Consider the following 72,089-nt stretch of genomic DNA (forward strand, 5'->3'; position numbering starts at 1 on the left):
CGTGCCCTGAGCCTGATTATCCCTTTTATACCATGGCTATAATTTAATATATTTTAATATATTTGCAGGTAGAAATGTGTTAAACATCCACTGGAGTAACTAGCAAGTTTACTCGATAAAAGTAGTTGCCGTGGTAACCAAACAAACAGACCTGCTAGTTTAGCTAACCGAAGCATCAGTCCTAGCTTGCTATTAGGAAAATCGAAATTCAACAATACGATCTTTTGCTTTACAAAATCAGCTCAAACAGAACATGTAAAAATGAAACTATAGCCATTTGAATTCTACCGTGCAAATATACCGTGTATTATTAAAGCAATAAGGCCCGAGGGGGTGTGGTATATGGCCAATATATCACGGCTAAGCGGTGTTGTTACCACTACTCAATGCAGAGTGCTTTGGACTCTTTAGAGCTCCTCATACCCGGATATAACTGAAATTCAACGGCATACACTTTCAGTTTTGTCTTAATATATTGACTTGAAGTACAGTTTAATATAAAGATCATTTACATTTTGAAACATCTTGCTAACATGGCGTTACTCGCTAAAAACTTTCAAGCCTAACGCACAGTATTCACAGAATGCCACATCGACTAGCAAACAAGCAGCAAGTCCTCCCGAATCCCCCCACCAAGACATGGATAAACACGTAACCCCAGAGAAATTGGTCAAACTGAAAGGATCTTTTTGAGCAAATGGGAAAGATGAACACGATTTTGTTGGATGTGGGCATCCGATGTCTCCAAGATAAAAACAACTACCGAGTTAAAGGGAAAAAGTTGATGCGATACAAGAGGATGGATTAGCTAGCACAAAAAAGAGAATATACTTTTTTCTCCCACTGTCATAAGACACATACCAGAAACGATTTCTTCTTGATATCTAATTTCATGGTTAATAATGTGATTGATTGCAAGATTGGTCCTACTGTCCTCACAGATCATGCTATAGTAGATATTTATGTTGATATAAACTCTGAAAATGTGAGGAAGCCAGTCACTAGCAGAGGAAGGGTATATAAATATGCACATTATCGAACAAAACATAAATGTATTGTGTAACATGATGTCCTATGAGTGTCATCTGATGAAGATTATCAAAGGTTAGTGATTAATTTTATCTCTATTTCTGCTTTTGTGTGACTATCTTTGGCTGGGAAAAATGGCTGTGTGTTTTTGGATTTGGTGGTGATCGAACATAAATATATGTTGTGTTTTCGCTGTAAAACATGTAAAAAATCGGACACGATGGATAGATTAACAAGATGTTTATCTTTCATTTGCTGTATTGGACTTATTAATGTGTGAAAATTACATATTTCAAAAAAATATTTTTGAATTTCGCGCTGCATTTTCAGCGGAATGTTGTGGGCGAGAAAGGTTAAACAAATAAAAAGATATTTTATATTTGAGATTCTTCAAAGTAGCCATCCTTTGCCTTGATGATAGCTTTGCACACTCTTGGCATTCTCTCAACCAGCTTCACGAGGAAGTCACCTGGAATGCATTTCAATTAACTTCTCTAGGATAGGGGGCAGTATTTTCACGTTTGTATGAAAAGCGTGCCCAGAGTAAACTGCCTCCTACTCAGTCCCAGATGCTAATATATGCATATTTATAGCATCATTATTAGTATTGGATAGAAGTTTCTAAAACTGTTTGAATCATGTCTGTGGCCATAACAGTACTTATTTGGCAGACAAAACCCTGAGGACAAACCATTCAGATATATATTTTTTTGAGGTCACTCTCTTTTCAACGGATTTTCATTGGGAATCCAGATTTCTAAGGGACCTTCCTGCAGTTCCTATCGCTTCCACTGGATGTCAACAGTCTTTAGAAATTGGTTGAGGTTTTTCCTTTGAGAAATGAAGAAGTAGCCATGTTCAGAATGAGGCTCCAGTGAAGTGTACTGTTTGTTAGAGGCGTGTGACCAGAAAGCATGCTACACATTGTTTTCCTCCGGTATTGAACACAGATCATTCCGTCTTCAATTTTATTGATTATTTACGTTAAAAAATACCTAAAGTTGTATTACAAAACTAGTTTGAAATGTTTGGACAAAGCTTACAGGTAACTTCTGAGATATTTTGTAGTCACGTTGTGCAAGTTGGAACGGGTGTTTTTCTGGATCAAACGCGCCAAATAAATGGACATTTTGGATGTATATCGACGGAATTAATCGAACAAAAGGGCCATTTGTGATGTTTATGGGACATATTGGAGTGCCAACAGAAGAAGCTCGTCAAAGGTAAGGCATGAATTATATCTTTATTTCTGCGTTTTGTGTTGCGCCGGGAGGGTTGAAATACGATGGTATGTGATTGTTAGCTGGGATCCTCAGATAATAGCATTGTTTGCTTTCGCCGTAAAGCATTTTTTTGAAATCTGACACGTTGACTGGATTCACAACAAGTGTAGCTTTAATTTGGTATCTTGAATGTGTGATTTCATGAAAGTTACATTTTTATAATATTTTATTTGAATTTGGCACTTTGCATTTTCACTGGATGTTGGCCAGGTGGGACGCTACCGTCCCACATATCCCAGAGAGGTTAACAGGTGTTTGTTAAAAATGTATTTGTGGAATTTATTACCTTCTTAACCTGTTGAGGATGGGGGCGCTGTTGTGACTATTTATGCTAATCGTGTAATTTTTGAAACGGCTTCCCACAAAATCCTTGATCGTACAATATGCATATTATTATTATTGTTGGATAGAAAACAGTCTATAGTTTCTATAGGAGTTGAAATTTTGTCTCTAAGTGGAACAGAGCCCATTCTACAGCAATTTCCCTGACATGGAGTCAGATTTCAGAAATTTTGTCCCCTGATCTCAAGTCAGTTAAAAGGTCACTGTTATTGCTATGACTATACGGACACTGCTTACGTCTTCCCCTGGATGCCTTTACGTGATGACGATTTGAATGGGGTCGATTGCGCGTTCACAGGCACTACAAATTAAAAAACCCTATAGGTAGGAGCTCCTTTGCAGCTGCGTAATGCGCGTGGAGGACATCGACCTGCTATTTTTCCAAGCGTTAGTTTAGCCTGTTATATTTTTCCGGTCATGTTTTTACTCGTTATAGGAGTTAAAAACATCATAAGGTAGTTAATTTAAAGCGTTTTATAGCAATTTATATCCGTTTAGTGCGATTTTGGGACATTTATTTCTGAAACGCTGTGAATAGCTGGGCACGCTTCCAGTTCATCCCGAACGCAGTTGGCATTTCCACATGGCAAGAGGACAGCTTTCCACCAAAAGACGATTACTCCCAAGAAAGGATCCTTTGCCCAAGATACTGATGGAAGAACAGCTCAAAGTAGGACATTTTTATTATGATAAATCGTGTTTCTGTCGAAAAATGTTAGTGGCTTAGGACGCCATGTTTTTTGACGTAGCTTCGCTTGGCGCAAATTGTAGTGAAAAGTAAGGATAAATTAAAAAATGTAATTCCGCGATTGTATTAAGAATTAAATTGTCTATCAATCCCTGTCCACCCTATATTTTTTAATCACGTTTACGAGTATTTATGTATAAGAGTAGATCACTGTCTAAGTGGCGCACGGACATTTTCTCACCAGCTTGGCTACATTTCACATTGTCTAACCATGATTTTGGTGGCTAAATATAAACATTTTCGATCAAACTCTATATGGATTGTGTAATATGATGTTACAGGAGTGTCATCTGAAGAATTCTGAGAAGGTTAGTGAAAAAATTAATATATTTTGGCGATGTTGACTTTTATCGCTCACTTTGGCTAGAATCAATGCTGGGCTGCTATGTGCTATGTGCTATGCTAATATAACGATTTATTGTGTTTTCGCTGTAAGACACTTAGAAAATCTGAAATATTGTCTGTATTCACAGGATCTGTGTCTTTCGATTAGTGTATGCTGTGTATTTTTACGAAATGTTTGATGATTAGTAAGTAGGTAAACACGTTGCTCTATGTAGTTATTCTAGTCCATTTGTGACGGTGGGTGCAATTGTAACCTATGCCATCTACCTGAAATATGCACTTTTTTCTAACAAAACCTATCCCATACCATAAATATGTTATCAGACTGTCATCTGATGAGTTTTTTTCTTGGTTAGGGGCTATAAATATCTTAGTTTAGCCGAATTGGTGATAGCTACTGGTGTTGGTGGACAAATAAAAGATGGTGGATTATGCTAATGTGTTTTTAGGTAATAGATGTACATCTTTACATATTGTGTCTTCCCTGTAAAACATTTTAAAAATCGGACATGTTAGCTGGATTCACAAGATCTGTGTCTTTCATTAGCTGTATTGGACTTTAATGTGTGAAAGTTAAATATTTAAAAAAAATATTTTTTTTGAATTTCGCGGCTCTGCCTTTTCAGTGGGGGGGGGGGGGGGGAGTGTCGCTAGCGGCACCCTCATCCTAGACAGGTTAATGCCTTTGAGCCAATCAGTTGTGTTGTGACAAGGTAGAGGTGTTATACAGAAGATAGCCCTAATTGGTAAAAGGAAAGGAAAGGCAGACCCAGAGTTACCTCTGTTGCAGAGGATAAGTTCATTAGAGTTACCAGCCTCAGAAATTGCAGCCCAAATAAATGCTTCACAGAGTTCAAGTAACAGACACATTTCAATATCAACTGTTCAGAGGAAACTGCTTGAATCAGGCCTTCGTGGTCGAATTGCTGCAAAGAAACAACTACTAAAGGACACCAATAATAAGAAGAGACTTGCTTGGGCCAAGAAACATAAGCAATGAACATTAGACCGGTGGAAATCTGTCCTTTGGTCTGACGAGTCCAAATTTTAGATTTTTGGTTCCAACAGCCGTGTCTTTGTGAGACGCAGAGTAGGTGAACGGATGATCTCTGCATGTGTGGTTCCCACCGTGAAGCATGGAGGAGGAGGTGTTACGGTGTGGGGATGCTTTGCTGGTGACACTGTCAGTGATTTTTTTAGAATTAAAGGCTCACTTAACCAGCATGTCTACCACAGCATTCTGCAGCGATACGCAATCCCATCTGGTTTGCACTTAGTGGGACTATCATTTGTTTTTCAACAGGACAATGACCCAACACACCTCCAGGCTGTGTAAGGGCTATTTGACCAAGAAGGAGAGTGATGGAGTGCTGCAACAGATGACCTTGTCTCCACAATTACCTGACCTCAACCCAATTGAGATGGTTTGGGATGAGTCGGACCGCAGAGTGAAGGAAAAGCATCCAACAAGTGCTTAGCATATGTGGGAACTCCTTCAAGACTGTTGGAAAAGCATTCCAGGTGAAGCTGGTTGAGAGAATACCAAGAGTGTGCCAAGCTGTCATCAAGACGATGGGTGGCTACTTTGAAAAATCTGAAATCTAAACTATATTTTGATTTGTTTAACACTTTTTTTTGGTAACTACATGATTCCATATGTGTTATTTCATAGTTTTGATGTCTTCACTATTATTCTACAATGTAGAAAATAGTACAAATAAAAAAATAAAAACCCTTGAATGAGAAGGTGTGTCCAAACTTTTGACTGGTACTGTACGGTAGGTCTCACAACTAAACTGGTTCAACCAGGGATATTACAATAACTACGGTAGTTCTTCTCAGATTTACAAAGTACAGGGTATTTCAAACATTTTGGCTAGTATTGGCAAACTCCGAAAGTATTGCACATTCCCAAATCAACAAAATATGGACTAGGGAGTCTGTGTGCAGTTTCCCACTATGACTGACTGGTAGTAATTTAGACTGCTTCAGACACTCACCCATCTGGCGAATCCCTGGATAGAAGCCTAGAGAATCCCTTGCCTGGATTTTATACTGACAACCACAGGCTGTACTGTACTGCCCTCCATAGGCCTTTACACAGACAGACAGACAGACAGACGGACAGACAGGCGGAGGGGCTATGGGTCTGCCTTCCCTGGCTGCTGAAGCCTACAGGAGAGGAGAGCACTCTTTCTTTCTCCCTCCCTCTTTCTCTGCCTCCCTCCCTCCCTTTCCTTTTTCTTTCTCCCTTTCTCCCTCCAAAAGGGATGTAATTGACAACAGAGTACCGTCTGACTCTGCAGCCAGATGAAAGAACACAATGTTTCAGCCTCCCAATGACCATGCAGCAGCGCTGAGGTCTGGGTACGGGCTCTCATCAAGTGCCCTCTTGTGACAGTTTCGATTTTAGGATAGGAGTTGAAAAGACAGTACAAACATAATGTATCAATATAGCTCCTCAGAGTAAGACTGCTGATCTAGGATCAGTTTCATTTATAATGAGTGGACAGGGGGGACATGACCAGCACTCTGAGATACTTAATGAACACAGATCTCTCCTCTGCACCTGTTAAAGTCTAACGGCATCTACGTCTATCCATGAGTCAGACAACACATTTATCATTCCAGAGCTGCCTATGTAATGATGACTCGGTCTCTCTCTCTCACACACACACACACACACACACACACACACACACACACACACACACACACACACACACACACACACACACACACACACACACACACACACACACACACACACACACACACACACACACACACACACACACACACACACACACACACACACACACACACACACACACACACACACACACACACACACAGATTCCCACTACATGGCTGACTGAGAAATGGAGGAGGTACGGAGGAGGAGGTATGGAGGAGATATGGAGGAGGGGGTACAGAGGAGGAGGAGGTATGGAGGAGATATGGAGGAGGGGGTACAGAGGACGAGGAGGTATGGAGGAGATATGGAGGAGGGGGTACAGAGGAGGAGGAGGTATGGAGGAGGAACAGAGGAGGAGGAATATTGGGGGAGATATGGAGGAGGAGGTACGGAGGAGGTACAGAGGAGATGAGGAGGAGGTACAGAGAAGGTACAGAGGAGGAGGTATGGAGGAAATATGAAGGAGGAGATATGAAGGAGGAGGTTCAAAAGAGGTACAGAGGAGATATGGAGGAGGTACAGAGGAGGAGCTATGGAGGTGAAGATATGGAGGTAGAGAGGAGGTACGGAGGAGGTATGGAAGAGGTATGGAGGAGATATGAAGGAGGAGGTATGGAGGAGGTGATATGGAGGAGATATGAAGGAGGAGGTATGGAGGAGGAGATATGAAGGAGGAGCTATGGAGGAGGAGATATGGAAGGGGGAGATATGGAGGAGATATGAAGGAGGAGGTATGGAAGAGGAGATATGGAGGAGGAGATAAGGAAGAGGAGGTACGGAGGAGGAGGTACGAAGGAGGAGGTATGGAGGAGGTGATATGGAGGAGATATGAAGGAGGAGGTATGGAGGAGGAGATATGAAGGAGGAGGTATGGAGGAGGAGGTACGAAGGAGGAGGTATGGAGGAGATATGTGGGGGAGATAAAGGAGGAGGTATGGAGGAGGTGATATGGAGGAGATTTGAAGGAGGAGGTATGGAGGAGGAGGTACGAAGGAGGAGGTATGGAGGAGATATGTGGGGGAGATATGAAGGAGGAGGTATGGAGGAGGTGATATGGAGGAGATATGAAGGAAGAGGTATGGAGGAGGAGATATGAAGGAGGAGCTATGGAGGAGGAGGTATGGAGGAGGAGATATGGAAGGGGGAGATATGATGGAGGAGGTATGAAGGAGTTGGTATGGAGGAGATATGAAGGAGGAGTTAAGGAGGAGGTGATATGGAGGAGATATGAAGGAGGAGGTATGGAGGAGGAGGTATGGAGGAGGAGGTATGGAGGAGGAGGTGTGGAGGTGGTGATTTGGAGGAGATATGAAGGAGGAGGTATGGAGGAGGTGACATGAAGGAGGTGATATGGAGGAGGTATGGAGGAGATATGGAGTAGGTATGGAGGAGGAGATATGAAGGAGGAGCTATGGAGGAGGAGGTGTGGAGGTGGTGATATGGAGGAGATATGGAGGAGGAGATATGGAGGAGGAGATATGGAGGAGGAGGTATGGAGGAGGAGGTATGGAGGAGGAGATATGGAGGAGGAGGTATGGAGGAGGAGATATGAAGGAGGCGGTATGGAGGAGGTATGAAGGAGGAGGTATGAAGGAGGTGATATGGAGGAGATATGAAGGAGGAGGTATGGAGGAGGAGATATGGAGGAGGTGATATGGAGGAGGAAGTATGGAGGTGGTGTGGAGGTGGTGATATGGAGGAGATATGAAGGAGGAGGTATGGAGGAGGTGATATGGAGGAGGTGATATGGAGTAGATATGAAGGAGGAGATATGGAGGGAGAGGTATGTTGTAGAAGATATGGAGGAGGTATGGAGGAGATATGGAGGAGGAGGTATGTTGTAGAAGATATGGAGGAGGAGGTATGGAGGAGGAGGTATGGAGGAGATATGGAGGAGGAGGTATGTTGTAGAAGATATGGAGGAGGAGGTATGGAGGAGATATGGAGGAGGAGGTATGTTGTAGAAGATATGGAGGAGGAGGTATGGAGGAGATATGGAGGAGGAGGTATGTTGTAGAAGATATGGAGGAGGAGGTATGGAGGAAGACATAAGGATGTGGTATGGAGGAGGAGACATGGAGGAGGAGATAAGATGGAGGTATGGAGGAGGTATGGAGAAGGTACAGAGAAGATATGGAGGATGAGGTACGGAGGAGGTACAGAGAATATTTTGAGGAGGTATGGAGGAGGAGATGAGGTACGGAGGAGGTATGGAGGATATATGGAGGAGATATGGAGGAGGTATCTAGGAGGAGATATGGAGGAGGAGGTACAGAGGAGGAGGAGGTATGGAGGAGATATGGAGGAGATATGGAGGAGGAGGTACGGAGGAGGTACAGAGGAGGAGATATGAAGGAGGAGGTACGAAAGAGGTACAGAGGAGATATGGAGGAGGTACAGAGGAGGAGGTATGGAGGAGGAGATATGGAGGAGATATGAAGGAGGAGGTAGAGAGGAGGTACGGAGGAGGTATGGGGGAAGAGATATGGAGGAGGTACGGAGGAGATATGGAGGAGCAGGTACGGAGGAGGAAATATGAAGGAGGAGCTATGGAGGAGGTGATATGGAGGAGATATGATAGAGGAGGAGGAGATATGAAGGAGGAGCTATGGAGGAGGAGGTGTGGAGGAGGAGGTGTGGAGGTGGTGATATGGAGGAGGTGTGGAGGAGGTGAAATGGAGGAGTTGATATGGAGGAAATATGAAGGAGGAGCTATGGAGGAGGAAGTATGGAGGTGGTGATATGGAGGTGATATGGAGGTGGTGATATGTAGGAGATATGAAGGAGGAGGTATGGAGGAGGTGATATGGAGGAGATATGAAGGAGGAGGTATGGAGAAGGTGATATGGAGGAGGTGATATGGAGGAGATATGAAGGAGGAGATATGGAGGAGGTGATATGGAGGAGGTGATATGGAGGAAATATGAAGGAGGAGGTATGGAGGAGGTGATATGGAGGAGATATGAAGGAGGAGGTATGGAGGAGGAGACAAGATGGAGGTATGGAGGAGGTATGGAGGAGGTACAGAGAAGATATGGAGGATGAGGTACGGAGGAGGTACAGAGAATATTTTGAGGAGGTATGGAGGAGGAGATGAGGTACGGAGGAGGTATGGAGGATATATGGAGGAGATATGGAGGAGGTATCTAGGAGGAGATATGGAGGAGGAGGAGGTATGGAGGAGATATGGAGGAGATTTGGAGGAGGAGGTACTGAGGAGGTACAGAGGAGGAGATATGAAGGAGGAGGTACAAAAGAGGTACAGAGGAGATATGGAGGAGGTATGGAGGAGCAGGTACGGAGGAGGAAATATGAAGGAGGAGCTATGATGGAGGTGTGGAGGAGGTGAAATGGAGCAGATATGAAGGAGGAGGTATGGAGGAGGTGATTTGGAGGAGATGATATGGAGGAAATATGAAGGAGGAGCTATGGAGGAGGAAGTATGGAGGTGGTGATATGGAGGAGATATGAAGGAGGAGGTATGGAGGAGATATGGAGGAAGAGATATGGAGGAGGAGATAAGGTGGAGGTATGGAGGAGGAGATATGGAGGAAGAGATATGGAGGAGGAGATATGGAGGAAGAGATATGGAGGAGGAGATAAGGTGGAGGGTTTGCGGAGGTATGGAGGAGGAGATATGGAGGAAGAGATATGGAGGAGGAGATATGGAGGAAGAGATATGGAGGAGGAGATATGGAGGAAGAGATATGGAGGAAGAGATATGGAGGAGGAGATATGGAGGAAGAGATATGGAGGAAGAGATATGGAGGAGGAGATAAGGTGGAGGTATGGCGGAGGTATGGAAGAGGAGATATGGAGGAAGAGATATGGAGGAGGAGATAAGGTGGAGGTATGGAGGAGGGGGTACAGAAGAGGTACAGAGAAGATATGGAGGAGATAAGGTACGGAGGAGGAGGTGTGGAGGAGATAAGGTGGAGGTATGGCGGAGGTATGGAAGAGGAGATATGGAGGAAGAGATATGGAGGAGGAGATAAGGTGGAGGTATGGAGGAGGGGGTACAGAAGAGGTACAGAGAAGATATGGAGGAGATAAGGTACGGAGGAGGAGGTATGGAGGAAATATGGAGGAGGTACAGAGAATATATGGAGGAGGTACAGAGGAGGAGGTATGGAGGAGGAGATATGGAGGAGATATGGAGGAGGAGGTATGGAGGAGTAATGGAGGAGGGGATATGGAGGAGGAGATAAGGAGGGGGTATGGAGGAGGAGGTATGGAGGAGGAGATAAGGAGGAGGAGGTATGGAGGAGGAGGTATGGAGGAGGAGATAAGGAGGGGGTATGGAGGAGGAGATAAGGAGGGGGTATGGAGGAGGAGATATGGAGGAGGAGGTATGGAGGAGGAGATAAGGAGGGGTATGGAGGAGGAGGTATGGAGGAGGAGATAAGGAGGGGGTATGGAGGAAATATAGAGGAGAAATGGAGGAGCTATGGAGGAGGAGGTATGGAGGAGATGCGGAGGAGGAGATATGGAGGAGATATAGAGGAGAAATGGAGGAGATATGGAGGAGGAGGTATGGAGAAGGATATATGAAGGGGGAGGTATGGAGGAGATATGAAGGAGGGGATATGGAAGGGGAAATAAGAAGGGGGTATGGAGGAGGAGGTATGGAGGGGGAGATAATCTAGGGGGTATGGAGGAGGAGGTATGGAGAAGGATATATGAAAGGGGAGGTATGGAGGAGATATGGAGGAGGAGGTCTGGAGAAGGATATATGAAGGGGAGGTATGGAGGAGATAAGGAGGAGGAGGTATGGAGGAGGAGATAAGGAGGGGGTATGGAGGAGGAGATATGGAGGAGGAGATATGGAGGAGGAGATATGGAGGAGGAGGTATGGAGGAGGAGATAAGGAGGGGGTATGGAGGAGGAGGTATGGAGGAAATATAGAGGAGAAATGGAGGAGCTATGGAGGAGGAGGTATGGAGGAGATGCGGAGGAGGAGATATGGAGGAGATATAGTGGAGAAATGGAGGAGATATGGAGGAGGAGGTATGGAGAAGAATATATGAAGGGGGAGGTATGGAGGAGATATGAAGGAGGGGATATGGAGGAGGAGATATGGAGGGGGAGATAAGGCGGGGGTATGGAGGAGAAGGTATGGAGGGGGAGATAAGGAGGAGGAGATATGGAGGAAGAGATATGGAGGGGGAGATAAGGAGGGGGTATGGAGGAGGAGGTATGGAGGAGGAGATATGGAGGAGGAGATAAGGAGGGGGAGATAAGGAGGGGGTATGGAGGAGGAGGTATGGAGGAGGAGATAAGGAGGAGGAGATAAGGAGGGGGTATGGAGGAGGAGGTATGGAGGAGGAGATAAGGAGGGGGTATGGAGGAGGAGGTATGGAGGAGGAGATATGGAGGGGGTATGGAGGAAATATAGAGGAGAAATGGAGGAGCTATGGAGGAGGAGGTATGGAGGAGATGCGGAGGAGGAGATATGGAGGAGCTATAGTGGAGAAATGGAGGAGATATGGAGGAGGAGGTATGGAGGAGATGCGGAGGAGGAGATATGGAGGAGATATAGAGGAGAAATGGAGGAGATATGGAGGAGGAGGTATGGAGGAGGAGATAAGGAGGGGGTATGGAGGAGGAGGTATGGAGGAGGAGATATGGAGGGGTATGGAGGAAATATAGAGGAGAAATGGAGGAGCTATGGAGGAGGAGGTATGGAGGAGATGCGGAGGAGGAGATATGGAGGAGCTATAGTGGAGAAATGGAGGAGATATGGAGGAGGAGGTATGGAGAAGGACATATGAAGGGGGAGGTATGGAGGAGGAGGTATGGAGGAGGAGGTATGGAGGAGGAGGTATGGAGAAGGACATATGAAGGGGGAGGTATGGAGGAGGAGGTATGGAGGAGGAGGTATGGAGAAGGACATATGAAGGAGGAGGTATGGAGGAGGAGGTATGGAGAAGGACATATGAAGGGGGAGGTATGGAGGAGATATAGAGGAGAAATGGAGGAGCTATGGAGGAGGAGGTATGGAGGAGATGCGGAGGAGGAGATATGGAGGAGCTATAGTGGAGAAATGGAGGAGATATGGAGGAGGAGGTATGGAGAAGGATATATGAAGGGGGAGGTATGGAGGAGATATGAAGGAGGAAAGTCATGGCTCATATCAACACCATCATGCCGGAAATCCTAGACCCACCCCAATTAGCACACCGCCCCAACAGATCCACAGATGATGCCATCTCTACTGCACTCCACACTGCCCTTTCCCACCTGGACAAAAGAAACACCTATGTGAGAATGCTGTTCATTGACTACAGCTCAGCGTTCAACGCCATAGTGCCCTCAAAGCTCATCACTAAGCTAAGGACCCTGGGACTAATCACCCCCCTCTGCAACTGGATCCTGGACTTCCTGACGAGCCGCCCCCAGGTGGTGAGGGTAGGTAACAACACGTCTGACACACTGATCCTCAACACGGGGGCCCCTCAGGGGTGAGTGCTCAGCCCCCTCATGTACTCCCTGTTCACCCATGACTGTGTGGCCAGGCACGACTCCAACACCAGCATTAAGTTTTCTGACGACACAAAAGTGTTTTATTATTATTTTTTTATAAATGTGCATGCTTCGGCATTATGAGGTATTGTGTGTAGATTGATAAAGAAATATATATGTTTTAATCTATATTACAATATCTGAATACTGTCCGAATGCACTGTATATGCAAACACACACAGACACACACAGTATGCAAACACACAGTACACACACAGTATGCAAACACACAGTACACACACAGTATGCAAACACACAGTACACACACAGTATGCAAACACACAGTACACACACAGTATGCAAACAGACAGGACACACACACACAGTTTGTCTTTGGTGTGTGTTCTGTCACACAGGATCTGAATGACCTGTGCTGCTATGAGTCAGCCCCATAACGTGTGCGTATGTATCTGTGTGTATGAGTGAGTGAGTCAGAGACAGAGATAGGTTGTCTGTCAGAGATAAAGCCACAGGTCACACTCCTCCTCCTCCTTCTCCTGCTCCATAAACACAGAGGGGTGTTGAGGAGAGGACCAGCTAGCTAGCAGAACAGGTTCCACTCCTCCTCCTCCTCCTCCATAAACAGAGAGGAGTGATGAGGAGAGGACCAGCTAGCTAGCAGAACAGGTTCCACTCCTCCTCCTCCTCATCCTCCTCCATAAACACAGAGGAGTGGTGAGGAGAGGACCAGCTAGCTAGCAGAACAGGTTCCACTCCTCCTCCTCCTCCTCCTCCTCCATAAACACAGAGGAGTGGTGAGGAGAGAACCAGCTAGCTAGCAGAACAGGTTCCACTCTTCCTCCTCCTCCTCCTCCTCCATAAACACAGAGGAGTGGTGAGGAGAGGACCAGCTAGCTAGCAGAACAGGTTCCACTCTTCCTCCTCCTCCTCCTCCATAAACACAGAGGAGTGGTGAGGAGAGGACCAGCTAGCTAGCAGAACAGGTTCCACTCCTCCTCCTCCTCCTCCTCCTCCTCCTCCTCCTCCTCCTCCTCCTCCATAAACACAGAGGAGTGGTGAGGAGAGGACCAGCTAGCTAGCAGAACAGGTTCCACTCCTCACTCCATCAGTGAGTGGATGGGTCAGTTCTAATCCACCACCATCATTATGACCAGGGACTGGATGGGTCTAATCCACCACCATCATTATGACCAGGGACTGGATGGGTCTAATCCACCACCTTCATTATGACCAGGGACTGGATGGGTCTAATCCACCACCTTCATTATGACCAGGGACTGGATGGGTCTAATCCACCACCTTCATTATGACCAGGGACTGGATGGGTCTAATCCACCACCTTCATTATGACCAGGGACTGGATGGGTCTAATCCACCACCATCATTATGACCAGGGACTGGATTGGTCAGTTCTAATCCACCCCCATCATTATGACCAGGGAGTGGATGGGTCTAATCCACCACCATCATTATGACCAGGGACTGGATTGGTCTAATCCACCACCTTCATTATGACCAGGGACTGGATTGGTCAGTTCTAATCCACCACCTTCATTATGACCAGGGACTGGATTGGTCAGTTCTAATCCACCACCATCATTATGACCAGGGACTGGATGGGTCTAATCCACCACCATCATTATGACCAGGGACTGGATGGGTCTAATCCACCACCATCATTATGACCAGGGACTGGATGGGTCTAATCCACCACCATCATTATGACCAGTGAGTGGATGGGTCTAATCCACCACCATCATTATGACCAGTGAGTGGATGGGTCTAATCCACCACCATCATTATGACCAGGGACTGGATGGGTCTAATCCACCACCATCATTATGACCAGGGACTGGATGGGTCTAATCCACCACCATCATTATGACCAGGAACTGGATGGGTCTAATCCACCACCATCATTATGACCAGGGACTGGATGGGTCTAATCCACCACCATCATTATGACCAGGGACTGGATGGGTCTAATCCACCACCATCATTATGACCAGGGACTGGATGGGTCTAATCCACCACCTTCATTATGACCAGGGACTGGATGGGTCTAATCCACCACCATCATTATGACCAGGGACTGGATGGGTCTAATCCACCACCATCATTATGACCAGTGACTGGATGGGTCTAATCCACCACCATCATTATGACCAGTGACTGGATGGGTCTAATCCACCACCATCATTATGACCAGGGACTGGATGGGTCTAATCCACCACCTTCATTATGACCAGGGACTGGATGGGTCTAATCCACCACCTTCATTATGACCAGGGACTGGATGGGTCTAATCCACCACCTTCATTATGACCAGGGACTGGATGGGTCTAATCCACCACCTTCATCATGACCAGGGACTGGATGGGTCTAATCCACCCCCATCATTATGACCAGGGAGTGGATGGGTCTAATCCACCCCCATCATTATGACCAGGGAGTGGATGGGTCTAATCCACCACCATCATTATGACCAGGGACTGGATTGGTCTAATCCACCACCTTCATTATGACCAGGGACTGGATTGGTCAGTTCTAATCCACCACCTTCATTATGACCAGGGACTGGATTGGTCAGTTCTAATCCACCACCATCATTATGACCAGGGACTGGATGGGTCTAATCCACCACCATCATTATGACCAGGGACTGGATGGGTCTAATCCACCACCATCATTATGACCAGGGACTGGATGGGTCTAATCCACCACCATCATTATGACCAGGGACTGGATGGGTCAGTTCTAATCCACCACCATCATTATGACCAGTGAGTGGATGGGTCTAATCCACCACCTTCATTATGACCAGGGACTGGATGGGTCTAATCCACCACCATCATTATGACCAGGGACTGGATGGGTCTAATCCACCACCATCATTATGACCAGGGACTGGATGGGTCTAATCCACCACCATCATTATGACCAGGGACTGGATGGGTCTAATCCACCACCATCATTATGACCAGGGACTAGATGGGTCTAATCCACCACCATCATTATGACCAGGGACTGGATGGGTCTAATCCACCACCATCATTATGACCAGGGACTGGATGGGTCTAATCCACCACCTTCATTATGACCAGGGACTGGATGGGTCTAATCCACCACCATCATTATGACCAGGGACTGGATGGGTCTAATCCACCACCATCATTATGACCAGGGACTGGATGGGTCAGTTCTATTCCACCACCATCATTATGACCAGGGACTGGATGGGTCAAATCCACCACCATCATTATGACCAGGGACTGGATGGGTCTAATCCACCACCATCATTATGACCAGGGACTGGATGGGTCAGATCTAATCCACCCCCATCATTATGACGAGGGATTGGATGGGTCTAATCCACCATCATCATTATGACCAGGGACTGGATGGGTCTAATCCACCACCATCATTATGACCAGGGACTGGATGGGTCTAATCCACCACCATCATTATGACCAGGGACTGGATGGGTCTAATCCACCACCATCATTATGACCAGGGACTGGATGGGTCTAATCCACCACCATCATTATGACCAGGGACTGGATGGGTCTAATCCACCACCATCATTATGACCAGGGACTGGATGGGTCTAATCCACCACCTTCATTATGACCAGGGACTGGATGGGTCAGATCTAATCCACCCCCATCATTATGACGAGGGACTGGATGGGTCTAATCCACCACCATCATTATGACCAGGGACTGGATGGGTCTAATCCACCACCATCATTAGGACCAGGGACTGGATGGGTCTAATCCATCACCATCATTATGACCAGGGACTGGATGGGTCTAATCCACCACCATCATTATGACCAGGGACTGGATGGGTCTAATCCACCACCTTCATTATGACCAGGGACTGGATGGGTCTAATCCACCACCATCATTATGACCAGGGACTGGATTGGTCAGTTCTAATCCACCCCCATCATTATGACCAGGGAGTGGATGGGTCTAATCCACCACCATCATTATGACCAGGGACTGGATTGGTCTAATCCACCACCTTCATTATGACCAGGGACTGGATTGGTCAGTTCTAATCCACCACCTTCATTATGACCAGGGACTGGATTGGTCAGTTCTAATCCACCACCATCATTATGACCAGGGACTGGATGGGTCTAATCCACCACCATCATTATGACCAGGGACTTGATGGGTCTAATCCACCACCATCATTATGACCAGGGACTGGATGGGTCTAATCCACCACCATCATTATGACCAGTGAGTGGATGGGTCTAATCCACCACCATCATTATGACCAGTGAGTGGATGGGTCTAATCCACCACCTTCATTATGACCAGGGACTGGATGGGTCTAATCCACCACCATCATTATGACCAGGGACTGGATGGGTCTAATCCACCACCATCATTATGACCAGGAACTGGATGGGTCTAATCCACCACCATCATTATGACCAGGGACTGGATGGGTCTAATCCACCACCATCATTATGACCAGGGACTGGATGGGTCTAATCCACCACCATCATTATGACCAGGGACTGGATGGGTCTAATCCACCACCTTCATTATGACCAGGGACTGGATGGGTCTAATCCACCACCATCATTATGACCAGGGACTGGATGGGTCTAATCCACCACCATCATTATGACCAGTGACTGGATGGGTCTAATCCACCACCATCATTATGACCAGTGACTGGATGGGTCTAATCCACCACCATCATTATGACCAGGGACTGGATGGGTCTAATCCACCACCTTCATTATGACCAGGGACTGGATGGGTCTAATCCACCACCTTCATTATGACCAGGGACTGGATGGGTCTAATCCACCACCTTCATTATGACCAGGGACTGGATGGGTCTAATCCACCACCTTCATTATGACCAGGGACTGGATGGGTCTAATCCACCCCCATCATTATGACCAGGGAGTGGATGGGTCTAATCCACCCCCATCATTATGACCAGGGAGTGGATGGGTCTAATCCACCACCATCATTATGACCAGGGACTGGATTGGTCTAATCCACCACCTTCATTATGACCAGGGACTGGATTGGTCAGTTCTAATCCACCACCTTCATTATGACCAGGGACTGGATTGGTCAGTTCTAATCCACCACCATCATTATGACCAGGGACTGGATGGGTCTAATCCACCACCATCATTATGACCAGGGACTGGATGGGTCTAATCCACCACCATCATTATGACCAGGGACTGGATGGGTCTAATCCACCACCATCATTATGACCAGGGACTGGATGGGTCAGTTCTAATCCACCACCATCATTATGACCAGTGAGTGGATGGGTCTAATCCACCACCTTCATTATGACCAGGGACTGGATGGGTCTAATCCACCACCATCATTATGACCAGGGACTGGATGGGTCTAATCCACCACCATCATTATGACCAGGGACTGGATGGGTCGAATCCACCACCATCATTATGACCAGGGACTGGATGGGTCTAATCCACCACCATCATTATGACCAGGGACTAGATGGGTCTAATCCACCACCATCATTATGACCAGGGACTGGATGGGTCTAATCCACCACCATCATTATGACCAGGGACTGGATGGGTCTAATCCACCACCTTCATTATGACCAGGGACTGGATGGGTCTAATCCACCACCATCATTATGACCAGGGACTGGATGGGTCTAATCCACCACCATCATTATGACCAGGGACTGGATGGGTCAGTTCTATTCCACCACCATCATTATGACCAGGGACTGGATGGGTCAAATCCACCACCATCATTATGACCAGGGACTGGATGGGTCTAATCCACCACCATCATTATGACCAGGGACTGGATGGGTCAGATCTAATCCACCCCCATCATTATGACGAGGGATTGGATGGGTCTAATCCACCATCATCATTATGACCAGGGACTGGATGGGTCTAATCCACCACCATCATTATGACCAGGGACTGGATGGGTCTAATCCACCACCATCATTATGACCAGGGACTGGATGGGTCTAATCCACCACCATCATTATGACCAGGGACTGGATGGGTCTAATCCACCACCATCATTATGACCAGGGACTGGATGGGTCTAATCCACCACCATCATTATGACCAGGGACTGGATGGGTCTAATCCACCACCTTCATTATGACCAGGGACTGGATGGGTCAGATCTAATCCACCCCCATCATTATGACGAGGGACTGGATGGGTCTAATCCACCACCATCATTATGACCAGGGACTGGATGGGTCTAATCCACCACCATCATTAGGACCAGGGACTGGATGGGTCTAATCCATCACCATCATTATGACCAGGGACTGGATGGGTCTAATCCACCACCATCATTATGACCAGGGACTGGATGGGTCTAATCCACCACCTTCATTATGACCAGGGACTGGATGGGTCTAATCCACCACCATCATTATGACCAGGGACTGGATGGGTCTAATCCACCACCATCATTATGACCAGGGACTGGATGGGTCAGTTCTAATCCACCACCTTCATTATGACCAGGGACTGGATGGGTCTAATCCACCACCATCATTATGACCAGGGACTGGATGGGTCTAATCCAACACCATCATTATGACCAGGGACTGGATGGGTCTAATCCACCACCATCATTATGACCAGGGACTGGATGGGTCTAATCCACCACCATCATTATGACCAGGGACTGGATGGGTCTAATCCACCACCATCATTATGACCAGGGACTGGATGGGTCTAATCCACCACCATCATTATGACCAGGGACTGGATGGGTCTAATCCACCACCATCATTATGACCAGGGACTGGATGGGTCAGGTCTAATCCACCACCATCATTATGACCAGGGACTGGATGGGTCTAATCCACCACCATCATTATGACCAGGGACTGGATGGGTCTAATCCACCACCATCATTATGACCAGGGACTGGATGGGTCTAATCCACCACCATCATTATGACCAGGGACTGGATGGGTCTAATCCACCACCATCATTATGACCAGGGACTGGATGGGTCTAATCCACCACCATCATTATGACCAGGGACTGGATGGGTCTAATCGACCACCATCATTATGACCAGGGACTGGATGGGTCTAATCCACCACCTTCATTATGACCAGGGACTGGATGGGTCTAATCCACCACCATCATTATGACCAGGGACTGGATGGGTCTAATCGACCACCATCATTATGACCAGGGACTGGATGGGTCTAATCCACCACCTTCATTATGACCAGGGACTGGATGGGTCTAATCCACCACCATCATTATGACCAGGGACTGGATGGGTCTAATCCACCACCATCATTATGACCAGGGACTGGATGGGTCTAATCCACCACCATCATTATGACCAGTGTGAGTCAGTTTCAACTACAACTAAACCCTCCTGTTATCACCACTGTGACTGTGTATCATTCAACACATGGTGCCAATAAGTCTGCATGGCAACAACAAGACATTGAAGGGTCAGATTAAGACTTCTGAACAATTTCTGACTTCCATTGTTGAGTCCACTGACTTTATTCCATAGAACAACAGGTTTCTATTCTGGAAGGCTTATACAATACAGGCAACATTGCCACACAAAACAAATACAGATTTGGCATTTTGTTATATACAAATATAAGTAAGTAGACATTAATACTGCCACATTACATAGACATTGATGTCACACCATCCCTTTGGTCAATGAAATGGTTAAAAACAATAACATATAATTTATTTCAGCTCCAGAATTGGAAATAATAACGACCGTGGACAACTGCTGTTCTGGGTTAAAAACACTTCACGTGAATACTATTCTGTCCCAAGTGGCACCCTATTCCCTATATAGTGCACTTAGAGCCCTATGGCCCGTTTAGGACATCATTTCATGGCCATAAAGAACACACTATTTGCTAGAAAACCTCATCCCACCATGAATGAAAAGAAACTAATCAAAACAGATTTCCAATTCATTCATCGTCTGTGACTTCTTCAAGATCATCATCTTCCTCTTCATCATCCACATCTTCGTCATCTCCCTCCTCGTCCTCTCTCCTCCTCTGTCTGCTCGGGGTCAGTGATTGCTATAGAAAGCAGGAAGTCATTCAGTAAATAGGCTAACTAACTAAAAAGATTATCACTATGGTAACTAGAACTTGTTACCATACTAAAACCATGTATTCTGTGACTGTGCTGTAAAGTACATTATTCAATGCAACTTTGTATCAGTCTGTTTGTGCTATCATGCCAAGCCATATTTGGAGTTGGCAAGTACACAACCAGCATCTGAGACCAGGACTAGCGTCTGAGACCAGGGCTAGGCTAGTGTCTGAGACCAGGGCTAGGCTACCCCCGGAGACCAGGGCTAGGCTAGCATCTGAGACCAGGGCTAGGCTAGCATCTGAGACCAGGGCTAGGCTAGCATCTGAGACCAGGGCTAGGCTAGCATCTGAGACCAGGGCTAGGCTACCGTCTGAGATCAGGGCTAGCGTCTGAGACCAGGGCTAGGCTAACGTCTGAGACCAGGGCTAGGCTAGCGTCTGAGACCAGGGCTAGGCTAGCGTCTGAGACCAGGGCTAGGCTAGCGTCTGAGACCAGGGCTAGAGTCTGAGACCAGGGCTAGCGTCTGAGACCAGGGCTAGCGTCTGAGACCAGGGCTAGCGTCTGAGACCAGGGCTAGGCTAGCGTCTGAGACCAGGGCTAGGCTAGCGTCTGAGACCAGGGCTAGGCTAACGTCTGAGACCAGGGCTAGGCTAGTGTCTGAGACCAGGGCTAACGTCTGAGACCAGGGCTAGGCTAGCGTCTGAGACCAGGGCTAGGCTAGCGTCTGAGACCAGGGCTAGGCTAGCGTCTGAGACCAGGGCTAGGCTAGCGTCTGAGACCAGGGCTAGGCTAACGTCTGAGACCAGGGCTAGGCTAACGTCTGAGACCAGGGCTAGGCTAACGTCTGAGACCAGGGCTAGGCTAACGTCTGAGACCAGGGCTAGGCTAGCCCCCGAGACCAGGGCTAGGCTAGCGTCTGAGACCAGGGCTAGGCTAGCGTCTGAGACCAGGGCTAGGCTAGCGTCTGAGACCAGGGCTAGGCTAACGTCTGAGACCAGGGCTAGGCTAACGTCTGAGACCAGGGCTAGGCTAACGTCTGAGACCAGGGCTAGGCTAGCCCCCGAGACCAGGGCTAGGCTAGCGTCTGAGACCAGGGCTAGGCTAGCGTCTGAGACCAGGGCTAGGCTACCCCCGGAGACCAGGGCTAGGCTAGCATCTGAGACCAGGGCTAGGCTAACGTCTGAGACCAGGGCTAGGCTAACGTCTGAGACCAGGGCTAGGCTACCCCCGGAGACCAGGGCTAGGCTAGCGTCTGAGACCAGGGCTAGGCTAGCCCCCGAGACCAGGGCTAGGCTACCCCCGGAGACCAGGCTCAGCATCTGAGACCAGGCTAGAGAGCAGGCTACCTCTCTGTGTTCCTGTGAAGAGGTTAGTTAGGTTGTGATGATAAGGATGATGTTGCTGTACAAAGCTCAGATACTGTAGCTTTATCAGTCAGGCTGTAAGGGATATTAACAAGGACCATAGAACACTCTGCTTTTCTATGAGGAAAACGGATACATGGGGGATTCTGCATGGAGCAAAAACCCATGTTGGAAGCATCAAGATTACCCCATTAACACTCCCACCAATCAAAACAAGTGGTTGAATCACATGACAGTTATCGGACACCAACAGTAGATGCCTGGCCACAGAAGAAGCCAAAAAGGTACCCGTTCAGAACCTGAAGAGAGTAAGTTGGTTTTAGGCACCATCCAGTATCTTACCTGTAAGGTCCCCGTTTTACTCAGGGTAGACGCAGTCAGATTGAGTGATGTTTGGGAATTAGCACGCACTATTTCTAAGCGAGACTGGTAGTCAGGGGGGTGCAGCAGGCTCCTGAATACCTGCCAAAACAGGACGGAGGGCTGGCTATACTCTTCCATTTTGAACCCCCCCCCCCCCCAAATATGTGCTTCTGCTGGCCTCTTGAACTGACAATTGGATGTAAAACAATGGACATTTCCAGAACGAAAAACAAATGTGTTCTGTCTTTGATAGCCAATTATAAATGAGTATGAAGAATGGAACACTGTCAATAATCTGCAGAATCCTAGACATTACCCTGGATAAAAGTCCTATTACACTGGACATACATGCAGTGTTACCCTAGATCACAGGTGTCAAACTCATTCCACGGGGGACCGAGTGTCTGCGGGTTTTCGCTCCTCCCTTGTACTTGATTGATGAATTAACATCACTAATTAGTTAGGAACTCCCCACACCTGGTTGTCTAGGGCTTTATTGAAAGGAAAAAACAAAAACCTGCAGACACTAGGCCCTCCGTGGAATGAGTTTGACACCCCTGCCCTAGATAAAAGTCCTATTACACTGGATATACATGCAGTGTTACCCTAGATAAAAGTCCTATTACCCTGGATATACATGCAGTGTTACCCTGGATAAAAGTCCTATTACCCTGGACATACATGCAGTGTTACCCCGGATAAAAGTCCTATTACACTGGATAAAAGTCCTATTATCCTGGATAAAAGTCCTATTACACTGGACATACATGCAGTGTTACCCTAGATAAAAGTCCTATTACCCTGGACATACATGCAGTGTTACCCCGGATAAAAGTCCTATTACACTGGATAAAAGTCCTATTACCCTGGATAAAAGTCCTATTACCCTGGACATACATGCAGTTACCCTGGATAAAAGTCCTATTACCCTGGATATACATGCAGTGTTACCCTGGGAAGAGAACATGTCTTATATTAACACCGGAGAAAGACAGGTTTAAACTTTTGTTTGCCCCCCCCCCCCCCCCCGGCAACAGCTTCGGTCCCATCCACAAAGGGTAAAGAAAATTATTAATGTTAGTGCTACATTAAATGGCTTAAAATATAATTTTAATATAATCACGTATTCTATCTATAAACGGGTTGATAGCTGACTTGTGATGTGCGAGCCATCAAATCAATTTTCAAAAAATGTATTATTTTCACCACTTATTTCTAGCTACAAAGAGAAAAGTGGAGGAGAGATTGACTTCATCACTACTTGTTTTTGTAAGAAGTGTTGACAAATCAAATAACATTTTATTGGTCACATACTCATGTTTAGCATATGTTATTGTGGGTGTAGCGAAATGCTTGTGTTCTTAGCTCCAGCAGTGCAGTAGTATCTAACTAAATGCTTGTGTTCCTAGCTCCAACAGTGCAGTAGTATCTAACTAAATGCTTGTGTTCCTAGCTCCAACAGTGCAGTAGTATCTAACTAAATGCTTGTGTTCCTAGCTCCAACAGTGCAGTAGTATCTAACTAAATGCTTGTGTTCCTAGCTCCAATTGTGCAGTAGTATCTAACTAAATGCTTGTGTTCCTAGCTCCAACAGTGCAGTAGTATCTAACTAAATGCTTGTGTTCCTAGCTCCAACAGTGCAGTAGTATCTAACTAAATGCTTGTGTTCCTAGCTCCAACAGTGCAGTAGTATCTAACTAAATGCTTGTATTCCTAGCTCCAACAGTGCAGTAGTATCTAACTAAATGCTTGTGTTCCTAGCTCCAATTGTGCAGTAGTATCTAACTAAATGCTTGTGTTCCTAGCTCCAACAGTGCAGTAGTATCTAACTAAATGCTTGTGTTCCTAGCTCCAACAGTGCAGTAGTATCTAACTAAATGCTTGTGTTCCTAGCTCCAATTGTGCAGTAGTATCTAACTAAATGCTTGTGTTCCTAGCTCCAACAGTGCAGTAGTATCTAACTAAATGCTTGTGTTCCTAGCTCCAACAGTGCAGTAATATCTAACTAAATGCTTGTGTTCCTAGCTCCAACAGTTCAGTAATATCTAACTAAATGCTTGTGTTTCTAGCTCCAACAGTGCAGTAGTATCTAACTAAATGCTTGTGTTCCTAGCTCCATCAGTGCAGTAGTATCTAACTAAATGCTTGTGTTTCTAGCTCCAACAGTGCAGTAGTATCTAACTAAATGCTTGTGTTCCTAACTCCAACAGTGTAGTAATATCTAACTAAATGCTTGTGTTCCTAGCTCCAACAGTAATATCTAACTAAATGCTTGTGTTTCTAGCTCCAACAGTGCAGTAGTATCTAACTAAATGCTTGTGTTCCTAGCGCCAACAGTGCAGTAGTATCTAACTAAATGATTGTGTTCCTAGCGCCAACAGTGCAGTAGTATCTAACTAAATGCTTGTGTTCCTAGCTCCAACAGTGCAGTAACTAAATGCTTGTGTTCCTAGCTCCAACAGTTCAGTAATATCTAACTAAATACTTGTGTTTCTAGCTCCAACAGTGCAGTAGTATCTAACTAAATGCTTGTGTTCCTAACTCCAACAGTGTAGTAATATCTAACTAAATGCTTGTGTTCCTAGCTCCAACAGTGCAGTAGTATCTAACTAAATGCTGTGTTCCTAGCTCCAACAGTGCAGTAGTATCTAACTAAATGCTTGTGTTTCTAGCTCCAACAGTGCAGTAATATCTAACTAAATGCTTGTGTTTCTAGCTCCAACAGTGCAGTAATATCTAACTAAATGCTTGTGCTCCTAGCTCCAATTGTGCAGTAGTATCTAACTAAATGCTTGTGTTCCTAGCTCCAATTGTGCAGTAGTATCTAACTAAATGCTTGTGTTCCTAGCTCCAACAGTGCAGTAGTATCTAACTAAATGCTTGTGTTCCTAGCTCCAACAGTGCAGTAGTATCTAACTAAATGCTTGTGTTCCTAGCTCCAACAGTAGTATCTAACTAAATGCTTGTGTTTCTAGCTCCAACAGTGCAGTAGTATCTAACTAAATGCTTGTGTTTCCAGCTCCAACAGTGCAGTAGTATCTAACTAAATGCTTGTGTTTCTAGCTCCAGCAGTGCAGTAATATCTAACTAAATGCTTGTGTTTCTAGCTCCAACAGTGCAGTAGTATCTAACTAAATGCTTGTGTTCCTAACTCCAGCAGTGCAGTAGTATCTAACTAAATGCTTGTGTTCCTAGCTCCAACAGTGCAGTAATATCTAACTAAATGCTTGTGTTCCTAGCTCCAACAGTTCAGTAATATCTAACTAAATGCTTGTGTTCCTAGCTCCAACAGTTCAGTAATATCTAACTAAATGCGTGTGTTCCTAGCTCCAACAGTGCAGTAGTATCTAACTAAATGCTTGTGTTCCTAGCTCCAACAGTCCAGTAGTATCTAACTAAATGCTTGTGTTCCTAGCTCCAACAGTGCAGTAGTATCTAACTAAATGCTTGTGTTCCCTGCTCCAACAGTGCAGTAGTATCTAACTAAATGCTTGTGTTTCTAGCTCCAACAGTGCAGTAGTATCTAACTAAATGCTTGTGTTTCTAGCTCCAACAGTGCAGTAGTATCTAACTAAATGCTTGTGTTCCTAGCTCCAATTGTGCAGTAGTATCTAACTAAATGCTTGTGTTCCTAGCTCCAACAGTGCAGTAGTATCTAACTAAATGCTTGTGCTTCTAGCTCCAGCAGTGCAGTAATATCTAACTAAATGCTTGTGTTTCTAGCTCCAACAGTGCAGTAGTATCTAACTAAATGCTCGTGTTTCTAGCTCCAGCAGTGTAGTAATATCTAACTAAATGCTTGTGTTCCTAACTCCAGCAGTGCAGTAGTATCTAACTAAATGCTTATGTTCCTAACTCCAACAGTGTAGTAATATCTAACTAAATGCTTGTGTTCCTAGCTCCAACAGTTCAGTAATATCTAACTAAATGCGTGTGTTTCTAGCTCCAACAGTGCAGTAGTATCTAACTAAATGCTTGTGTTCCTAACTCCAGCAGTGCAGTAGTATCTAACTAAATGCTTGTGTTCCTAGGTCCAACAGTGCAGTAGTATCTAACTAAATGCTTGTGTTCCTAGCTCCAACAGTGCAGTAGTATCTAACTAAATGCTTGTGTTCCCTGCTCCAACAGTGCAGTAGTATCTAACTAAATGCTTGTGTTCCTAGCTCCAACAGTGCAGTAGTATCTAACTAAATGCTTGTGTTTCTAGCTCCAACAGTGCAGTAGTATCTAACTAAATGCTTGTGTTCCTAGCTCCAATTGTGCAGTAGTATCTAACTAAATGCTTGTGTTCCTAGCTCCAACAGTGCAGTAATATCTAACTAAATGCTTGTGTTTCTAGCTCCAACAGTGCAGTAGTATCTAACTAAATGCTTGTGTTCCTAACTCCAGCAGTGCAGTAGTATCTAACTAAATGCTTGTGTTCCTAGCTCCAACAGTGCAGTAGTATCTAACTAAATGCTTGTGTTCCCTGCTCCAACAGTGCAGTAGTATCTAACTAAATGCTTGTGTTTCTAGCTCCAACAGTGCAGTAGTATCTAACTAAATGCTTGTGTTTCTAGCTCCAACAGTGCAGTAGTATCTAACTAAATGCTTGTGTTCCTAGCTCCAACAGTGCAGTAGTATCTAACTAAATGCTTGTGTTTCTAGCTCCAACAGTGCAGTAGTATCTAACTAAATGCTTGTGTTCCTAGCTCCAATTGTGCAGTAGTATCTAACTAAATGCTTGTGTTCCTAGCTCCAACAGTGCAGTAATATCTAACTAAATGCTTGTGTTTCTAGCTCCAACAGTGCAGTAGTATCTAACTAAATGCTTGTGTTCCTAGCTCCAACAGTGCAGTAATATCTAACTAAATGCTTGTGTTCCTAGCTCCAACAGTGCAGTAATATCTAACTAAATGCTTGTGTTCCTAGCTCCAACAGTGCAGTAGTATCTAACTAAATGCTTGTGTTCCTAGCTCCAACAGTACAGTAATATCTAACTAAATGCTTGTGTTCCTAGCTCCTAAATGCTTGTGTTCCTAGCTCCAGCAGTGCAGTAGTATCTAACTAAATGCTTGTGTTCCTGGCTCCAACAGTGCCGTAGTATCTAACTAAATGCTTGTGTTACTACTGCACTGCTGGAGCTAGGAACACAAACCCTCTGAAGTTTCTAAAACTGTTTGAATGATGTCTGTGAGTATAACAGAACTCATATGGCAGGCAAAAACCAGAGAAAAAAAATCTAACCAGGAAGTGGGAAATCTGAGGTTTGTAGTTTTTCAACTCTTTGCTTATCCAAGGTACATTGGACATGGGGTCATGTTGCACTTCCTAAGGCTTCCACTAGATGTCAACAGTCTTTAGAACCTTGTTTGATGCTTCTACTGTGAAGGAGGGGGGAATGGGAGCTGAATGAGTCAGGTGTCTGGCATGAGCTGATCACGCACTCTCACGTGAGAGTTAGGGCATCGCATTTTCCCCTTTCGCATGGACTTGCCTGTGCGTCGTGAGTTTGGATTGTGTACTGAACGCGCAAACAAAAAGGAGGTATTTGGACATAAATGATGGACTTTATCGAACAAATCTTTATTTTTTTGTGGAACTGGGATTCCTGGGAGTGCATTCTGATGAAGATCATCAAAGGTAAGTGAATATTTATAATGCTATTTCTGACTTTGTTGACTCCACAACATGGCGGATATCTGTATGGCTTGATTTGTTGTCTGAGCGCTGTACTCAGATTATTGCATGGTTTGCTTTTTTCGTAAAGCTTTTTTGAAATCTGACACAGCGGTTGTATTAAGGAGAAGTAGTTCTAAAATTCCATGCATTACAGTTGTATCTTTTATCAATGTTTATTATGAGTATTTCTGTAAATTGATGTGGCTCTCTGCAAAATCACCGGATGTTTTGGAACTACTGAACGTAACGCGCCAATGTAAAATGAGATTTTTGGATATAAATATGAACTTTACCGAACAAAACATACATGTATTGTGTAACATGAAGTCCTATGAGTGTCATCTGATGAAGATTATCAAAGGTTAGTCATTAATTTTATCTCTATTTGTGCTTTTTGTGAAAGCTATCTTTGGCTGGAAAAATGGCTGTGCTTATTGTGGTTTTGTGGTGACCTAACATAATCGTTTGTAGTGCTTTCACTGAAAAGCCTATTTGAAATCGGACACTGCGGTGGGATTAACAACAAGATTACCTTTAAAATGATATAAGACACATGTATGTCTGAGGAATTTTAATTATGAGATTTCTGGTTTTTGAATTTGGCGCCCTGCACTTGGCCCCTAAGACCCTCAACTTTTACAGATGCACAATCGAGAGCATCCTGTCGGGCTGTATCACCGTCATTAAAACTCATTTTTCCAACAATTGTTTACAGACATATTATTTCACTTATAATTCACTGTATCACAATTCCAGTCGGTCAGAAGTTTACATACACTAAGTTGACTGTGCCTTTAAAATCCCCAGCTACAATAAATCAGGATATGTGGTTTCCAGTTTGCATAAAGTCCAGTGTAGTTCATTGAGGGCAATCGTGGTATCCGGCTTGAGGGGAAATATACACGGCTGTGACTATAACTGAAGAGAATTCTCTTGGGAGGTAATACGGTCGGCATTTGATTGTGAGGAATTCTAGTTCGGGTGAACAAAAGGACTTGAGTTCCTGTATGTTGTCACAATCACACCATGAGTAGTTAGTCATAGCTGCCCATCCAACTAGCTAGCAATAGGAGGTTAGCTAGATAAATATTTCTAGAACAAAGTCAAAGTTGGATATTAGTAGTGCTGTAGTAAAGGATATATCATAGAGCCAGATAAGCAGCATATTAATTTCAAGTAAAACACATGTAAGTGAATGGGCATGTTAATTTCAAGCAAAACACATGTAAGTGAATGGGCATGTTAATTTCAAGCAAAACACATGTAAGTGAATGGGCATGTTAATTTCAAGTAAAACACATGTAAGTGAATGGGCATGTTAATTTCAAGCAAAACACATGTAAGTGAATGGGCATGTTAATTTCAAGTAAAACACATGTAAGTGAATGGGCATGTTAATTTCAAGTAAAACACATGTAAGTGAATGGGCATGTTAATTTCAAGTAAAACACATGTAAGTGAATGGGCATGTTAATTTCAAGTAAAACACATGTAAGTGAATGGGCATGTTAATTTCAAGTAAAACACATGTAAGTGAATGGGCATGTTAATTTCAAGTAAAACACATGTAAGTGAATGGGCATGTTAATTTCAAGTAAAACACATGTAAGTGAATGGGCATGTTAATTTCAAGTAAAACACATGTAAGTGAATGGGCATGTTAATTTCAAGTAAAACACATGTAAGTGAATGGGCATGTTAATTTCAAGCAAAACACATGTAAGTGAATGGGCATGTTAATTTCAAGTAAAACACATGTAAGTGAATGGGCATGTTAATTTCAAGTAAAACACATGTAAGTGAATGGGCATGTTAATTTCAAGTAAAACACATGTAAGTGAATGGGCATGTTAATTTCAAGCAAAACACATGTAAGTGAATGGGGTATGTTAATTTCAAGCAAAACACATGTAAGTAAATGGGTATGGAACTTACATTACAGGAAGACAGGTTCCAACGTTACGAAATTTTCTTTACCCTTCGTGGTCGTTGCTAAGCCAAACAATGGGCCTCGTGACATTGACGATACAAACTTTCCCCCATAACAACGCATCATCCTCTACCCTTCCTTCAGGATCTGTAGCTCATCATACAATTCTAAGAATAGAAACGCTAAGCACACAATGAGGAAATATTGTGCAAGCAAGGAGCCCAAGTAATCAAACTGACAATCTAATTACACCTCAGTATAAAACCAACCAACCAGTTAAAAGTATTTCCCCAGAAACCACTGAGTGTGTTAATCAAGGACTCATCAGGGGAAAGTGTGGAGAATGCATTCCATTCCACTAAGTCCTCGCTAGCATCCCAAATGGCAACCTATTCCCTATTTAGTGCACTACTTTTGACCAGAGCCCTATGGAACCCTATTCCCTATTTAGTGCACTACTTTTGATCAGAGCCCTATGGAACCCCATTCCCTATTTAGTGCACTACTTTAGACCAGAGCCCTATGGAACCCTATTCCCTATTTAGTGCACTACTTTAGACCAGAGCCCTATGGAACCCTATTCCCTATTTAGTGCACTACTTTAGACCAGAGCCCTATGGAACCCTATTCCCTATTTAGTGCACTACTTTTGACCAGAGCCCTATGTAAAGATAGTGCACTATATTAGGGAATAGGGAGTCGTTTAGGGCAAACCCCTTGATCAGGTCGAGCTCGATCCATGTTGTTATTTCTGCTTTTAGAATGAATCAAATCTCCCATCGCTCACGCACAAGGTGAGTCACTCAAACAAGTTATCCAGGGTGATAGTTTCATTTGATATGAATGACAGATGAGTTTAAAATAACAAAAAAGAGAGTGGAAAAATAGGTATCTACTACAGAAGAAAATACTTTCATTGCACAACTACTGCAGAGATAGATAGAACATAGTCATTGTTGGCTTGGGTGTTCAGTCAAACAGCTCAAAGCCATCGATTTAACAACAGTGCTATAATGTTGGGTCGTGTACAGTAGGGAGAAACGTTTTGAACACTGAGTGAAACAGGGAGAAGTTAAAAAAAAATAGAAAATGGAACACAGTTTTTTTGGTTTTCTGTTGCAACATGTTTTGCTACAGTTTTGAACATGACCCTGGTCTGCCCAGGGCCCCATAGCACCAGGCATACTGCAGTATTGAACATGACCCTGGTCTGCCCAGGGCCCCATAGCACCAGGCATACTGCAGTATTGAACATGACCCTGGTCTGCCCAGGGCCCCATAGCACCAGGCATACTGCAGTATTGAACATGACCCTGGTCTGCCCAGGGCCCCATAGCACCAGGCATACTGCAGTATTGAACATGACCCTGGTCTGCCCAGGGCCCCATAGCACCAGGCATACTGCAGACATGGAGTAGTGGCAAGTCGCCCCTAGACCCTGGTCTGCCCAGGGCCCCATAGCACCAGGCATACTGCAGACATGGAGTAGTGGCAAGTCGCCCCTAGACCCTGGTCTGCCCAGGGCCCCATAGCACCAGGCATACTGCAGACATGGAGTAGTGGCAAGTCGCCCCTAGACCCTGGTCTGCCCAGGGCCCCATAGCACCAGGCATACTGCAGACATGGAGTAGTGGCAAGTCGCCCCTAGACCCTGGTCTGCCCAGGGCCCCATAGCACCAGGCATACTGCAGACATGGAGTAGTGGCAAGTCGCCCCTAGACCCTGGTCTGCCCAGGGCCCCATAGCACCAGGCATACTGCAGACATGGAGTAGTGGCAAGTCGCCCCTAGACCCTGGTCTGCCCAGGGCCCCATAGCACCAGGCATACTGCAGACATGGAGTAGTGGCAAGTCGCCCCTAGACCCTGGTCTGCCCAGGGCCCCATAGCACCAGGCATACTGCAGACATGGAGTAGTGGCAAGTCGCCCCTAGACCCTGATCTTGGGTGTGTTTTGCATTTCCCCCCCCACTAATGGTTAAGGTCAAGATTGGAGGAGGGGAAGCTGATCCTAGATCTGTAACCAAGGGGAAACAGCCTGAGAGACAGGGTGTTTTTGCCAAGTATCAGGACCTGTATTCACAACGCGTCTCAGATCAGTGCTGATCTAGGATCAGCCCCCCACTGTCCAGGTAATCTGATTCGTTAGGATCCACAACCCGTCTCAGATCAGTGCTGATCTAGGATCAGGCCCCCACTGTCCAGGTAATCTGATTCGTTAGGATCCACAACGCGTCTCAGATCAGTGCTGATCTAGGATCAGGCCCCCACTGTCCAGGTAATCTGATTCGTTAGGATCCACAACCCGTCTCAGATCAGTGCTGATCTAGGATCAGGCCCCCACTGTCCAGGTAATCTGATTCGTTAGGATCCACAACGCGTCTCAGATCAGTGCTGATCTAGGATCAGGCCCCCACTGTCCATGTAATCTGATTCGTTAGGATCCACAACGCGTCTAAGAGTTGAGAATGGAAACATTTTCCTCTTATGGGTAAAAAATAAAAAGCTGAGATTGAAAATTTCACAAAGCCCATTTCACTTATAACCACGAGGCTACTAAATAATCTCATTTCTATTTGGATTATTTAATCAACCTAGGCTACATTACGGTATTTCAGATTATCGCTTTGGAGCGCAATATCACGTTGTTTAAAAAAAATCTGTCTAAAATTGGGCATGTTGGGAAATAGAAAGCAGCCGTGAAAATGATAAGACCTTTCAAACATTATCGACCTGATGCCACCTAATATAACGTTTACATACCCTACATTACTCATCTCATATGTATATACTGTACTCTATACCATCTACTGCATCTTGCCTATGCCGTTCTGTACCATCACTCATTCATATATCTTTATGTACATATTCTTTATCCCTTTACACTTGTGTGTGTGTATAAGGTAGTAGTTGTGAAATTTACTTGTTAGATATTACTGCACGGTCGGAACTAGAAGCACAAGCATTTCGCTACACTCGCATTAACATCTGCTAACCATGTGTATGTGACAAATAACATTTGATTTTGAAGTTTGATTTGAAGTGATTTAGTTGTTGAACAAGACTGACGAGTGTGTTGGTACGTATAACGATAATACTATCATAATTCAGATTTGAACAACCATCATACTGTATGATTCAGTGCAAAATGCCCATCACATTATTCAAAATGTGTTCTGCATGCCAACCTATTAGGCAATAATTAACAGGAGGCAAAGTGATCGTGTCATAAGAAAATCACAACGAATGTTTTCCAATTGCAACATGTGATGTAGTCACATTCACTCTGGTTGTCTGAAACGTTCTGTAGAGGCCACAGCTGGCGATGCCTCACTGCAAATGGGTTATTCTCCACTAACTGCAACAATGTCAATGCACGTCATCACCATCTTGCCTTTGCGGTACCTCAAACATGTTGGGATTACCAGCTGAGATAAACTTCTACATGTTTACTCCTGGCTCAGAGTTTGTCTGAGCAGTGTCTTGACATCACACTAAAACCTCCTCTGAGCTGGGAGGTGTGTTGTTGTCCTAAAACAAGTTACCAGGATTCCTAGAACCTTTTCTGATATGCTTTATGAATACAGGCCCATCTGCTATCACCTTTACCTTCATATCCTCCTCTTCCTCTACTATAACCCTTCCCTTCATATCCTCCTCTTCCTCTTCTATAACCCTTACCTCCAGATCCTCCTCTTCCTCTCCTATAACCCTTCATATCCTCCTCTTCCTCTTCTATAACCCTTACCTCCAGATCCTCCTCTTCCTCTCCTATAACCCTTCATATCCTCCTCTTCCTCTTCTATAACCCTTACCTCCAGATCCTCCTCTTCCTCTCCTATAACCCTTCATATCCTCCTCTTCCTCTCCTATAACCTTTACCTCCATATCCTCCTCTTCCTCCTCTATAACCCTTACCTCCAGATCCTCCTCTTCCTCTCCTATAACCCTTACCTTCATATCCTCCTCTTCCTCTCCTATAACCCTTACCTCCAGATCCTCCTCTTCCTCTCCTATAACCCTTACCTCCTCTTCCTCTCCTATAACCCTTACCTTCATATCCTCCTCTTCCTCTCCTATAACCTTTACCTTCATATCCTCCTCTTCCTCTCCTATAACCCTTACCTTCATATCCTCCTCTTCCTCTCCTATAACCCTTACCTCCTCTTCCTCTCCTATAACCCTTACCTCCAGATCCTCCTCTTCCTCTCCTATAACCCTTACCTCCAGATCCTCCTCTTCCTCTCCTATAACCCTTACCTCCAGATCCTCCTCTTCCTCTCCTATAACCCTTACCTCCAGATCCTCCTCTTCCTCTCCTATAACCCTTACCTCCAAATCCTCCTCTTCCATAACCCTTACCTCCAGATCCTCCTCTTCCTCTCCTATAACCCTTACCTTCATATCCTCCTCTTCCTCTCCTATAACCCTTACCTCCATATCCTCCTCTTCCATAACCCTTACCTCCAGATCCTCCTCTTCCTCTCCTATAACCCTTACCTTCATATCCTCCTCTTCCTCTCCTATAACCCGTACCTCCATATCCTCCTCTTCCTCTCCTATAGCCCTTACCTCCAGATCCTCCTCTTCCTCTCCTATAACCCTTACCTTCATATCCTCCTCTTCCTCTACTATAACCCTTACCTCCAGATCCTCCTCTTCCTCTCCTATAACCCTTACCTCCAGATCCTCCTCTTCGTCTACGTTGTGTATGCTCTGGTAAGCTGTGGTGTACGCCTCCAACGCCTTGGCATGGAACGACATCTCCACCGTCAGAAACTCCCCAAAGATCTTCTACAGGGAGAGAGAGGAGAGCAAGAACAGTATCACATTGTCAATACAGCACAATAGGAAGTCATGACAACGACCAAATGAATAAAGGGTTGACGTGGCCATAATCAATTAGTGTAATAATGATTAAACAGATTACATTCAACAAAGAATGACTGCTGAAAATCTGATCACAAAGAAACACTGGATGCTTTTTGGAGAGAGACATAGAGACAAAGAGAGAGAAATAGAGAATCATGAGAAAACAAAAAGATAATTGCTTGACACAAAAAACTGAGCAAACTAGAATGCTATTTGGCCCTAAACAGAGAGTACACAGTGGCAGAATACCTGACGACTGTGACTGACCCAAACTTAAGGAAAGCTTTGACTATGTACAGACTCAGTGAGCATAGCCTTGCTATTGAGAAAGGCCGCCGTAGGCAGACATGGCTCTCAAGAGAAGACAGGCTATGTGCTCACTGTCCACAAAATGAGGTGGAAACTGAGCTGAACTTCCTAACCTCCTGCCCAATGTATGACCATATTAGAGACACATATTTCCCTCAGATCACACAGATCCACAAAGAATTAGAAAACAAACCCATTTTTGATAAACTCCCATATCTACTGGGTGAAATACCACAGTGTGACATCACAGCAGCAAGATGTGTGACCTGTTGCCACAAGAAAATGGCAACCAGTGAAGAACAAACACCACTGTAAATTCAAGCCATATTTATGCATATTTATTTTCCCTTTTGTACTTTTGAAATTGAGAGATAAGAGACCTTGATATCTTGTATTTTCTGCTTTTCAAACGCGTCTATTGTCTCCTCCAGTTGTCGTGTCGTGCGCGTGGCGTCCATCGTGGCTCTCTGCAGGTCACTTTCAGCCTGTTGTCATGACGACACAATGCGACACATAACAGACACTTCAAATCATTTTCATAAATGGCTATTTTGACTAAATATATATATATATGTCTCAAGATAAAGAGATTTGTTGTAATAAATGACTATACTGGACTGCAATCATTCGAGTTCTCACAGCAGATTCAGAAGACACCCACCTGGGACTGTTGGCATCATTAAGGGAATTAAAGACACCCACCTGGGACTGTTGGCATCATTAAGGGAATTAAAGACACCCACCTGGGACTGTTGGCATCATTAAGGGAATTAAAGACACCCACCTGGGACTGTTGGCATCATTAAGGGAATTAAAGACACCCACCCGGGACTGTTGGCATCATTAAGGGAATTAAAGACACCCACCAGGGACTGTTGGCATCATTAAGGGAATTAAAGACACCCACACCTGGGACTGTTGGCATCATTAAGGGAATTAAAGACACCCACCTGGGACTGTTGGCAACATTAAGGGAATTAAAGACACCCACCTGGGACTGTTGGCATCATTAAGGGAATTAAAGACACCCACCTGGGACTGTTGGCATCATTAAGGGAATTAAAGACACTCACCTGGGACTGTTGGCATCATTAAGGGAATTAAAGACACCCACCTGGGACTGTTGGCATCATTAAGGGAATTAAAGACACCCACCTGGGACTGTTGGCATCATTAAGGGAATTAGGACATTAACAATTAGAAAAATAACTAAATCCTCTTTCACCTTTAATATAGTTATAAATAACAGTGACAGTAATCAACATACTAGTGTTTAGTCTCCTCCCATTGACCTTACTAGTGTTTAGTCTCCTCCCATTGACCTTACTAGTGTTTAGTGTTTAGTCTCCTCCCATTGACCTTACTGGTGTTTAGTCTCCTCCCATTGACCTTACTAGTGTTTAGTCTCCTCCCATTGACCTTACTGGTGTTTAGTCTCCTCCCATTGACCTTACTGGTGTTTAGTCTCCTCCCATTGACCTTACTGGTGTTTAGTCTCCTCCCATTGACCTTACTGGTGTTTAGTCTCCTCCCATTGACCTTACTAGTGTTTAGTCTCCTCCCATTGACCTTACTAGTGTTTAGTCTCCTCCCATTGACCTTACTAGTGTTTAGTGTTTAGTCTCCTCCCATTGACCTTACTGGTGTTTAGTCTCCTCCCATTGACCTTACTAGTGTTTAGTCTCCTCCCATTGACCTTACTGGTGTTTAGTCTCCTCCCATTGACCTTACTGGTGTTTAGTCTCCTCCCATTGACCTTACTGGTGTTTAGTCTCCTCCCATTGACCTTACTGGTGTTTAGTCTCCTCCCATTGACCTTACTAGTGTTTAGTCTCATCCCATTGACCTTACTAGTGTTTAGTCTCCTCCCATTGACCTTACTAGTGTTTAGTCTCCTCCCATTGACCTTACTAGTGTTTAGTCTCATCCCATTGACCTTACTAGTGTTTATTCTCCTCCCATTGACCTTACTAGTGTTTAGTCTCCTCCCATTGACCTTACTAGTGTTTAGTCTCCTCCCATTGACCTTACTAGTGTTTAGTCTCATCCCATTGACCTTACTAGTGTTTAGTCTCATCCCATTGACCTTACTAGTGTTTAGTCTCATCCCATTGACCTTACTAGTGTTTAGTCTCCTCCCATTGACCTTACTGGTGTTTAGTCTCCTCCCATTGACCTTACTGGCGTTTAGTCTCCTCCCATTGACCTTACTAGTGTTTAGTCTCCTCCCATTGACCTTACTAGTGTTTAGTCTCCTCCCATTGACCTTACTAGTGTTTAGTCTCATCCCATTGACCTTACTAGTGTTTAGTCTCATCCCATTGACCTTACTAGTGTTTAGTCTCATCCCATTGACCTTACTAGTGTTTAGTCTCATCCCATTGACCTTACTAGTGTTTAGTCTCATCCCATTGACCTTACTAGTGTTTAGTCTCATCCCATTGACACGCGAACACATACACCAGGTGAATAACAATGTAGTCTAATACATGACTGGTGTAAAGGGATGATAGGTGAGAGAGCAATAAGGATACAATGATCTGTCTGTCAGAGGGGTTTCTCTGTCTCATTCTCTCCAGCTGCTGCATCTGTTTAGATTCCCTGTTCCTGGCACTCTGACTGGTCTTCAGGTCCTCCTGTCAATCACAGAGGTGCATGTTGAGGCAGCTGGGGTTAGTGGATTAAATCATGGTGTTTCAAATCACACACGATTCCCTGTATAGTGCACTAGTTTTGACCAGGAATCTATGGGCGACGGACAAGAGTAGTGAACTATAAAGGGAATATAGTGTCATTTGGGAGCCACTTTTATACATATTTCAATAAAATTACGATTTCAATTAAGATCACAGTTAGATCCAACCAACTGTAGAATACAGCCAGGCCACAGTAAGATCCAACCAACTGTAGAATACAGCCAGGCCACAGTAAGATCCAACCAACTGTAGAATACAGCCAGGCCACAGTAAGATCCAACCAACTGTAGAATACAGCCAGGCCACAGAATACAGCCAGGCCACAGTAAGATCCAACCAACCGTAGAATACAGCCAGGCCACAGTAAGATCCAACCAACTGTAGAATACAGCCAGGCCACAGAAAGATCCAACCAACTGTAGAATACAGCCAGGCCACAGTAAGATCCAACCAACTGTAGAATACAGCCAGGCCACAGTAAGATCCAACCAACTGTAGAATACAGCCAGGCCACAGTAAGATCCAACCAACTGTAGAATACAGCCAGGCCACAGTAAGATCCAACCAACTGTAGAATACAGCCAGGCCACAGTTAGATCCAACCAACTGTAGAATACAGCCAGGCCACAGTAAGATCCAACCAACTGTAGAATACAGCCAGGCCACAGTAAGATCCAACCAACTGTAGAATACAGCCAGGCCACAGTAAGATCCAACCAACTGTAGAATACAGCCAGGCCACAGTAAGATCCAACCAACTGTAGAATACAGCCAGGCCACAGTTAGATCCAACCAACTGTAGAATACAGCCAGGCCACAGTAAGATCCAACCAACTGTAGAATACAGCCAGGCCACAGTAAGATCCAACCAACTGTAGAATACAGCCAGGCCACAGAATACAACCAACTGTAGAATACAGCCAGACCACAGTTAGATCCAACCAACTGTAGAATACAGCCAGACCACAGTAAGATCCAACCAACTGTAGAATACAGCCAGGCCACAGTAAGATCCAACCAACTGTAGAATACAGCCAGGCCACAGAATACAGCCAGGCCACAGTAAGATCCAACCAACCGTAGAATACAGCCAGGCCACAGAATACAGCCAGGCCACAGTAAGATCCAACCAACCGTAGAATACAGCCAGGCCACAGTAAGATCCAACCAACTGTAGAATACAGCCAGACCACAGAAAGATCCAACCAACTGTAGAATACAGCCAGGCCACAGAAAGATCCAACCAACTGTAGAATACAGCCAGGCCACAGTAAGATCCAACCAACTGTAGAATACATGTTTGGCATGGTTGGTTGGATCTTACTGTGACCTGGCTGTATTCTACAGTTGGACCAGTCAGAGTATATAGCCACCCTATCATTGACTTGGTACTGGTACCTCGTGTATATAGCCATGCTATTGTTGCTCATTGTGTATTTCTTCCTTGTGTTACAATTTCTTTTAAATTATTTATTTTATTTCATTTAGTATTTTATTGTACTCTGCATTGTTGGGAAGGGTCCACAAGTAAGCATTTCACTGATAGTCTACACCTGTTTCCGAAGCATGTGACACTTAAAATGTTATTTGAGGGAGGGAATCTAATTTCATTGGTCCTCAACTCGTGGCTCAGTCATTTCATTCAGGGTAAGTGGAGTTAGCCGTGTGCTAGCCTGCCCCAGAACAGGACAGTTCTGAAGGACTCAGTCATTTCATTCAGGCTAAGTGGAGTTAGCCGTGTGCTAGCCTGCCCCAGAACAGGACAGTTCTGAAGGACTCAGTCATTTCATTCAGGCTAAGTGGAGTTAGCCGTGTACTAGCCTGCCCCAGAACAGGACAGTTCTGAAGGACTCAGTCATTTCATTCAGGGTAAGTGGAGTTAGCCGTGTACTAGCCTGCCCCAGAACAGGACAGTTCTGAAGGACTCAGTCATTTCATTCAGGCTAAGTGGAGTTAGCCGTGTGCTAGCCTGCCCCAGAACAGGACAGTTCTGAAGGACTCAGTCATTTCATTCAGGCTAAGTGGAGTTAGCCGTGTGCTAGCCTGCCCCAGAACAGGACAGTTCTGAAGGACTCAGTCATTTCATTCAGGCTAAGTGGAGTTAGCCGTGTACTAGCCTGCCCCAGAACAGGACAGTTCTGAAGGACTCAGTCATTTCATTCAGGGTAAGTGGAGTTAGCCGTGTACTAGCCTGCCCCAGAACAGGACAGTTCTGAAGGACTCAGTCATTTCATTCAGGCTAAGTGGAGTTAGCCGTGTGCTAGCCTGCCCCAGAACAGGACAGTTCTGAAGGACTCAGTCATTTCATTCAGGCTAAGTGGAGTTAGCCGTGTACTAGCCTGCCCCAGAACAGGACAGTTCTGAAGGACTCAGTCATTTCATTCAGGCTAAGTGGAGTTAGCCGTGTGCTAGCCTGCCCCAGAACAGGACAGTTCTGAAGGACTCAGTCATTTCATTCAGGCTAAGTGGAGTTAGCCGTGTGCTAGCCTGCCCCAGAACAGGACAGTTCTGAAGGACTCAGTCATTTCATTCAGGCTAAGTGGAGTTAGCCGTGTGCTAGCCTGCCCCAGAACAGGACAGTTCTGAAGGACTCAGTCATTTCATTCAGGCTAAGTGGAGTTAGCCGTGTGCTAGCCTGCCCCAGAACAGGACAGTTCTGAAGGACTCAGTCATTTCATTCAGGCTAAGTGGAGTTAGCCGTGTGCTAGCCTGCCCCAGAACAGGACAGTTCTGAAGGACTCAGTCATTTCATTCAGGCTAAGTGGAGTTAGCCGTGTACTAGCCTGCCCCAGAACAGGACAGTTCTGAAGGACTCAGTCATTTCATTCAGGCTAAGTGGAGTTAGCCGTGTGCTAGCCTGCCCCAGAACAGGACAGTTCTGAAGGACTCAGTCATTTCATTCAGGCTAAGTGGAGTTAGCCGTGTGCTAGCCTGCCCCAGAACAGGACAGTTCTGAAGGACTCAGTCATTTCATTCAGGCTAAGTGGAGTTAGCCGTGTGCTAGCCTGCCCCAGAACAGGACAGTTCTGAAGGACTCAGTCATTTCATTCAGGCTAAGTGGAGTTAGCCGTGTGCTAGCCTGCCCCAGAACAGGACAGTTCTGAAGGACTCAGTCATTTCATTCAGGCTAAGTGGAGTTAGCCGTGTGCTAGCCTGCCCCAGAACAGGACAGTTCTGAAGGATTTGTTGCCATAGAAATGTACCACTTTCATATGACCGGTTATCCCCGAGTTGAACTCAGAGTTGACCAAAGTTACCTTGCTAACACCTCAAACCTGCTCCTATGATACCCCTCAGGTGTGCAACAGACTTTCTGTTTTTTTGACACCACAAAATAGAGGATAACTGTCACCCAAAACAGTAGGCCTATACATCAGAACAGAAAAACGACCATAGCAAACGAACAGCAGTTTTATCCAAATATGGGAAAGGACTGTATCTTACCCTTTTAAGTTTAACAACACTTCCATAGCTTTTCAAAGGCTCTACCACTTTGGCTTCAAGCCTCTCCACCTGCAAATACATTGGGAATCTCAAAGTTATTTAGTTAATTCATTCCTGGGAGGATTTGAAATCCTAGGTGGCTAGATTAGAACACAAAATACATGCAGATGAAACATTCTCCAATAGTCTGATCAATATAAGTCTGTACTATTTTCAATAACAACCATATTTATATAATGCATCCATTATGATTGAAAATGATTAGGCAATACTATGGTGCATAGGCTTACCTCTGCTTGACGATAATCCTGAACTTTGGCAAGGTTGTCTGCAAACTGTTTCATACCCCTCTGCAGATTTGGCGTTTCTGTCTCCGCATAGATGCTGATCTCTCTGACCAGTAGGTCTGCCTTGTCCCGTAACCTCGCCGTTTTACGCACGTAGGCGGCGAACAGTTGGCACATCTCTCCAAAGTGCTTCTCCGTGTTGGTGATGTTCTCCTGGATCTGTCTGGTCTGGCTGTCTCTGTGATGGGAACATCCAGGTAACTTTAGCTAGCTAGCTAACCTGGTTAAAGTTAACTAAGTTACATGGCTAGCCTAACTATCATATAAACACTGATATCAAGCTAAAGTTGAACGCAATAGCTAGCCAGCTAGTTAAATAATTGAAGAAAAGGTTGGCTAGCTAACTAAACAAATCACTAAAAAGTTATATAAATCAAGAATTTTGCAAGATGTCTAACGTCTTTCCGATAGCTAACGTTAGTTTGCTTTGTCTTGCAAGTTGTAAACATGTGTTACCTTGCCCTTGCATCCGGAGTCCGGCTCATAACTGCAGAGTAAAATGTGGTAATGCGATCCAGTATAAAACAATGCTACGAGCCAGATAAGCTACTGATCCAGCAATTAGGTAACGTTAGCTAGTTAACGGGTGAGTGTGATTGATTTGCTCGTGTAATAAGCTAGCAAGCTTCACGTCCGGGAGCCGTTTCCATGGAGTTTATTTTTTCCGGTAAAGTATGATGGGAAATGGAGGCGCCCACTAGGTATTCCGTCACTGCCTACATGTTATGGACATCAACTGCACGTGTGCATTTCTTTGTCTTATTTTTACTAAAGAATTCTAACTTAACTAGAACAATAACACTTTTTTCTTTCTTTTTTTCAGATCATTTCAGTATCATTATTAGTTGGTTTTAGGCTACACAACCCCAACAGATGGGATATTGCCTTTAATTAACCATGGACCATCTAAAATTCTTGAATTATATCTAGTGGAACTAACATTACTCTCCACTAGTGACAAGAACATTTAATTAATTATAGGCCTACCTGTTGCTGACATGTTGGCTGGGTCGTCCTGAAGTCCTATTATCCACACCAATCCAAAGGCCGAGGTAAAGTTGGTTTTATATTCAACACATTCGTACATTCAACAGACATTCGCCAAAATCCGGTACCGAGTCAATATGGAGGCTCTATACAGGTGGTACCGGTACCGAGTCAATGTGCAGGGGTTCAGGTTAGTTGAGGTAAGTTGTAAAGTGACTATGCATTGATAATAAACAGCGAGGACATCAGGTGGGTCTGGGTGTTGGGTAGAACCCCTAGGTCCTGGAGAACAGGTAATGGAGGACATCAGGTGGGTCCAGGTCTGGGTGTTGGGCAGAACCCCTAGGTCCTGGAGAACAGGAGTTAAAGGGAACAGGGTAGGAGACAGAGACGTAAACAAGCAAACACACAGGTTACACTTTACAGTGAGAACATGTGATGGATTAGTGCAGTGTTTTAAATGGGAGATATGTACTTTTCAACACTTCTGGAAAGTATAACCTACCTCAAAGCTGGTCCCCCTCCGACTCAGAGCACAGAGAATCAGACTGATCCAAACTCACTGGTTCTGATGAATGGGATACCTCCTGGAGGGGCTTGGACAGTCGATGGTCCTAAAGTAATTTGGAGAGGTAAATTGAGGAGGTACATTTTTATTAGCTCAGCATAACTACCATTTCTTGCTTTTCAAATGTCAACCAAAGCTTAACATACTTTGTCCTTTGGCTTCACTGAAGTGTAGGGCGTCAGGGATTTCAGTGGTCGACCGTCCAACTGCTCCAACTGGAGAAGATTGTTGGCTTCCACCGAGGTAACCCTAGGAAGACAAAGAGAAACATTTCAGTGTTCAGGAAACTAAAACTAGCTTCAGGTTATCTTGTGTGCAAATGCAAATAGTTATTATCTGAGATGTTATTATATTCACTTTAACAGAAGGTGAGCTAGGAGTGAAAGAGCAGCGAGGTTTCCCAGGTCTCACCTTCCTTTTGTCCATCTTCCTAACCAAGTAATTCGCCCGGATGTCATAGCACTTGGTCCCCTTCTTGATTCTGCTCCGGTAGGTCTCCTTCTGTTTCTCATGGGCATTGTCCATGTTCAGTCTCACCTTGATTGATAACAGGAATAAATGCAATTATATTTCATATTACAAATGCATTTCTTACATATCTCTTGGAGGGACAGAAAATAACTTCATTGCGGACAATCATTTTTTCCTGGTCAAAAACCTTCAAACCAAGATGGCGTAGCAGTCAGGCGTCTTTGTCTTCATCTTGTCGTGTATATATCTTTTTATATATTTTTTCTTTGCATATATTTTTATTAACCTCAACTTCAACATACTCTCCTGCAACCCGCCTCACCCAATGTGGTATGGATCTGCTATTTTCTTTACTTTAGAACCGGAACCCCTAACAGAAGCTAGCTGTCATCAGCTAACCTTTAGCCCCGGACAACTCATGCCAGTCTGCACAGCGCGATTCAACCCAGAGCATATCGGACTTCTTCTTCTCCATATCTCCGGATTCCTACCACAAGCTCTGAACCTTTTCAACTGGATCATCACAGCTAGCTAGCTGCTATCCGAGTGGCTACTCTCGGCTAACATCTCTGTCCTGAAGCAAACACCAATTAGCCTGGAGCTAGCCTATGCTAGGCCCATCTCCCGGCTAGCTGAAGAGGTCCATCAGCTACTCCTTGGGCTACAATACCTATTTTGCCAATTGGCCTGGACCCCTTTTACTGCCGATACGGTGCCCCGCCGATTCATCACGACTGGACTACCCGACGTAATCTGCCAGAGTTTTTTTTTTTTTCAGCAGGTTCCTCCGTCACGACGTCCCCTGAATGCCCATCTGCTAGCCTTCTAGCCGCGGCCCGCTAGCTGTCTAGAGCATATCAGAATGTTAGCTGAAGAGGTCCATCAGCTACTATACCTATTTTACCTGGACCCTTTTACTACACCAAGACCTGCTGATCCATCACGACTGGTCTGCCGACATAACCGCACGAGGGGGCTACAACAGACTTCTTCCATTGCGACTGGTCTGCTGACGTAACCGCACGAGGGGGCTACAACAGACTTCTTCCATTGCGACTGGTCTGCTGACGTAACAGCACGAGGGGGCTGCAACAGACTTCTTCCATCACGACTGGTCTGCTGACGTAACAGCACGAGGGGGCTGCAACAGACTTCTTCCATCACGACTGGTCTGCTGACGTAACAGCACGAGGAGGCTGCAACAGACTTCTTCCATCACGACTGGTCTGCTGACGTAACAGCACGAGGGGGCTGCAACAGACTTCTTCCATCACGACTGGTCTGCCGACATAACCGCACGAGGGGGCTACAACAGACTTCTCCCGTCGCAACGTCCCTCTAAGCCCCTTCTGCTAGCCTGCGTGCCCTGGCTTGCTAGCTGTCTGAATCGCCGTGTCTCCATCCCGCCTAGCTACTCACTGGACCTCTATGGTCACTCGGCTACACATGCCTCTCCCTAATGTCAATATGCCTTGTCCATTGCTGTTTTGGTTAGTGATAATTGTCTTATTTCACTGTAGAGCATCCAGCCCTGCTCAATATGCCTTAGCTAACCTTTTTGTTCCACCCCCCCACACATGCAGTGACCTCACCTGGTTTAAATGGTGTCTCTAGAGACAATACATCTCATCGTCACTCAATGCCTAGGTTTACCTCCACTGTATTCACATCCTACCATACCTTTGTCTGTACATTATGCCTTGAATCACTAGTTAACTACACATGGTTGATATTACTAGTTTATCTAGCTTGTACTGCGTTGCATATAATCAATGCGGTGCCTGTTAATGTATCATTGAATCACACCCTACTTCGACAAACGGGTGATTTAACAAGCGGAAAAAGCACTGTCATTGCACCAATGTACCTAACCATAAACATCAACGCCTTTCTTTAAAATCAATACACAGAAGTATATATTGTTTAGCCTGCATACTTAGTTAAAATTAATGTTAGCAGGCAATATTAAACAATGGAAATTGTGTCACTTGCGTTCATGGCACGCAGAGTCAGGGTATATGCAACAGTTTGTGCTGCCTGGCTCGTTGCGAACTAATTTGCCAGAATTGTACGTAATTATGACATAACTTGAAAGGTTGTGCAATGTAACAGGAATATTTAGACTTATGGATGCCACCCATTAGATAAAATAAGGAACGATTCCGTATTTCACTGAAAGAATAAACGTTTTATTTTTCGAAGTGATAGTTTCTGGATTTGACCGTTTTAATGACCTAAGGCTCGTATTTCTGTGTGTTTTTATGTTATTAAGTCTATGATTTGATAGAGCAGTCTGAGTGAGTGGTGGTAGGCAGCAGCAGGCTCGTAAGCATTCATTCAAACAGCACTTTCGTGCGTTTTGCCAGCAGCTCTTCGCTGTGCTTCAAGCATTGAGCTGTTTATGACTTCAAGCCTTTCAACTCCCGAGATTAGGCTGGTGTAACCGATGTGAAATGGCTAGCTAGTTAGCGGGGTGCGCTCTAATAGCGTTTCAATCGGTGACGTAACTCTCTCTGAGACCTTAAAGTAGTTGTTCCCCTTGCTCTGCGAGGGCCGCAGCTTTTGTGGAGCGATGGGTAATTATGCTTAGACGGTAGCTGTTGTCGATGTGTTCCTGGATCGAGCCCAGGTAGGGGCGAGGAGAGGGATGGAAGTTGTTACACTGGCAATACTAAAGTGCTTATAAGAACATCCAATACTCAAAGGTATATGAAATACAAATCGTATAGAGAGAAATAGTCCTATAACTACAACCTAAAACTTCTTACCTGGGAATATTGAAGACTCGTGTTAAAAGGAACCACCAGCTTTCATATGTTCACATGTTCTGAACAAGGAACTTAAACATTAGCTTTTTTACATGGCACATATTGCACTTTTACTTTCTTCTCCAACACTTTGTTTTTGCATTATTTAAACCAAATTGAACAAGTTTCATTATTTATTTGAGGCTAAATTGATTTGATTGATGTATTATATTAAGTTACAATAAGTGTTCATTCAGTATTGTTGTAATTGTCATTATTACACATAAATAAAATTGGCAGATTATTCGGAATCGGCTTTTTTGGTCCTCCAATAATCGGTATCGGCGTTAAAAAAATCCTAATCGGTCGACCTCTAATCCTCACCATAAGGCGATCGTTCTCCTGTATATTATGAGTACAGCGACTGCAGTTGGATGGCATAATGTTACTACTTAGCTTCAGCTGGTGGAGGTCCTGTAGAACTATGTCCAGATAAAGCAGCCGGGGTGAAAAAGTTGAATGAAAAAACTGAGACGTTAGTAAATGTATTAATAAAACTAAAAACCCGAAAAGTTTGGCATATAGCCAAAAGCAACAAGCAGCACGGAGACAAGTCTGGAAGTTGAGAGCAGAGCTCTCAAACCACTCAATAGCGCTCAAGGCCATGCTTTGCAATGAAATAATGGTAGGCCTACTTTGCCTTTTCAACAGCATTAAAGCAGCATTGCTTTCAAACATAGCAAAGTGTGTTGGGGTTGAAGGTAAAAACAAAAGGGCTTTTCCCAACTTTACGCGTTAGGCCTATTTTAAAACAAAAAAGGTCAGGTGATAATTAGGCCTACCTGTAGCAGAGAAGAAGAGGTGAAGCGAGAGGGTCTGCTCCGTCACCGTCTGTCCACGTGGAAATACAGCGATAAGCAAACCGCCAAAACCACCTGCCTTCTCCTCTTTGGGACAATGACTCCCATTTGTTAGGGCGTACACAAAACCATCTCGTCATTATATACTGCTCTGACTATAGTCAAACGGTCCTTGGGATGTCCCAACTCTGACATTACCCCATTGAAGTTGAAATAGCTTACGGTCAGGGGTTAAGGTTAGGGTTATGGGCTTTAGGGTAGAGACATCCCAAGGATCCCGCATAGCACTAATCGTAGTCAAACGCCTATAGACGACGGACCTGCCATGGTTAGAACTATTCAGGTTCCTTGGTTCATCCTGACCCGAACTCGGGGCCAGAGCGAATCAGTTGGACGGGTATTTGATTTCCAAATGGGGCAGGGTTTTTTTCACAGGAAGCGTGTTCAACAATTTCTTTCAATGTTTTTTTTTAAAAGTAAAGACATAATTTAACTATAAAATGTATTACCTTAATGGGGTATGAACACAACAAAAAACGTTTAATCTGATTGTCAAACAAATCCCATCCAAAAGTAGGTTACCTTCGCACGTTCATCCAAAATAATTCCAGCATCCGAACAGTGCACTGTGCACCGACCTGCCAACTTTCCTTGAATTTCACAAATGGCTACAACTATACTGAACAAAAATATGAACTCATCATGTAAAGTGCTGGTCCCATGTTTCATGAGCTGAAATCAAAAATCCCAGAAATGTTCTATATGCACAAAAAGCTTATTTCTCTCATGTTGTGCACATATTTGTTTACATCCCTGTTAGTGAGAATTTCTCCTTTGCCAAGATAATCCATCCATCTGACAGGTGTGGCTGTCATTACACAAGTGCACCTTGGGGGCAATAAAAGGCCACTTTAAAATGTGCAATGTTGCCACACAACACAATGCCACAGATGTCTCAAGATTTGAGGGAGCGTGCACTTGACATGCTGACTGCAGGAATGTCCACCAGAGCTGTTGTCAGATAATTGAATGTACATTTTCTACCATATGCTGCCTCCAACATCGTTGTAGGTAATTTTAAATAGAGCCCTTTTGTGGGGGAAAAACTAGTTCTGATTGGCTTCATACCATTATTCCATTCTTTATTGCTCTGAATCTAAATGTTATTTTGCTTATTTATTTTTTCTGCCGGGAATAGACAGATGGTGGACAGTCTATTCCTAGTATTGACTGAATGTCTCTTACCAACTGAACACTGTTGCGAATGGAGTTTGGTAATTTTAAATGGTGTACATTGTGAATTAAAATAAGCCTTTAAAAAAAGACCACAGAACAGTAGTTCACCTGACTCCCAATTAATGCTTGGGTTGTTTGACCACAGAACAGTAGTTCACCTGACTCCCAATTAATGCTTGGGTTGTTTGACCACAGAACAGTAGTTCACCTAACTCCCAATTAATGCTTGGGTTGTTTAATCATCTTTCCTGGTAAATATTTAGCTATCCTTCTGATCAGGAATGCAGTTTTAATATTTTTTTTTAACCTAGATGAGTTATTTGAGACGACCATGAAAAGCAGTTGTCTAGCTGCACTACCAGTAGTTTGGTTTCTGACTCTTCCTCAGTTGTCTAGCTGCACTACCAGTAGTTTGGTTTCTGACTCTTCCTCAGTTGTCTAGCTGCACTACCAGTAGTTTGGTTTCTGACTCTTCCTCAGTTGTCTAGCTGCACTACCAGTAGTTTGGTTTCTGACTCTTCCTCAGTTGTCTAGCTGCACTACCAGTAGTTTGGTTTCTGACTCTTCCTCAGTTGTCTAGCTGCTCTACCAGTAGTTTGGTTTCTGACTCTTCCTCAGTTGTCTAGCTGCACTACCAGTAGTTTGGTTTCTGACTCTTCCTCAGTTGTCTAGCTGCACTACCAGTAGTTTGGTTTCTGACTCTTCCTCAGTTGTCTAGCTGCTCTACCAGTAGTTTGGTTTCTGACTCTTCCTCAGTTGTCTAGCTGCTCTACCAGTAGTTTGGTTTCTGACTCTTCCTCGGTTGTCTAGCTGCACTACCAGTAGTTTGGTTTCTGACTCTTCCTCAGTTGTCTAGCTGCTCTACCAGTAGTTTGGTTTCTGACTCTTCCTCAGTTGTCTAGCTGCTCTACCAGTAGTTTGGTTTCTGACTCTTCCTCAGTTGTCTAGCTGCTCTACCAGTAGTTTGGTTTCTGACTCTTCCTCGGTTGTCTAGCTGCACTACCAGTAGTTTGGTTTCTGACTCTTCCTCAGTTGTCTAGCTGCACTACCAGTAGTTTGGTTTCTGACTCTTCCTCAGTTGTCTAGCTGCTCTACCAGTAGTTTGGTTTCTGACTCTTCCTCAGTTGTCTAGCTGCTCTACCAGTAGTTTGGTTTCTGACTCTTCCTCAGTTGTCTAGCTGCACTACCAGTAGTTTGGTTTCTGACTCTTCCTCAGTTTGTACTCCCCCCATACATACTTAATTGTATCCCATGTTGTGTTGGCCTTTTCTTGGTGGAGCAGACCAACTTAACTGTGGTTTTCTTGGAGTTCAAAACAAGTTTGTTCTGGCAAAACCACTCCCTGATATTTCCCAGATCTACTTGTAGAGATTTCTGTATCTGTTGAACTGATTGTCTTGCTGTTTAAACTGTAGTATTAAATCTTCTTTGGACTAGGTGTGCCGCTAGCGATGCCACCTCGACAACATCCGTTGAAATTGCAGAGCGCCAAATTCAAATTACAAACATAGTAATAATAAACATTCATGAAAATACAAGTGTTATACATCGGTTAAAAAATGTACTTCCTGTTAATCCAGCCGCTTTGTCAGATTTCAAAAAGGCTTTACGGCGAAAGCATACCATGCGATTATCTGAGGACAGAGCCCCGATTACAAAAGCATACAAATATTTTCCAACCAAGCAGAGGCGTCGCGAAAGTCAGAAATAGCGATAAAATAAATCACTTACCTTTGAAGATCTTCCTCTGTTGGCAATCCAAGGGGCCCAGTTACACAATAAATGGTCGTTTTGTTCGATAAAGTCTCTCTTTATATCCCAAAAACTCTGTTTTGTTGGCGCGTTTTGTTCAGTAATCCACTGGCTCGAAGGCCGTAAAAACATGCAGACGAATACATCCTAATAGTACCGGTAAAGTTCTTCGAAACATGTCAAACGATGTTTATTATTAATCCTCAGGTTGTCAATTATCTAAATAATCGATAATATTTAAACCGGACAATTAAAAGGAAAAAGAATGAAGGGTGCACTCAGTCACGTGCGCAAACCAGTACTGCATGATTCCATAGACCACTTACCAAAAGTTTTTTTTCTTCGTCGTTTTTCAAAAAACAAGCCTGAAACCATGTCTAAAGACTGACATCTAGTGGAGGCCATAGGAACTGCAATCTGGGTGCTAAACCCTTATATAGTCAATAGGCTGTCAATGGAAAACCACTCACATCAAAAAAAATCCCATTTCCTGGATGGATTTTCCTCGGGTTTTTGCCTGCCATATCAGTTCTGTTATACTCACAAACATTATTTTAACAGTTTTAGAAACTTCAGAGTGTTTTCTATCCACTGGCGTGCTGCCAATTATATGCATATCCTCGTTTCTGGGCCTGAGTAACAGGCAGTTTACTTCGGGCACGTCAGTCATCCGAAATTCCGAATACTGCCCCCTAGCCCAAAAAGGTTTTAACTTCAGATAGGAAGGTCGTTGACATGAGAAGAAAATGACTCATTGATTATAGGTGTACTGTTTCCTGTCAGTTACTATATATGTGTATATATATGATCAATGTCTTACAGGGCATAATGAGATGCATGCCACTATAATTATTATCAAATCAGTCAGTCACACATGCGGAATGCCAAGGCCATATTAAAACGAACAAAAACAAACTCCATATTTAGAAAAACATGTCTGAGTTTTTCTAGGCCTAGTTATTCAAGGTTGCCGAGACAACGGAAGAGAAAGAGAATAGCAATTGGTTTCTACGGATCCCTGGGCAGAAAACGGATGCATATTCCACATTGCAGCAGAGAGTTACACCAATAAATATGGCCTTTTTATTCATTTGAAATGGTGCCAAAAGCCGACTTTGTGATCATTGAAATGAATGGGGATTCATCGTAACTCGCTCCTCTGCTTCTAATGCATGAATGTCACCAGCTGCTGCCTCTGTGGAGAATGTCCAAAAACCTTCATTACTGTGCTTAATCATCCATGGGATTGAAGCGGGGGAGATTTCACTGTAACAGCTTGTCTGTGTAAAACACGGTCATTGCATTTAGCTGTGTGTGTGTGTGGCTTTCTTGGTTTGTGTGTGTGTGTGTGTGTGTGTGTGGCTTTCTTGGTTTGTGTGTGTGTGTGTGTGTGTGTGTGTGTGTGTGTGGCTTTCTTGGTTTGTGTGTGTGTGTGTGTGTGTGTGTGTGTGGCTTTCTTGGTTTGTGTGTGTGTGTGTGTGTGTGTGGCTTTCTTGGTTTGTGTGTGTGTGTGGCTTTCTTGGTTTGTGTGTGTGTGTGTGTGTGTGTGTGTGTGTGTGGCTTTCTTGGTTTGTGTGTGTGTGTGTGTCTTTCTTGGTTTGTGTGTGTGTGTGTGGCTTTCTTGGTTTGTGTGTGTGTGTGTGTGGCTTTCTTGGTTTGTGTGTGTGTGGCTTTCTTGGTTTGTGTGTGTGTGTGTGGCTTTCTTGGTTTGTGTGTGTGGCTTTCTTGGTTTGTGTGTTTGGCTTTCTTGGTTTGTGTGTGTGTGTGTGTGGCTTTCTTGGTTTGTGTGTGTGTGTGTGTGTGGCTTTCTTGGTTTGTGTGTGTGTGTGTGTGGCTTTCTTGGTTTGTGTGTGTGGCTTTCTTGGTTTGTGTGTGTGTGGCTTTCTTGGTTTGTGTGTGTGTGTGGCTTTCTTGGTTTGTGTGTGTGTGTGGCTTTCTTGGTTTGTGTGTGTGTGTGTGTGTGGCTTTCTTGGTTTGTGTGTGTGTGTGTGTGTGTGGCTTTCTTGGTGTGTGTCTAGAATCCCATTCAGCATTCCTATCTTCCCTCTGTCAGCCAGTACAGACAGATATTCATTGTGTATCAGGCATCACCTGACAACCTTGGTCTGCGCTTCAATATATTGTTGTCTATTCAAATTGGATGGGAAATTGTATGGAGACAATGCACTTTGTTTGTTATATGTTGGATAAGCAAAAGGTGAGATCTATTAGAAATGGGATGGTTTCTAGTTAAATTTATTTGGAAATCTGATCATTGCACCTCAAGCAGAAAATATACTGTGTTAAAATAACACCATGGGGATGGAAATTCGATTTGACACATTCTTCTTTATAATCTTCATCGAAATATTTGACACATGATCAACCCAATAACCAAACAGGAAATGTTTAGATAGATATCGAGAGAATCCATTGTCTAATTTGTGAAAGGTGAGAGATTCATCGTGTTATTGTCACTAGTAGTATAAAGTATATTTATACGTTCAGGGAGATTGTGGTGAATGTCAGTGTAGTTGTTTTGCTTTGATTGATGGTAGTAAAGGGGTCTAATATAGGAGATTATTGGTAGAACAGTCAGACTGGGGTCTAATATAGGAGATTATTGGTAGAGCAGTCAGACTGGGGTCTAATATATGAGATTATTGGTAGAACAGTCAGACTGGGGTCTAATATAGGAGATTATTAGTAGAGCAGTCAGACTAATATAGGAGATTATTGGTAGAGCAGTCAGACTGGGGTCTAATATAGGAGATTATTGGTAGAACAGTCAGACTGGGGTCTAATATAGGAGATGCTGAAGTCTGAAATGTCATTGTTGTATCTGTGATTACAGCAGTTATCCACTTGATGGAAGTCGGCTCCTGTTGTGAGAATAGGGGCATGTCTGTGTGGTGATGAGTAGCCGACACTGAATAAACACGTATGAGGAAATCGTTCTGAAATCTGGAGAATTGCCATACCCATATATAATAATTTTAAAAAATGAATTCATTTAACAATGAGGATTTAATGAATAAATTAGGGCTATGTTTGCCCACAAAGTTCCAATAATATAGAAGACATATGTAACGACTATAAGACAAATCTGTCGTTAATTTCTCAGTTGCTGTTATAATTTTACTGGTACTAAACTACCTATACCTGAGTATAAATTAAATATTCTACTGTATTAAACTACCTATACCTGAGTATAAATTAAATATTCTACTGTATTAAACTACCTATACCTGAGTATAAATTCAATATTCTACTGTATTAAACTACCTATACCTGAGTATAAATTAAATATTCTACTGTATTAAACTACCTATACCTGAGTATAAATTAAATATTCTACTGTATTAAACTACCTATACCTGAGTATAAATTCAATATTCTACTGTATTAAACTACCTATACCTGAGTATAAATTCAATATTCTACTGTATTAAACTACCTATACCCGAGTATACATTCAATATCCTACTGTACTAAACTACCTATGTCACGAACCGGCTCAAAGCCCGTAACAAAAGGGAGACCACGTGGAGATAAGGAATAACAAAATATTTATTAACTAATAAGTACAATATACAATGGTGTGTGTAATCAGTAGTGTAAGTGAGTGTGTTGCATGCATGAATGTCATAATGCAGGGTGTTGAAAGGTGCCAAAGCAAACAACCAAAAAACCACCAAGATACACAACAAAATCTGTAAAGGTGTCTGCATGGAGAGAGTCTCCCCATGAATGGGGAAGTGGTGTATTTATCCTATGACAGTGGGCCCAGGTGTTTCCCATGTAGCTGACGACCCTCCCAACTCCGCCCACCGGCATCCTAATAAGGAAACAAGAACAAAGAGAGAATACAGCAGACAGAGGGGGAGGGTCGTCACATATACCTGAGTATAAATTAAATATTCTACTGTATTAAACTACCTATACCTGAGTATAAATTAAATATTCTACTGTATTAAACTACCTATACCTGAGTATAAATTAAATATTCTACTGTATTAAACTACCTATACCTGCAATATACCACCTCCCTTTATGGGAGCTTCATGAAATGGGTTTCCATGTATAGTTATAGATATATATATATGATAGATATAGATAGATATATGATAAATATATGATAGTTATAGATAGATATATAATACTTATAGATAGATATAGATAGATATATTAATCATATATTGATCTATAAGTATCATATATGATAGTTATAGATATATGATAGTTATAGTTGATATACTATATGATAGTTATATGCACATTTGTGGCCTGCTGGAGGTCATTTTGCAGTGCTCTGGCAGTGCTCCTCCTTGCACAAAGGCGGAGGTAGCGGTCCTGCTGCTCGGTTGTTGCCCTCCTACGGCCTCCTCCACGTCTCCTGATGTACTGGCCTGTCTCCTGGTAGCGCCTCCATGCTCTGGACACTACGCTGACAGACACAGCAAACCTTCTTGCCACAGCTCGCATTGATGTGCCATCCTGGATGAACTGCACTACCTGAGCCACTTGTGTGGGTTGTAGACTCCGTCTCATGCTACCACTAGAGTGAAAGCACCGCCAGCATTCAAAAGTGACTAAAACATCAGCCAGGAAGCATAGGAACTGAGAAGTGGTCTGTGGTCACCACCTGCAGAACCACTCCTTTATTGGGGGTGTCTCGCTAATTGCCTATAATTTCCAACTTTTGTCTATTCCATTTGCACAACAGCATGTGAAATTTATTGTCAATCAGTGTTGCTTCCTAAGTGGACAGTTTGATTTCACAGAAGTGTGATTGACTTGGAGTTACATTGTGTTGTTTAAGTGTTCCCTTTATTTTTTTGAGCAGTGTATATGATAGATATATGATACTTATAGATAGATATATGATAGTGATAGATAGATATATGATAGATATATGATAGTTATAGATAGATATATGATAGTTATAGATAGATAGATATATGATAGTTATAGATAGATATATGATAGTTATAGATAGATATATGATAGTGATAGATATATGATAGTGATAGATATATGATAGTGATAGATATATGATAGTGATAGATATATGATAGTGATAGATATATGATAGTTATTGATAGATATATGATAGTGATAGATAGATATATGATAGATATATGATAATGATAGTGATAGATATATGATAGATATATGATAGTGTTAGATATATGATAGTTATATATAGATATAGATAGATATATGATATAGATATATGATCGTTATAGATAGATATATGATAGATATAGATAGATATATGATTGAAATATGATAGTTATAGATAGATATAGACTCCTCAACTGGCAGCTTCATTAAATAGTACCACAAACGTTAGCAGTGAAGAGGGGACTCTGGATGCTGGCCTTCTAGGCAGAGATCCTCTGTCCAGTGTCTGTGTGCTTTGGCCCATCTTAATCTTTTATTTTTATTGGCCAGTCTGAGATATGGCTTTTTCTTTGCAACTCTGCCTAGAAGGCCAGCATCCCGGAGTCGCCTCTTCACTGTTGACGTTGAGACTGGTGTTTTGCGGGTACTATTTAATGAAGCTGCCAGTTGAGGACTTGTGAGGCAACTGTTTCTCAAACTAGACACTCTAATGTATTTGTTCTCTTGCTCAGTTGTGCACCGGGGCCTCCCACTCCTCTTTCTATTCTAGTTAGAGACAGTTTGCACTGTTCTGTGAAGGGAGTAGTACACAGCGTTGTACGAGATCTTCAGTTTCTTGGCAATTTCTCGCATGGAATAGCCTTCATTTCTCAGAACAAGAATAGAATGACGAGTTTCAGAAGAAAGGTCTTTGTTTCTGGCCATTTTGAGCCTGTAATCGAACCCACAAATGCTGATGCTACAGATACTCAACTAGTCTAAAGAAGGCCAGTTTTTTATTGCTTCTTTAATCAGGACACAGTTTTCAGCTGTGCTAACATAATTGCAAAAGGGTTTTCTAATGATCAATTAGCCTTTTAAAATGATAAACTTGGATTAGCTAACACACCGTGTCATTGGAACACAGGAGTGATGGTTGCTGATAACGGGCCTCTGTACGCCTATGGAGATATTCCATTAAATATCTGCTGTTTCCAGGTACAATAGTCATTTACCACATTAACAATGTCTACACTGTATTTCTGATCAATTTGATGTTATTTTAATGGACAAAAATGTGCTTTTCTTTCAAAAACAAGGACATTTCTAAATGACCCCAAACTTTTGAACGGTGGTGTATACATGGAGTACCAGTACAGAGTCGATGTGTAGAGGTACGAGATAGTAACTTGGCTATAAACACAGGGTACCAGTACCAAGTGTAGGGGTATGAGGTAATTGAGGTAGATATGTACATATAACTAGGAATAAAGTGACAGATAGTGAATAGTAACAGCAGCGTATCTGATGAGTCAAAAGAGTTGGTGGAAAAAGGGTCAATGCAGGTAGTCTGTGTAGCTATTGATTAATTAACTATTTAACTATTTAATAGTGTTATGGCTTGGGGGTTGAAGCTGTTCCGGGTCCTGTTGGTTCCAGACTTGGTGCCTTTGTCCCACTTGCCATGCTTGATGCAACAATTTCCATGGTAATGTTAAATGTTCATTCAAATGATGTTATCTGATGTGGCTCATGTGTTGGAATGAATTTTTTTTGTAATGTCAGCTGAGTTTGTTCAACAAATCACAGCCCAGATTGATGGGTCCACTTCCTGCTTTGCTCCTATGGATACTCTTGTAAAGGCCGACAGTCCAGCCATTATGACATCATCGTCTTGAATGGGAACACCCGTTCTATTCAATACAATAAGTCCGTCCGGGACACCCAGGTATGTTTTGCACCCGGTATTGTAGTATTGGCATCGGACTGCCTCCCAGCTGTGAGCCAGCACATGGAGTAATGAGTAGGATTCTGTGGGAAGATCTCGATTGCGTACTCCTCACGTCCTCGTCTCCTCTGGCTTTCTCATCCAATGTGTTTCTTCTCAGACCATGTACATATATATATGACTGAATACCGCTCTGGTTTCTGTGATTTAGTCTGTTCTACGCAACGCAGATTTTGGATTGTCCTAGACTCCGTGTTGAACTAGGCTGTGTGTGTGTGTGTGTGTGTGTGTGTGTGTGTGTAACCTCAGCCTTGAGGCTGGCGGTACGTGGTGGATTGCTTGTGAATGTGTTCAGGAGAAAGTAGCTGCTGTCGTTCTGGAAAGACTGTGTTAGTCTGCTAGGTTAGGGCAGATGGTGTTGTTACTAAAACACCAATTAGCAGTGAGCGGGATGCAGCTAGTGCTTTGTGTTCGCAGGCAGCCCTCTGCTCTGTCCCTGCTGCAGTGTGTGTGTGTGTGTGCGCTCGCCTGTCGCAGTGATATGTTATGTTAGGGAGGTGCGCTCCCAGCTTCCCACTGAACAGATTGGGACTGACATATGTCACAGACAGGGGACTTAGCGGGGCCCGATGGAGAGGCTACGTACTGCTGTGTGCATCATTTCTGTTGCCTCTAGGTGTGACCCGACGTGTTTAGAGTCGACACCCCTCCTCCTCCTCCACCTCCTCCTCCTCCTCCTCCACCCCATCTCCTCCTCCTCCTCCACCCCATCTCCTCCTCCTCCTCCTCCACCCCATCTCCTCCTCCTCCTCCTCCACCCCATCTCCTCCTCCACCCCTCCTCCTCCTCCACCGCTCTTCACCTCCTCCTCCTCCTCCACCGCTCTACACATCCTCCTCCTCCTCCACCGCTCCCCTCTTCCACCGCTCTACACATCCTCCCCCTCCTCCTCCACCGCTCCCCTCCTCCACCGCTCCCCTCCTCCACCGCTCCACTCCTCCACCGCTCCACTCCTCATCCTCCTCCACCGCTCCACTCCTCCTCCTCCTCCACCGCTCCACTCCTCCCCCTCCTCCTCCACCGCTCCACTCCTCCTCCTCCTCCACCGCTCCACTCTTCCTCCTCCTCCTTCACCGCTCCACTCCTCCTCCTCCTCCACCGCTCCACTCCTCCTCCTCCTCCACCGCTCCACTCTTCCTCCTCCTCCTTCACCGCTCCACTCCTCCTCCTCCTGCTCCACTCCTCCTCCTCCTCCTCCTCCTCCACCGCTCCACCGCTCCACTCCTACTCCTCCTCCTCCACCGCTCCACTCCTCCTCCTCCTCCACTGCTTCACACCTCCTCCTCCTCCTCCTCCTCCACCGCTCCACTCCTCCTCCTCCTCCACCGCTCCACTCCTCCTCCTCCTCCACCGCTCCACTCCTCCTCCTCCTCCACCGCTCCTCCTCCTCCTCCTCCTCCACCGCTCCACTCCTCCTCCTCCTCCACCGCTCCACTCCTCCCCCTCCTCCTCCACCGCTCCACTCCTCCTCCTCCTCCTCCACCGCTCCACTCTTCCTCCTCCTCCTTCACCGCTCCACTCCTCCTCCTCCTCCTGCTCCACTCCTCCTCCTCCTCCTCATTCACCGCTCCACTCCTCCACCACCGCTCCACTCCTCCTCCTCCTCCTCCACCGCTCCACTCCTCCACCGCTCCACTCCTCCTCCTCCTCCTCCTCCTCCACCGCTCCACTCCTTCACCGCTCCACTCCTTCACCGCTCCACTCCTTCACCGCTCCACTCCTCCACCGCTCCACTCCTCCTCCTCCTCCACCGCTCCACTCCTCCTCCTCCTCCACCGCTCCCCTCCTCCACCGCTCCACTCCTCCACCGCTCCACTCCTCATCCTCCTCCACCGCTCCACTCCTCCTCCTCCTCCACCGCTCCACTCCTCCCCCTCCTCCTCCACCGCTCCACTCCTCCTCCTCCTCCACTGCTCCACTCTTCCTCCTCCTCCTTCACCGCTCCACTCCTCCTCCTGCTCCACTCCTCCTCCTCCTCCTCCTCCACCGCTCCACCGCTCCACTCCTACTCCTCCTCCTCCTCCACCGCTCCACTCCTCCTCCTCCTCCACTGCTTCACACCTCCTCCTCCTCCTCCTCCACCGCTCCACTCCTCCTCCTCCTCCACCGCTCCACTCCTCCTCCTCCTCCACCGCTCCACTCCTCCTCCTCCTCCACCGCTCCACTCCTCCTCCTCCTCCACCGCTCCACTCCTCCCCCTCCTCCTCCACCGCTCCACTCCTCCCCCTCCTCCTCCACCGCTCCACTCTTCCTCCTCCTCCTTCACCGCTCCACTCCTCCTCCTCCTCCTGCTCCACTCCTCCTCCTCCTCCTCATTCACCGCTCCACTCCTCCACCACCGCTCCACTCCTCCTCCTCCTCCTCCACCGCTCCACTCCTCCACCGCTCCACTCCTCCTCCTCCTCCTCCTCCTCCTCCACCGCTCCACTCCTTCACCGCTCCACTCCTTCACCGCTCCACTCCTCCACCGCTCCACTCCTCCTCCTCCTCCACCGCTCCACTCCTCCTCCTCCTCCACCGCTCCACCCCTCCTCCTCCTCCACCGCTCCACTCCTCCTCCTCCTCCACCGCTCCACTCCTCCACCGCTCCACTCCTCCTCCTCCTCCTCCACCGCTCCACTCCACTCTTCCTCCTCCTCCACCGCTCCACTCCTCCTCCTCCTCCACCGCTCCACTCCTCCTCCTCCTCCACCGCTCCACTCCTCCTCCTCCTCCACCGCTCCACTCCTCCTCCACCGCTCCACTCCTCCTCCTCCTCCTCCACCGCTCCACTCCTCCTCCTCCCCTCCTCCTCCTCCACCGCTCCACTCCTCCTCCTCCTCCTCCTCCACCGCTCCACTCCTCCTCCACCGCTCCACTCCTCCTCCACTGCTCTACACATCCTCCTCCTCCACTGCTCTACACATCCTCCTCCTCCACCGCTCCACTCCTCATCCTCCTCCACCGCTCCACTCCTCCTCCTCCTCCTCCTCCTCCACCGCTCCACTCCTCATCCTCCTCCACCGCTCCACTCCCCTCCACCGCTCCACTCCACTCTTCCTCCACCGCTCCCCTCCTCCTCCACCGCTCCACTCCTCCTCCTCCTCCTTCACCGCTCCACTCCTCCTCCTCCTCCTCCACCGCTCCACTCCTCCTCCTCCTCCACCGCTCCACTCCTCCTCCACCGCTCCACTCCTCCTCCACCGCTCCACTCCTCCTCCACCGCTCCACTCCTCCTCCTCCTCCTCCTCCTCCTCCTCCTCCTCCTCCTCCACCGCTCCACTCCTCCTCCACCGCTCCACTCCTCCTCCTCCTCCTTCACCGCTCCACTCCTCCTCCTCCTCCACCACTCCACTCCTACTCCTCCTCTTCCTCCACCCTCTTCCACCCCTCCTCCTCCCCGGTCCAGCAGCACTCAGGGAGAGACAGGGTTGGACCCGGTCCAGCAGCCCTCAGGGAGAAAGACAGGGTTGGACCCGGTCCAGCAGCCCTCAGGGAGAAAGACAGGGTTGGACCCGGTCCAGCAGCCCTCAGGGAGAGACAGGGTTGGACCCGGTCCAGCAGCCCTCAGGGAGAGACCGGGTTGAACACTATCTAATTGAAGATGACTTCAGACTACTGAAACACGGACAGGCGGGAGAGTACTTTGTGTGTGTGTGTGTGTGTGTGTGTGTGTGTGTGTGTGTGTGTGAGAGAGAGCAAATGAGCTAAGAGAGGTCATATTTTGAAGGTGCTTCATCACAGCTTTGAAAGTAGCCCCTGTCCTATGTCATCAATATGCAAATTTGACCATGGCTGAAACAGCCCACTGTGCAGTCGTGGTTCCCTGGTGGAACCCGTGGTTCCCTGGTGGAACCCGTGGTTCCTTCATTACAGACTGTTAGCATCATCAACAAACTCTATTCTCATTTATAGTCAACCACAGGGCCCTAGTCAAACTCTATTCTCATTTATAGTCAACCACAAGGCCTAGTCAAACTCTATTCCCATGTATAGTCAACCACAGGGCCCTAGTCAAACTCTATTCCCATGTATAGTCAACCACAGGGCCCTAGTCAAACTCTATTCCCATGTATAGTCAACCACAGGGCCCTAGTCAAACTCTATTCTCATGTATAGTCAACCACAGGGCCCTAGTCAAACTCTATTCCCATGTATAGTCAACCACAGGGCCCTAGTCAAACTCTATTCTCATGTATAGTCAACCACAGGGCCCTAGTCAAACTCTATTCTCATTTATAGTCAACCACAGGGCCCTAGTCAAACTCTATTCCCATTTATAGTCAACCCCAGGGCCCAAGTCAAACTCTATTCCCATGTATAGTCAAACACAGGGCCCTAGTCAAACTCCATTCCCATTTATAGCCAACCATAGTCCTAGTCCACCATAGAGCTCTAGTCCACCATAGAGCTCTAGTCCACCATAGAGCTCTAGTCCACCATAGAGCTCTAGTCCACCATATAGTCCACCATAGAGCCCTAGTCCACCATAGAGCCCTAGTCCACCATAGAGCCCTAGTCCACCATATAGTCCACCATAGAGCCCTAGTCCACCATAGAGCCCTAGTCCACCATAGAGCCCTAGTCCACCATAGAGCCCTAGTCCACCATATAGTCCACCATAGAGCCCTAGTCCACCATAGAGCCCTAGTCCACCATAGAGCCCTAGTCCACCATAGAGCCCTAGTCTACCATAGAGCCCAATGTTTAAATACCAGGACAAATTAGCTAGGAACAGCATGCTAGCTCGCTAAATTGCCATAAATGTTTAGTGCTTTTTGACTTGTCCCCAAATAAATATAATTGGTTCAGAGTTTGTTTTGATATTTCAACCTGTGGGCTGTGGTTGAGGGCGATTTCCTTTAGCGTCCTGCTGCCTTGTAGAGGTGGACCTGGTCATAAAGGTGGGCACTGCTGCCTTATAGAGGTGGACCTGGTCATTAAGGTGGGCCCTGCTGCCTTGTAGAGGTGGACCTGGTCATGAAGGTGGGCTCTGCTGCCTTGTAAAGGTGGACCTGGTCATAAAGGAGGGCTCTGCTGCCTTGTAAAGGTGGGCTCTGCTGCCTTGTAAAGGTGGACCTGGTCATAAAGGTGGGCTCTGCTGCCTTGTAAAGGTGGACCTGGTCATAAAGGTGGGCTCTGCTGCCTTGTAAAGGTGGACATGGTCATAAAGGTGGGCTCTGCTGCCTTGTAAAGGTGGACCTGGTCATAAAGGTGGGCCCTGCTGCCTTGTAGAGGTGGGCCTGGTCATAAAGGTGGGCTCTGCTGCCTTGTAAAGGTGGGCTCTGCTGCCTTGTAGAGGTGGACCTGGTCATAAAGGTGGGCTCTGCTGCCTTGTAAAGGTGGACCTGGTCATAAAGGTGGGCCCTGCTGCCTTGTAGAGGTGGACCTGGTCATAAAGGTGGGCTCTGCTGCCTTGTAGAGGTGGACCTGGTCATAAAGGTGGGCTCTGCTGCCTTGTAAAGGTGGGCTCTGCTGCCTTGTAGAGGTGGACCTGGTCATAAAGGTGGGCACTGCTGCCTTGTAGAGGTGGACCTGGTTGTAAAGGCTGGTCCAGGGTGGAGTGGTGGGCCAGGAAAACATTTGGTTTTGAGCCACAGTCACGGGAAATGCTTGTGTTTTCACCGCTGCATGGTAGCAGGGTGGAAGTCTTGTTGAGGTAGGAAGGTGGAGAACCACTTGCGTGTTGGGGAAAGTGGAATAAGCTTTTTCAATTACTCCCTTGAGTGCTGTGGCCACCCTTTCCTGCTGTGTTCTCAGGTTGTTTGTGCCTGTGTGTATTATTATGTGGCTGGGTGAACCTAGTTGGTTCTCAGACAGAAGGTCTAGGGGGCGTTGGGTGAACCTAGTTGGTTCTCAGACAGAAGGTCTAGGGGGCGCTGGGTGAACCTAGTTGGTTCTCAGACAGAAGGTCTAGGGGGCGCTGGGTGAACCTAGTTGGTTCTCAGACAGAAGGTCTAGGGAGCGCTGGGTGAACCTAGTTGGTTCTCAGACAGAAGGTCTAGGGGGCGCTGTGTGAACCTAGTTGGTTCTCAGACAGAAGGTCTAGGGGGCGCTGGGTGAACCTAGTTGGTTCTCAGACAGAAGGTCTAGGGGGCGCTGGGTGAACCTAGTTGGTTCTCAGACAGAAGGTCTAGGGAGCGCTGGGTGAACCTAGTTGGTTCTCAGACAGAAGGTCTAGGGAGCGCTGGGTGTTTGGACACTAGAGTTTAGACGCTGTGTTTGGGAAAAAGTTTATTTTCTTGTATATATTTCCCGTTTGAGTCCATACGGAGGACAATCTGTGCCTTGTGTATGTCTTCAGTGGGGGGCGGCTGCTATCAGGGTGGCTGGGGTGCTTATAGGGGGTGGGATCCCCTGAGCTTGGGGTTCTTCATTTGTCTGTTCTGCTGTGATGTGGAGGCTATGGTCAGGGTCTGATGGTCTGGTTAATATAGCACTGTGCCAGGGGATGGTCTGGTTAATATAGCACTGTGTCATGCCAGGGGATGGTCTGGTTAATATAGCACTGTGTCATGCCAGGGGATGGTCTGGTTAATATAGCACTGTGCCATGCCAGGGGATGGTCTGGTTAATATAGCACTGTGCCATGCCAGGGGATGGTCTGGTTAATATAGCACTGTGCCATGCCAGGGGATGGTCTGGTTAATATAGCAACATGCCAGGGGATGGTCTGGTTAATATAGCACTGTGCCATGCCAGGGGATGGTCTGGTTAATATAGCACTGTGCCATGCCAGGGGATGATCTGTGTTAATATAGCACTGTGCCATGCCAGGGGATGGTCTGGTTAATATAGCACTGTGCCATGCCAGGGGATGGTCTGGTTAATATAGCACTGTGCCATGCCAGGGGATGGTCTGGTTAATATAGCACTGTGTCATGCCAGGGGATGGTCTGGTTAATATAGCACTGTGCCATGCCAGGGGATGGTCTGGTTAATATAGCACTGTGCCATGCCAGGGGATGGTCTGGTTAATATAGCACTGTGCCATGCCAGGGGATGGTCTGGTTAATATAGCACTGTGCCATGCCAGGGGATGGTCTGGTTAATATAGCACTGTGCCATGCCAGGGGATGGTCTGGTTAATATAGCAACATGCCAGGGGATGGTCTGGTTAATATAGCACTGTGCCAGGGGATGGTCTGGTTAATATAGCACTGTGCCATGCCAGGGGATGGTCTGTGTTAATATAGCACTGTGCCATGCCAGGGGATGGTCTGGTTAATATAGCACTGTGCCATGCCAGGGGATGGTCTGGTTAATATAGCACTGTGCCATGCCAGGGGATGGTCTGGTTAATATAGCACCATGCCAGGGGATGGTCTGGTTAATATAGCACTGTGCCATGCCAGGGGATGGTCTGGTTAATATAGCACTGTGCCATGCCAGGGGATGGTCTGGTTAATATAGCACTGTGTCATGCCAGGGGATGGTCTGGTTAATATAGCACTGTGCCATGCCAGGGGATGGTCTGGTTAATATAGCACTGTGCCATGCCAGGGGATGGTCTGGTTAATATAGCACTGTGCCATGCCAGGGGATGGTCTGGTTAATATAGCACTGTGCCATGCCAGGGGATGGTCTGGTTAATATAGCACTGTGCCAGGGGATGGTCTGGTTAATATAGCACTGTGCCATGCCAGGGGATGGTCTGGTTAATATAGCACTGTGCCATGCCAGGGGATGGTCTGGTTAATATAGCACTGTGCCAGGGGATGGTCTGGTTAATATAGCACTGTGCCAGGGGATGGTCTGGTTAATATAGCACTGTGTCATGCCAGGGGATGGTCTGGTTAATATAGCACTGTGCCATGCCAGGGGATGGTCTGGTTAATATAGCACTGTGCCAGGGGATGGTCTGGTTAATATAGCACTGTGCCATGCCAGGGGATGGTCTGGTTAATATAGCACTGTGCCATGCCAGGGGATGGTCTGGTTAATATAGCACTGTGCCATGCCAGGGGATGGTCTGGTTAATATAGCACTGTGCCATGCCAGGGGATGGTCTGGTTAATATAGCACTGTGCCATGCCAGGGGATGGTCTGGTTAATATAGCAACATGCCAGGGGATGGTCTGGTTAATATAGCACTGTGCCAGGGGATGGTCTGGTTAATATAGCACTGTGCCATGCCAGGGGATGGTCTGTGTTAATATAGCACTGTGCCATGCCAGGGGATGGTCTGGTTAATATAGCACTGTGCCATGCCAGGGGATGGTCTGGTTAATATAGCACTGTGCCATGCCAGGGGATGGTCTGGTTAATATAGCACCATGCCAGGGGATGGTCTGGTTAATATAGCACTGTGCCATGCCAGGGGATGGTCTGGTTAATATAGCACTGTGCCATGCCAGGGGATGGTCTGGTTAATATAGCACTGTGTCATGCCAGGGGATGGTCTGGTTAATATAGCACTGTGCCATGCCAGGGGATGGTCTGGTTAATATAGCACTGTGCCATGCCAGGGGATGGTCTGGTTAATATAGCACTGTGCCATGCCAGGGGATGGTCTGGTTAATATAGCACTGTGCCATGCCAGGGGATGGTCTGGTTAATATAGCACTGTGCCAGGGGATGGTCTGGTTAATATAGCACTGTGCCATGCCAGGGGATGGTCTGGTTAATATAGCACTGTGCCATGCCAGGGGATGGTCTGGTTAATATAGCACTGTGCCAGGGGATGGTCTGGTTAATATAGCACTGTGCCAGGGGATGGTCTGGTTAATATAGCACTGTGTCATGCCAGGGGATGGTCTGGTTAATATAGCACTGTGCCATGCCAGGGGATGGTCTGGTTAATATAGCACTGTGCCAGGGGATGGTCTGGTTAATATAGCACTGTGCCATGCCAGGGGATGGTCTGGTTAATATAGCACCATGCCAGGGGATGGTCTGGTTAATATAGCACCATGCCAGGGGATGGTCTGTAGGTAATTTTAAGTTGCTTTTATTCCTATTTTGAAAGCAGTCAGCAAGAAGTGTCTCTTGATTTTCCATAAGGAGGTTCTTTTTGTACAATTTCCTCGCCTTCTAATATTATTCTAATTTATTTTTCTTCTTGGCTATAAAAGTAGCTTCAGACTAAACATTACTCCCTCAGTTCCAGGTTGGACGGTGTTTTCAGGTTTCTGTTTTGCTTCTGTTGCTGGTCGTGGGTTTGCCAGAGCATTTGTTGTATAACCATCAGGATGAAACATATTTTGGTAGTAGGAATGCTTCCAGGTAATTGTGTCCAACATCAGGTGGTTTGAAATTTGATTTAGAGTGAAGGTTATGTTGTGGAGGGTAGTATCCTGTATATGTCCTGGTGACATAGTGTTATGGAGGGTAGTATCCTGTATATGTCCTGGTGACATAGTGTTGTGGAGGGTAGTAGCCTGTATATGTCCTGGTGACATAGTGTTGTGGAGGGTAGTATCCTGTACATGTCCTGGTGACATAGTGTTATGGAGGGTAGTATCCTGTATATGTCCTGGTGACATAGTGTTGTGGAGGGTAGTAGCCTGTATATGTCCTGGTGACATAGTGTTGTGGAGGGTAGTATCCTGTATATGTCCTGGTGACATAGTGTTGTGGAGGGTAGTATCCTGTATATGTCCTGGTGACATAGTGTTGTGGAGGGTAGTATCCTGTATATGTCCTGGTGACATAGTGTTGTGGAGGGTAATATCCTGTATATGTCCTGGTGACATAGTGTTGTGGAGGGTAGTATCCTGTATATGTCCTGGTGACATAGTGTTGAGGAGGGTAGTATCCTGTATATGTCCTGGTGACATAGTGTTGAGGAGGGTAGTATCCTGTATATGTCCTGGTGACATAGTGTTGTGGAGGGTAGTATCCTGTATATGTCCTGGTGACATAGTGTTGAGGAGGGTAGTATCCTGTATATGTCCTGGTGACATAGGGAAGGTTATGTTGTGGAGGGTAGTATCCTGTATATGTCCTGGTGACATAGTGTTGTGGAGGGTAGTATCCTGTATATGTCCTGGTGACATAGTGTTGTGGAGGGTAGTATCCTGTATATGTCCTGGTGACATAGGGAAGGTTATGTTGTGGAGGGTAGTATCCTGTATATGTCCTGGTGACATAGTGTTGTGGAGGGTAGTATCCTGTATATGTCCTGGTGACATAGTGAAGGTTATGTTGTGGAGGGTAGTAGCCTGTATATGTCCTGGTGACATAGTGATGTGGAGGGTAGTATCCTGTATATGTCCTGGTGACATAGTGTTGTGGAGGGTAGTATCCTGTATATGTCCTGGTGACATAGTGTTGTGGAGGGTAGTATTCTGTATCTGTCCTGGTGACATAGTGTTGTGGTAGGGTAGCATCCTGTATATGTCCTGGTGACATAGTGTTGTGGAGGGTAGTATCCTGTATATGTCCTGGTGACATAGTGAAGGTTATGTTGTGGAGGGTAGTATCCTGTCTATGTCCTGGTGACATAGTGTTGTGGAGGGTAGTATCCTGTCTATGTCCTGGTGACATAGTGTTGTGGAGGGTAGTATCCTGTATATGTCCTGGTGACATAGTGTTGTGGAGGGTAGTATCCTGTATATGTCCTGGTGACATAGTGTTGTGGAGGGTAGTATCTTGTATATGTCCTGGTGACATAGTGTTGTGGAGGGTAGTATCCTGTATATGTCCTGGTGACATAGTGTTGTGGAGGGTAGTATCCTGTATATGTCCTGGTGACATAGTGTTGTGGAGGGTAGTATCCTGTATATGTCCTGGTGACATAGTGTTGTGGAGGGTAGTATCCTGTCTATGTCCTGGTGACATAGTGTTGTGGAGGGTAGTATCCTGTATATGTCCTGGTGACATAGTGAAGGTTATGTTGTGGAGGGTAGTATCCTGTATATGTCCTGGTGACATAGTGTTGTGGAGGGTAGTATCCTGTATATGTCCTGGTGACATAGTGTTGTGGAGGGTAATATCCTGTATATGTCCTGGTGACATAGTGTTGTGGAGGGTAGTATCCTGTATATGTCCTGGTGACATAGTGTTGTGGAGGGTAGTATCCTGTATATGTCCTGGTGACATAGTGTTGTGGAGGGTAATATCCTGTATATGTCCTGGTGACATAGTGTTGTGGAGGGTAGTATCCTGTATATGTCCTGGTGACATAGTGTTGTGGAGGGTAGTATCCTGTATATGTCCTGGTGACATAGTGTTGTGGAGGGTAGTATCCTGTATATGTCCTGGTGACATAGTGTTGTGGAGGGTAGTATCCTGTATATGTCCTGGTGACATAGTGTTGTGGAGGGTAGTATCCTGTATATGTCCTGGTGACATAGTGTTGTGGAGGGTAGTATCCTGTATATGTCCTGGTGACATAGTGCTGTGGAGGGTAGTATCCTGTATATGTCCTGGTGACATAGTGAAGGTTATGTTGTGGAGGGTAGTATCCTGTATATGTCCTGGTGACATAGTGCTGTGGAGGGTAGTGTCCTGTATATGTCCTGGTGACATAGTGTTGTGGAGGGTAGTATCCTGTATATGTCCTGGTGACATAGTGTTGTGGAGGGTAGTATCCTGTATATGTCCTGGTGACATAGTGTTGTGGAGGGTAGTATCCTGTATATGTCCTGGTGACATAGTGAAGGTTATGTTGTGGAGGGTAGTATCCTGTATATGTCCTGGTGACATAGTGCTGTGGAGGGTAGTATCCTGTATATGTCCTGGTGACATAGTGTTGTGGAGGGTAGTATCCTGTATATGTCCTGGTGACATAGTGTTGTGGATTGTAGTATCCTGTATATGTCCTGGTGACATAGTGTTGTGGAGGGTAGTATCCTGTATATGTCCTGGTGACATAGTGCTGTGGAGGGTAGTATCCTGTATATGTCCTGGTGACATAGTGTTGTGGAGGGTAGTATCCTGTATATGTCCTGGTGACATAGTGTTGTGGAGGGTAGTATCCTGTATATGTCCTGGTGACATAGTGTTGTGGAGGGTAGTATCCTGTATATGTCCTGGTGACATAGTGTTGTAGAGGGTTAGATCCTGTATATGTCCTGGTGACATAGTGGTGTGGAGGGTAGTATCCTGTATATGTCCTGGTGACATAGTGTTGTGGAGGGTAGTATCCTGTATATGTCCTGGTGACATAGTGTTGTGGAGGGTAGTATCCTGTATATGTCCTGGTTACATAGTGTTGTGGAGGGTAGTATCCTGTATATGTCCTGGTGACATAGTGAAGGTTATGTTGTGGAGGGTAGTATCCTGTATATGTCCTGGTGACATAGTGTTGTGGAGGGTAGTATCCTGTATATGTCCTGGTGACATAGTGTTGTGGAGGGTTGTATCCTGTATATGTCCTGGTGACATAGTGAAGGTTATGTTGTGGAGGGTTGTATCCTGTATATGTCCTGGTGACATAGTGAAGGTTATGTTGTGGAGGGTAGTATCCTGTATATGTCCTGGTGACATAGTGTTGTGGAGGGTTGTATCCTGTATATGTCCTGGTGACATAGTGAAGGTTATGTTGTGGAGGGTTGTATCCTGTATATGTCCTGGTGACATAGTGAAGGTTATGTTGTGGAGGGTAGTATCCTGTATATGTCCTGGTGACATAGTGTTGTGGAGGGTAGTATCCTGTATATGTCCTGGTGACAAAGTGAAGGTTATGTTGTAGAGGGTAGTATCCTATATATGTCGTGGTGACATGGTGAAGGTTATGTTGTGGAGGGTAGAATCCTGTATATGTCCTGGTGACATAGTGTTGTGGAGGGTAGTGTCCTGTATATGTCCTGGTGACATAGTGTTGTGGAGGGTAGTATCCTGTATATGTCCTGGTGACATAGTGTTGTGGAGGGTAGTATCCTGTATATGTCCTGGTGACATAGTGTTGTGGAGGGTAGTATCCTGTATATGTCCTGGTGACATAGTGAAGGTTATGTTGTGGAGGGTAGTATCCTGTATATGTCCTGGTGACATAGTGCTGTGGAGGGTAGTATCCTGTATATGTCCTGGTGACATAGTGTTGTGGAGGGTAGTATCCTGTATATGTCCTGGTGACATAGTGTTGTGGATTGTAGTATCCTGTATATGTCCTGGTGACATAGTGTTGTGGAGGGTAGTATCCTGTATATGTCCTGGTGACATAGTGCTGTGGAGGGTAGTATCCTGTATATGTCCTGGTGACATAGTGTTGTGGAGGGTAGTATCCTGTATATGTCCTGGTGACATAGTGTTGTGGAGGGTAGTATCCTGTATATGTCCTGGTGACATAGTGTTGTGGAGGGTAGTATCCTGTATATGTCCTGGAGACATAGTGTTGTAGAGGGTTAGATCCTGTATATGTCCTGGTGACATAGTGGTGTGGAGGGTAGTATCCTGTATATGTCCTGGTGACATAGTGTTGTGGAGGGTGGTATCCTGTATATGTCCTGGTGACATAGTGTTGTGGAGGGTAGTATCCTGTATATGTCCTGGTTACATAGTGTTGTGGAGGGTAGTATCCTGTATATGTCCTGGTGACATAGTGTTGTGGAGGGTAGTATCCTGTATATGTCCTGGTGACATAGTGTTGTAGAGGGCAGTATCCTGTATATGTCCTGGTGACATAGTGTTGTAGAGGGTAGTATCCTGTATATGTCCTGGTGACATAGTGGAGGGTAGTATCCTGGTGACATAGTGGAGGGTAGTGTCCTGGTGACATAGTGTTGTGGAGGGTAGTATCCTGTATATGTCCTGGTGACATAGTGTTGTGGAGGGTAGTATCCTGTCTATGTCCTGGTGACATAGTGTTGTGGAGGGTTGTATCCTGTATATGTCCTGGTGACATAGTGTTGTGGAGGGTAGTATCCTGTATATGTCCTGGTGACATAGTGTTGTGGAGGGTAGTATCCTGTATATGTCCTGGTGACATAGTGAAGGTTATGTTGTGGAGGGTAGTATCCTGTATATGTCCTGGTGACATAGTGTTGTGGAGGGTAGTATCCTGTATATGTCCTGGTGACATAGTGTTGTGGAGGGTTGTATCCTGTATATGTCCTGGTGACATAGTGAAGGTTATGTTGTGGAGGGTTGTATCCTGTATATGTCCTGGTGACATAGTGAAGGTTATGTTGTGGAGGGTAGTATCCTGTATATGTCCTGGTGACATAGTGTTGTGGAGGGTAGTATCCTGTATATGTCCTGGTGACAAAGTGAAGGTTATGTTGTAGAGGGTAGTATCCTATATATGTCGTGGTGACATGGTGAAGGTTATGTTGTGGAGGGTAGAATCCTGTATATATCCTGGTGACATAGTGTTGTGGAGGGTAGTATCCTGTATATGTCCTGGTGACATAGTGTTGTGGAGGGTAGTATCCTGTATATGTCCTGGTGACATAGTGTTGTGGAGGGTAGTATCCTGTATATGTCCTGGTGACATAGTGTTGTGGAGGGTAGTATCCTGTATATGTCCTGGTGACATAGTGTTGTGGAGGGTAGTATCCTGTATATGTCCTGGTGACATAGTGTTGTGGAGAGTAGTATCCTGTATATGTCCTGGTGACATAGTGTTTTGGAGGGTAGTATCCTGTATATGTCCTGGTGACATAGTGTTGTGGAGGGTAGTATCCTGTATATGTCCTGGTGACAGTGTTGT

General features: G+C 45.4%; 1 protein-coding gene across 1 annotated transcript; it reads right to left on the reverse strand.

The window, feature by feature from the left end:
* Nucleotides 1-20,444: 20,444 nt before the first annotated feature.
* On the reverse strand, nt 20,445-42,699 carry cibar1 (CBY1 interacting BAR domain containing 1). The gene is made up of 9 exons (XM_055912252.1): nt 42,476-42,699; nt 41,963-42,197; nt 41,673-41,741; nt 38,067-38,168; nt 36,688-36,693; nt 35,913-36,017; nt 35,032-35,145; nt 22,742-22,861; nt 20,445-21,016 (listed from the first exon to the last, which is right to left on the reverse strand). The coding sequence occupies exons 1-9, from the start codon at nt 42,502-42,504 to the stop codon at nt 20,903-20,905; spliced, it is 894 nt and encodes a 297-aa protein (XP_055768227.1). The 5' UTR covers nt 42,505-42,699; the 3' UTR covers nt 20,445-20,902.
* Nucleotides 42,700-72,089: the final 29,390 nt, after the last annotated feature.

Source organism: Salvelinus fontinalis, unplaced genomic scaffold (assembly GCF_029448725.1).
Source record: "Salvelinus fontinalis isolate EN_2023a unplaced genomic scaffold, ASM2944872v1 scaffold_0145, whole genome shotgun sequence".
NCBI classification, from domain to species: Eukaryota; Metazoa; Chordata; class Actinopteri; order Salmoniformes; family Salmonidae; genus Salvelinus; species Salvelinus fontinalis.

What these genes read in the sequence shown, in the direction of transcription:
- cibar1 (XM_055912252.1), bottom strand. Translation starts at nt 42,504, where the DNA reads ATGAGCCGGACTCCGGATGCAAGGGCAAG. An exon ending in ACTCCGGATGCAAGGGCAAG is followed by an intron (nt 42,198 to 42,475) that starts GTAACACATGTT and finishes TTCCCATCACAG; the next exon opens with AGACAGCCAGACCAGACAGA. An exon ending in AGGATTATCGTCAAGCAGAG is followed by an intron (nt 41,742 to 41,962) that starts GTAAGCCTATGC and finishes ATGTATTTGCAG; the next exon opens with GTGGAGAGGCTTGAAGCCAA.